The sequence below is a fragment of the Centroberyx gerrardi genome, chromosome 24 (genome assembly GCF_048128805.1).
Source record: "Centroberyx gerrardi isolate f3 chromosome 24, fCenGer3.hap1.cur.20231027, whole genome shotgun sequence".
Classification (NCBI taxonomy): domain Eukaryota; kingdom Metazoa; phylum Chordata; class Actinopteri; order Beryciformes; family Berycidae; genus Centroberyx; species Centroberyx gerrardi.
This window is the reverse complement of record NC_136020.1, coordinates 20,244,654-20,316,742: the sequence shown is the minus strand read 5'-3', so window position 1 is coordinate 20,316,742 and position 72,089 is coordinate 20,244,654. Positions and strand designations below refer to the sequence as shown.

Below are 72,089 nucleotides of genomic sequence, written 5' to 3'. Positions count from 1 at the left end.
ACAAAGCTGTTTTGTGAGGAAAGATCTTCAACTGACACGTGATTTTAAAGCTAGATTTTAATGTAAAAACATGCACCTGTTTTATCAGCTTAAATCACAATGTAGGGCTGCAGAGAAGAGAGAGAAGAGTGTCCCATCCCTCCGTAGAGGACGCCGTAGATTTGCCCTGTTTGCCCAAATGAAATTCTTTTTTTTTTAAGATTATTTTTTGAGGATTTTCTGCCTTTATTAGAGAGTTAAAAGTGGAGAGACACAGGAAAGACGTCACGGTTACATGGTACGCGCCTTAGACCTCTGAACCACCAGCGTTAGATCTTCTCCTCTCTCGTCTCTTTGGTTTTCTTTGGTTTCCTTTGGTATAAAGCATCACAGACCGGCCGGGTTGGTAAACATGAGCTGCTGTGTGACCTTTACTGACCTCACTGCACAGGATTTCTGGGTATTCACGTTAAAAACAGTTTCCTCTCGCCGCCAACGCGCAAAATCGCCTAGTGCAGCTTTAACAGTAACCCATAATGTGCTTTACTTTCATGCCAGCATCCAGTTTGTCAGAGTAGATGTCAGTTTCTCATGTACATCTATTTCTTGTGCATCTGTACATGTTGTTTTCTCCCTGCAGTGTGGTTCTGAGGTTACTACTACAACCGTCTTTATTTTCCGAGCTGACAGCCTGTAAAAGCAGGAGACGGTGTGATTCCCGGCTCTGAGCTGAGATGCTGCAGAGGTCAGCGTGTGATTTTCATTCCACTCTCCTGTCTGCTTTCTGCAACAACAAATCTCTGGCTCTGTCATCGCTGGGATGTTTGATTTGTGAGTGATGGAAGGAGACGAGGAGGCGGGAGGAGTGGAGTTTGTGACCGGAAAGTGCCACTGACCCCCTTTACTTTACAGAATAGTAACATTTGTTGGGGTGACAGGGCGGTCCACTGGTTGAAGACCTTCCCAAAACTGAAAGCTCACACCTTTCGTTCACGACCGACATCAAAAACAAATATCCTACTTGGAAATTTCACATGAACACCAGAAAATCAGAGAAAATGTTGACACCTGAAAGTGAGTGAGATACACTCCTCCATCCACCAATCACGGTGGTCGCAGTGACCATGAGCAAGGTACTTAAAGGGATTGGTGGTACCAAAGTTCAACATCCTCAACATCATAAAAGTTCACTTATTTTCACGTATTTCCAATTATTGATAAACGTACCTATTTTCTTTGTTCCATCGGCATAAGTTTCCTCCAACCGGATTTCGGTGTTACTGAAAGGTTTAATAAACATAAAGAAAGAGATTCACTTAACCACAATTCAGCAGCATGACTATTTTTTTAATATATTGTCAGAATCTGCTTTGTCGGCGTTCCTTCATGTGCTAGAAGTGTGATTTTCAGACTGTTCCTCCATACAATGGCAGTGAATGGAGAGAGAAAAAAACGCAATTCTCCAGTCTCCTCTACCGGAGCAACAGATCACAGAGAATCACTGATTTTGGGGTTTTATCATGGAGGAAGAGACACAACCCAAGGTTCACTTTAACCCTCAACTTAGTTTATTTGTACAAATGTTTAAAACCGGTTAAAACGGCAAGAGAAGAGAGAGAAGCGAAGACATACAAAAAACCCTGTGTAGCTTCTAAAAACACCCCAAAAGAGAAAGAGAGAACAAAAATCAAGATAACAATGACAAAAATTACATAAAAATCTCAGGTTTCACAAATGATGTGTCACAAATCTATTTACAGCAGCAAGTATTAAGTATCTAGCCCTCACACAGGTCATACAGCAGGTTTAGGTTTAGTTTATATGCAAATACGAATGATTCAAAATGAAAAAAGGAGAGAAGCAATATTCAAACTGATCAGGCAAGAGAAAGAAGTCTTAAGACGCATATAAAATCTTTTTATCCTAAAAAGAAATAGAGAAAATATCAAGTTAACAAACGGACATTCAGGTGAACACAGAGGTACGGAAACAAAATGGCATTACAGAAATAAAAGAGAAAAGTAAAATGTTATAAGGAAATTATGTGTGGTAGTGTGTGTGTGAGTGTGTGTGTGTGTGTGTGTGGGTGGATGAAGACAGAAATGTGTGTTTTGTGTTACCAAGGGGGAAAAACCGATTTGAATAAGTAAGTTTCTGAGTCCCTGTTAGAGAAATACAGCAAGTGAACATCAATGGAGGGATGAGTCAGTCCGGCAGACAGAGTGGAGTAAGTCCATGTGGGAGGGAAGGTGAAGAGAGGACGAAGCTGAGAGCTGTTAGGACCCAAAAGCTTTTCATTAGCGACGCACCAGATGCTCCTGCGCTCCTGTGCGGCTCAGTGGAGAGAGCACGGCATCAACACTGTCTGGGATTAAAGCAGTACATCGAGTTTTTTGGAAAATCGGTTGCATAGACACCAAAATCATCCATGTGTCCCCGGTAGATCGTCGGCTACGCTGCTCCATGCTAACACTTTAGCATCCACTGTGTTGAGTGATAGTAGGCGACTAGCATTAGCTTGAAAATGAGAAAATGTGTCAGATCTAACGTTAATTGGTAAGTAATTTTAAGTGATGCAAGTTTTGTGCAAGATATTGGTAAAAATGTGCACAAAATATGATATAAAATTAACGTACTGTTTTGAATTAGTAGGGACTACTTTCTCTGTTTCCATTGGAAGTTCCATTGACTTTACAAATAAAGTTATTATTATATTTATTCAGCGCATATCAAATCTGACAGAAGGCAGCTGGGGCGGAGTGTAAAATATTAAGAGATACAGTAGATCTGTAACATCTTTGATTTGCAACACCAATATTTTAAAGGAATACACTGAGTTTTTGGTCAACTTACCTGTTAAGTGATGAGAACATAGACACCAAAATCATCCATGTGTCCCCGGTAGATCGTTGGCTCTGCTGCTCCATGCTAACTCTTTAGCATTCACTGTGTTGAGTGATAGTAGGCGACTAGCATGATCTCAAAAGTGTGAAAATGAGAACTCGTAGTGGCTATAAAGCTAAAGTAGGAACTACTTTCCCTGTCTCCATATGAAGTGAAGGTGGTGGGTGAAGGGAGACTGTGCGCAGCTACAAATCACTGAGCAGCGGATGAATACATGATTGCTCACCTGAAATAGTTCCAAATATAAACCCGGCTACATCAGCTATATTGAGTTAATGATATTTTGTTTTTGAAATGTATGGCCATATAATAAAATCTACTGACAACTTTTTAATCACTAAAAAGCTTCTTACCTTGGGTAATGCTAGTCGCCGAGCATTAAAGGTAAGTTGTGGTTTATTGGTAACCAGGGAGCTAGCCATCTTTCTTGTTTTCTCCCATGTTTGATTCTAATGTGTGAAGCTATAATACTTTGGAGAAAACATTTCAGTCAGTACCCATGTATTAGTAACTGTACCTGTTCTTCGCTGTGATTGGCTGCTGTCGTACCAATAACAACAGCCATGAACGCCTTCAGATATGTTAACACTAGAGTGATAAGTGATGTTCTTCAAAAAAGAAAAGCCACAGTAGGCAGTTGGGCCATTTGTATGAAAAACAGTGATTCATTTTTCACTCTTTCACATCGGCATGGGATCTACATCAAAGCCTGTATTACATCACTGCATTACGTGTTGTACATTTAAACTATAATCTACATTTTCTGCTATAGAAATCTGATCTAGACTCGCCTATTTGAAGGTTTTGAAAGCGTATTTTCTTTATATTTCACCCTGCTTGATGGACATAAAACCATACAGCAGCCTGTATCTACTGAGCAGGTTTACACTGATTAGCTGTAAGATGTCAAAATGGTTATACACATCTAGGCTAAAATTAGGCTATTAAGGTTTTAAAAGTGAACGTTTAGTAGACATCTTCTGGGGTATATGACAAAAATAAAGCATTATCATATATCCTATTCAAATGGACTTCTCTGGTACATATTTTTGATGTTTACAGCTATTTATGTGTTGTTTAAATATGTGATAATGTCTTTACTGCTTGGTCTAAAACTGGGCTATACATAGGCAGAAAGATCCAGCACTACATGAGAGCCGAAGCAGACACATGACGCTGAAATGGCGTGCGGTGCGGTGCTCAGTGGGAGGTTTGCAGTGTTCAGCAGAGAGACCGGCTGTAGCGTGAGACCGGCCGCATGCCTGCAAACCGCCGCTGACAATGACCTCGCTCGGCCCAAACCAGCCGATGCGGCGCTTTTCATTTAACCTGAGGATTAGGAGCGGGCCGGCCGTCTCCTCAGAGGCCCAGCTGCTCTCTGCTGCGCACAAAGAGGAGCAACTCTTTTTTTTTTTTTTTTTGTCACTGTTCACACAGCAACACGCACTCAGCAGCAGCGGAAAAGGCCTCTGGCTGTTTTACGCAGCACAATGTTGCGTGCTCAGTTAAATTCAGCGCTGTTTAAAATGGAATTGTCCTGTGAGGGAAATTTAGTCTGCAGACAGGCTTTACAGGAGAAACACATGATAAAAACACAAAAAAACACACATAACATTAAACACACATTAAACGCACATACCAAATCACTACAACACATACCATATAAGCAATCATCAGTCGTTAAAGTAATAATCTGTGATACTTTCATATAAATAAATGTCTGTTTTGCTACTGTCTATCTGATTGCTATAACACAATATTGATTAAATCTATATATCTATCCAGTTGATGAAAGCTTTTTCACTGTCTGTTCTAAACGGCCGGTGTTTGGTAGTTTTGGTAGTTTGGAATAAATAGAAGAAGAAGAAGAAGAAGAACTGGGTAGTCAGCATGAGCAGCGATAGCCACCATAAACTGAACAGACAAAGAAAAGAGAAATTCAAACTGCATCGACAGAAAATCCAAGCTCCGCCCACACAGGTGATTGACAGGTGATTGACAGGTGATCTCTGGGAAGTGCAGTGCGGAAACAGCACAGCGACGAGCGCTTAGGGACAAAGATGTCGCTTAAATATCGCTTTCAGACCAGACGAGTCAAAAGCAAAACAGTGCATGAAAATAAAACGTTATTTTCGTTTGGTCATATTTCATCGAGGCGGTAAATCCGTGACGTGGATCCAGATATCGGTGTCTGGTTAAAGCGCAGCTGCTGTTGTTATTGTCTTAGAGGTTATGAATGGATTCATGCGCCCATGAAGCTGCTTATGGATGAGCCTCGGCACTCCGGCGCTCACGGCTAATGGATTCATGAGTGGTTCGTTTAAATAGGGCATGGCCGCGCGAGTGGGCCGGCGGCGGCGGCGGCCGGGACCTGAATAATGCATGGAGAGGCAAAACAACTTCCAGCGTGAAGGAGGCTTCACTCAAACTCTGTCGCTTTTGGAGAATGTCGGAGACGGGCCCTTCATGTGTTTTTTTTGCGAGAGCGGTGATATTTTGGTTTCGTCTCGGCTCTTCAAAGCTCTTCTGTCCGAGCGGCGAGCCTCCCCACTCGGCGTGATGAACAGATTACTCTTGTCCTTTATTGTACTCTTGTTCTTTATTTGCTCTCATGTGCGACCGGACTGGAGCCTCTTGGGGGGGGGAACGATAATTGACTCTGAGATTAAAGGTTGATGCACTGAGCTGCTATGACCACACACACACACACACACACACACACACCGTTTTATCCACTCTGAATATTTGATACTGAACAGTTCTATTATGCGTCCAGAATACTGATTCAGTTTCTGCGTCAGGCTTAATTAAACTCCTTTTCATTTCCCTTGTCGTTTCAGGGATCTGGTTCTTCTTCGTGTTTCCCATCATGTTGTGTCTCGGCTGCCATTTTGGCTCCGTTCACACTGCAGCTCCAAGTCTTCCAAATTCTGATATTTCCTTCTATGTGACTCAGATCTGATGTTTTCTGATCAGTGTGAACCGCAAAAAAAGCAGCATGGAGTCTCATTTTTTCCATCTCTGATCTGTGGATATGTGGTACGAAATCAGATCCCGAGGCATGTGACCTACATGCGACTTGGATTTGAACGCTCAAATCAGAATTTGACAGCGTTGCCATGACAACAAGTGAATCTTACATCATTCACCTGAGACAATCGTTATAGGCTGATTTTGGCGCCGCAGCAGCTTGGCTGATCACTGTTAGCATGAAGGACAACAGCGGGACAGGACAGAAAGACAAATAGTCGACTCGATTGGTATTTGGGGAGACGCTTCAATTCAGAGACTGTAACTGACGTGTTGGAAACACGCAGGAGGAGCGTAGCAACAAAAACAGATGTGACATCTTACTGTTATTGTTACTCTGCGTGTCTTTTCAACATCATCAGGTCATATTGGCATCAGATACGAGTCACATCCTTCAATAGATATGAACTGTCATCCAAAGTCAGATACGAGCAGCAATTCACACCTGAGCACGAAGTCCTGCAGTGTGAACGCAGCCTGAAATTCTGTTATCCAGTTTAGTTGAGTCTTTGATGTTTTTGTTTGTTTTGATTTGAGATATTTTTTAGGTGATCATCATTCTGTCATCAACATTTAATCTTTGTTTGCCTATCTGACCGGATCTGATCTAACCTATCCCATGGTTTCCTCCATTATTTTTTCTAACTGACTTTTTTTTTGTAAGTTTTTCTTTCTTCTCATTGAGGCTCTAAGGTTGGGATGTGTGTCGTTTCCATTTATTGTGTTATAATGTGAGCATTATGAAGCCCTTTGGGACTGTAACTGTGACTAAGGGCTGTATATAATAAACTTGACTTATGAGCCCCTTGTGGTTTTTTATCTCACCTGCACAAATTATTGATTTTTTTAAGATTCTTTCTGTGTTTTTCCTTGTATTTTATCAGTGTGTTTTCATCACTTTGCAACTGTGTCTATGTATATATGTATGGGCTTAAAATGAGGGGTTCGGTGTCCAGCAGCTACATACATACAAACATACAAACATACAAACATACAAACATACAAACATACATAGGCGCATACATTAGATCAGATGAAACCTTAACGCTCCCCATGGGGAAATGACTTGAGCACATTACATGCATTCATGAACACACAAACACACGGTTTTCAATCACCGCTTCACATTTCAATCAGTAATTTTTTAAAAATAGCGTTTTAATCTTTTTAAAGGCATCCTCGTCGTCACGACTCGTGTCACGGATTAATTCCAGCGGCGAGCCAAGCCGAGCGGGAGGGATGCTGGGTAACGGGCGAGCGGGGCGAGCTGCTCCTCCGCCGCCCCGGCGAGTCTCGCGACACTCAGCGCAGTGAAGGCGGCGAACAGGATTATGGGCCGGCTTGACGGCACAAACGAGAGGAATAGAGTCTTTTTCATTTCACTGGAGAGCTATTTTTAAGAGCTATCAGACCTGCCAGCAGAGAGAGAGAGAGGGAGAGAGAGCGAGAGAGGGAGAGAGAGAGAGAGAGAGAGTCTTTTCATGTATTATATTTAATGAGTGTGCCTTCATTTTGTAGTGATGAGACTGAGGATTGAGCCGTCTCTCTCTCTCTCTCTCTCTCTCTCTCTCTCTCTCTCTCTCTCTCCCTCCCCAATATGTTAATTCTCCAGATGTGTCATGATAAGTCTGTTTTTCCCTCTCATGAAGATCCTGTGTCAGTTTGTGTGTGTGTGTGTGTGTGTGTGTGTGTTTATCCCCCTCAAAGCTTTGCTATGTAGACTAAAAATGTCTATGCTGGAGCTGGCAGGGCTCACATGTCTCCTAAGGGTCCTCTTCCAAAACACTCTCTATATATACAGTATATCCATTTTAAATGGAAAAAAAGATATCTGAAGTTCATCATTCAATATAAAATATAAACTAGAGGACACCGCCTGTAACAGTGTTATCGTTTTGTCAGCCAAGGACTTAATATCCTTTAAAGAGGCAATAAGTAAGATTTTTTACTGCCCCGTAGCACAAAATGAGCATTAAATATCTCTTGATAGGGTTTGGTGATCAATACCAGTGACTCATCGATTACTTCACCAGCAGCTGAGATTTCTGGATTTCAAAACTCACTTTCTGGCATTTCAAGACCCGCTCTCCCTCCTATATTCACCTGCTCCGAGAGTGACGAAGGCTAAAAAGCCTCGATCTCAAGCCAAAAAACCAAATAACCAAGCAGTATTGTTATTCCAGTATTTAGCATGGTGATATATTTCTTCTTCACTAGATGTTTCTGGTGGATCTCTGCTCTAATTGGCTCGCTCACTCCTCTCTGTTGTGAAAATGTGACTTTGTTGTTTGTGTCAGTTACAGGCCACCGTAGATCAAGGGGGGAGATAATGTCTATCGATGCTGTTGAGATTCCTACTGGTCGCCAATAGAGACCGATAGCAGTCAGATAAAAAGTACCAAAATATGTTTTCATTTTTTTGCTGTTTTCCCTGTTCTGCCAAGCTCAGTCTATTCTTCCTGTTTATCTCAGTGTGTGTTTTGATGAGTCGATGTCACTTCTCTCTAATGCTGGCGACCTCATTTGGGAACGAAACTCTTCATAACAACCTTGTCGATTCTCATCTTTTCACTTTAATTGAAGGAATCACACGCTCCTCTATCCTCTAAATCCTCCGACCTCTCTGCGCTGACGAAACCGTTTGAAAACCCCGCTGGACGACAAAAAAAAAACGCGTCGTCACCAAAGCTGAAAGCGAGGCTGGGTTTTCTCTCAGCTGCCCGGCTGGCAGACATGTTTGGGAGATACGAGGTTTGGGCCGGACGGCGGCGGCGGCGGTGGCGGCGGCGGCGGCGGCGTGTCTCCCGGAGAGGACGAGGAGGAGAGACGCATCACTCAGGACCGAGCAAGAGGCTCTGAGGCAACGTCAGAAAATGATCCAAAATATCACCGCCGCAAAGCTTCACACACACACACACACACACACACACACACACACACTCAAAGCGTGTCACCCTCAGATGCCCATTACCCCCCTCCCCCTATCTGCACCCCCCTGTCGGCCTCCCAAGCCTTATTCACGGGTTGTTACGCAACAGGGGTTTATGCCATGTGCTACAGCCTAGTTAAGTATTTATCAAGCCTCTTGTGTAAGCCTCTCTCTCTCTCTCTCTCTCTCTCTCTCTCTCTCCCTATCCCTGTCTCTCTCTCTCTCTCTCTATCTATCTCTGTCTCCCTCTCTCCCTCTCCTGCCAAGCTTGATCTATTCTTCCTGCCATTTAGTGCAGTGTGTGTGTGTCTCTGTGTGTGTGTGTGTGTTAACAGGATACCCAGATGTCACGACCCATCCTGCCCAATCAGCAGTCTGTCTCCGGCAGCCAGCCACCGCCGCGTATGTGTGTGTGTGTGTGTGTGTGTGTGTGCGTGCGTGTGAAGCATTCAGCCGTGATATTTGTGATAATGTTCAGTTCTGATGCTCCATCATAACTGAACCTCGTGTCCCACTCCACTTTCCTCCCTCTCCGCAAGACCGAATCTGAATCCGTGCGGCACGTCAGACAGGAAATCAAACGTCCAGCGACCGAAGCCGCTTTAACCGCCACGAGTCTCAACCGTGACACAAAATAAAAAACCCCCGTCTGGCGGATCGAGCAGAAACGCCATTGTGTTCCAGCCTGTCAGGAGAGCGCTGGATTACGGCCGTCACAGACTGTCAGCGAAGCCGTTTGCGGAAAGGGCAGAGCGGCGAGTGAAAAGGTGAAGCTTTGTTTGTCCGAGTCAAGACGCGCAGCTTTTTAAAGAGGAGCGACTGGGCACACGCTGTCTGAAAGGACAAGTCAAAGGAAGAGAATAAACTGGTTTTACATGACCTTTAACCTCCCTCCTCCCTCCTCCCTCCATCCTCCTGTCTCTCTTCACTGTAAACTATCCAATAAAGCAGAAATGCCATAAAAAAAAAAGTCTTTAAAGTTCCCCTATGACAGGAACTGAAATATTCCTCTATTGATATGTATATATGATCAAAGATGTTTAATGAAGACTTTGTTAAAATATGATTTTGTTTAAGTAGTTAAATTTTAAGCTATTGTGCTTTTAAAAATCCATTCTTTTTAACACGCAGTTTCTGCAGGAAACGCATCACAACTGGACTTGGTTTCTGATTGGCTGCCCTCATTAAATAATTACTAACATCCGTCCAATCAGGCCAGTTTGCAGCATTTGCAGGTTATTCTTTCTCTTGTTCCACCAGGTTATTCTTTCACTTATTCTTCCAGGTTATTTCTCTTTTTCTTACAGGTTATTCTTCCTCTTTTTCCTCCAGGTTATTTTTCTTTTTCTTACAGGTTATTCTTTCTCTTTTTCTTTCAGGTTATTATTTCTCTTTTTCTTACAGGTTATTTCTTTTTTTCTTACAGGTTATTTCTCTTTTTCTTACAGGTTATTCTTCCTCTTTTTCTTATAGGTTATTCTTTCTCTTTTTCCTCCAGATTATTTCTCTTTTTCTTACAGGTTATTTCTCTTTCTTACAGGTTATTCTTCCTCTTTTTCTTATAGGTTATTCTTTCTCTTTTTCCTCCGGATTATTTCTCTTTTTCTTACAGGTTATTCTTTCTCTTTTTCTCATTATTCTTCACCACCAAGACAACTTTGCCTCTTTTTTTTTTTGGTATTCCCAGAGGTTTGTTGCCTCCTTTTCTAAAGCATGTCTTCACTGTCAGGCTGATGCCAGGCCAGCATCGGCCCAGCGGCTGATATTAGTGAGGAAACTGACTCTCCGGGACAAGGCATCGCTCTCCTCTCCTCCTCTCCTCCTCTCTTCCTCACCTCCTGCTGCGTTCGCTCAACCAACAAAGAGGTTTGTCGTCACCCTTTGCTGTAAGCCATGTGTCTGCGAAGAGAGAGAGAGAGAGAGAGGAGGGAGAAAGTGGAGGAGCGTCCGTCTTTACCAGGAAGGGTTAAAGGAAGCCGGTAGCTGTCATTAATATTTAAATCCCCTGGCCCTCGCTCTGTCATCTCTCCTTACAGCGGCTGAGAAGATGTCTAGTCAGGAGGCTGCGAGTCTCTGCAGCGGATCACAGTGTTGTTATCACTTCCTCCCTGCAGAGACAAACAGCGGCGAGTAATGAAACCCAGAATAATGACAATCAAGGTTTAGCTCCTGTATCGTCTAACGATTGCGGGTAGAATTTTTGTTTATGTCATTTAAACCCCAGTCACGACCTTTGACCTTAAAAATAGACAAAAGGCATTTACAGTTGTTTAGTCATGTTCAATTCCATCATTCAGTTTCCTCAAAATTTTGCAGTAAAAGCCCAATCTATAAAGCCATTATTAAGAATGAAGGCTCTGTCATTATTATGTAAATTGCAGTTTGAGTTTTACGTTTTTTCCACTGAGTGAATGAAAACTGAATTAACCCCAGACCTTGTACAACTCATGGTGGGACAGAAAACAGCTTATGTGTGTCGCAAGCAAGATTTACCACCAAATAAAATACTGTTCTTTCCCTTTTAAAGACCAAATAAATCAAATTTTGTGTTGGTTTTTCCCAAGATTACAAAGCACCGCTTGTTCAGTTCAAATGGTTGAAATCATTCTGAAATATGTGAAGCTCAGAGAAAAAACATCATTTCAAGTTGTAAAATATAGAGGATCTGCAAAAGATACATCATTTTCTCAGACAAGGACTTAAATTACCTGAAGTCCTTTGAAAGTTATTATATTATGTTAGTATAATTTAGGAGGAATCAGGTTCATCACTACTAAATATTACAACTGAGAAACAACACACACAAAAAAGTCCCAGATTGTTTTATACATGAGAGATGTTAGATAGCGACTATCTGAAGGGGGAAGGGTGTGTGTGTGTGTGTGTGTGTGTCTTCAATTTTAATGAGCGTGACACCAGCGGTTATTAATGCTGGTGATTAAACTTGTGCAATAACATCATTCTTTGCTTCCCACAGCAATCACTTGAGAGTCGAGTCTAGAGCCAAGTGTTATCTCTGCTCAGGGTGTGTGTGTGTGTGTGTGTGTGCGTGTCTGTGTGTGTGTGTGGGGTGGGGTGGCACTTTCCCATAAATGGAAAATTGCAGAGGTGGAATATTCACACCCACACGCCCCCAGCTAAGGTCGCATTTGCATTTGATGTTGTGGTTAAACGGCCCATCAGCAGCCGCGTGGCGAGCGGCCGGGCGGCGCCGCGTGCCGATCTGCCGCCTGATGGCCGCTCCGTGTTTTCCTCCGCCGCTTGGCTGGGTGCCCTTGACGAGAACGACAATTACGCGGCGTTTCTCCCCCCCTAATGGAGGTGCTGCTGTTTGATTCTTCATAAAGTTCAGGCTGTAGCGTTGTCACGATATCGAAATTCTGACGTTGATGCTGATACCAGCCAAGGAATCACAGGTTTGATTCTAAAGTAATACCAGTATGTTGCCATTCCCCCCTATCAAATAGCCTTTGGATGGGACGTCCTGGTGGCTCAGTGGGTTTAAATCTGGCCCAGGACCTTTTGTCGCATGTCATCCCCCCCTCTCTCTCCTAATCATTCCTGTCTATTTCTACTGTAAAACAATCACAATAAAGACAAAAAAAGCCTCAAAACAGCCCTTGGATGTTGTTTTGTGATATTATATTGATGCTCAGACAGAAGAATTCACTTCCTGCTTGGCCCCGCCACAGAGAGCTCAGAGGTCAGAGGTCAGGGTCTGCTGCCAAACAGCACCAATGGAGCTAATAGGGATTTAGGCTCAGATTCACTAAGTGTTTGCACAGGGAAGAGAGAGTGCATTATGAGACCAAAATGACCCAATCAGAAAGCCAGCCAGCTGCATCCAATTCAGCAGCACTTCACTTCATAGTATTCTGTTCCATCACCACACAGCCATCTTGGTAAGAAAATAGCATGTAATGAATTAAAAGGTGATTAGAATCAAATGACAGCCACAGCCAATGAGCTGTGTATGTATGAAGGATATGCATGTGACATCATGGGAATGCTGTGACTAAGATCCTTCAAAAGGAGGCGTGAAGACTTTGTGCAACAGAGTTTGTCCGTTCACCATGGCTGTTATCACTGCTACAACATGCAGAGATGCAGATATGATCACCAGCAAGTCAGGTAAGCAAGAGAGAGTTTCCCTTCCTGCAGACTCCAATCAGATCAGAGAGCTCCAGTTACGGGACGGGAGCCAGGCTCGGTGGATTAGTCTTAAAGCTGAAGCTCGCAGTTTGAACTTGAGCCATTCCCCCTGCCTGCTGGACAAAGTGTTGTCCTTATATGTCCTTTTCCCATCTTTTTGACATTGCAGAAAAACACATTGGTCCAACTGGGGCACCTAAATCCTCTGGATTTTGTGCTAATTTTTGACACACAAACCACTGTTTTTAAGTGATTTCAATGCATGTTTATAAACCTTTTAACATTTTCTTACAAATTAGTTGTCACTTATTCTACCATAATAATCTGTAAAACAATAGTTATGTAATAAAATGTCTCTTTACGTCAATAAAAGTCATTACGCCTTAAAGTGGTGTGTTCCTTTTAAAAGAAATGTTATAACTGAAAGAGTCTTGAAGCTGAAGCTCGCAATTCGAATTCACATGTGAAAACCCACATGTGAATTCGAATCACATGTGCTTTTTGGACACATGTTGGTTTTCAAATGTGAAATTTTGAGTTTCCCATGTAAAAATGACATCTTTCTTTCTCTTTACATGTGAAACAAATATTGACGTACGTCATCACAGGGAAAAAATCGTGTAGAAAAACACTTTTCACCTATGAATTGAAATTGAAAATCTGAAGTAAAAGTAAAAACTGCCACATGTGATGTCAGAATACGTGAAAAAAATTGTTTACATATGAAAACCAACATGTGTCAACAAGTAGCACATGTGCTTTGAATTTCACATGTGGGTTTTGACATGTGACTTTTTTGTAAGGGTTGTTTGCACTACAACTTTATATGCATGAATCTCTTAGTGAATAACCGGGGTCTCCCACACTCCCCACCCTGCTGCCCCTGCTTTTAAAGTGGGGTACAAACTACAAAAAGCAGTTTTCCGTAGCACGGGGTTCAGGCTTTCAGTCCATAAAGTATTTATGTTGCAGCAAGCAGAGTTCTATCTGCACAAGGATGAACAGGTTGAGATGAAACTGATCAGGCAGGATTACTGAGTTTAGTGTTACAACAAAACTTCTTACTGTAGCTGTGATTCTCTGATGAAAACATTTCATGCCATAAGAGCCGGTAAAACAGCTCTCAGTTCAGTTCACGAGTGTGTAATCGGTGCGGAGGCCGAACAAATCCAACACCTTAATCTCAACACAATGCACCTGTAACATAATGGATTCTCTCATATGAAATTAATGAACTTCAGTCGGAGAACAAACGCCATCGACTCATTAAGTGTGATTGATACCGCACACCGCTGGAGAGAGGGGAGAGAGGAGGGAATATTTCTGCAAACATAAAGAGCGTTTTTCCAGCTTTTCAGCGCGGGGGTCGGCCTCGTCAGATTCCCTCCGTTCGGTAAGGAGGCAGCGGCCGATCACAGAGCGCCACCTCATCTTCTGGGTCAGCGCTTTCCACCGGATCTGAGAGCCGCCGATTCATCCGCAGGGTCGAGAGTTCAGCGGGGAGTCAAAGTTCACGTCACGGGTCGCCTCTTTTTTTTACTGAATACCGAACAAAACATTCTGAATTTCAGCATTTCTCCTCGCTAAACTCCTCATTCCCCTTGGAAGTAATTACATCCTGCTTACTGGGGAGGAATAACATATCAATATTTTCCGAGCGGTGTCAACTTGTTCTTTATTTGATACAGAACGAGCCGCGGAAACATCGCAGGCGTCTCCCCTCTCTCCGCTGCGAGTGTCCTTCCTTTGTTAATAATGCATAAGAGGCGGTGAAACTTTAATTTTCAACTTGAATGCGTTTGCAGCAACTGTCTGGTGTGTGTTTCCCCTCCGCGCGCATCCAGGTCACTGTCACCGTGTGCAAACAAAGCGGAACTATTTATACACTTAAAACTCGATAGCTCGCGTGAATCGCCGTGCACAATGTGACAGCGGATCCTAGCATGAGACGCCCGGGCCCGAGACGCCGGGCCCGGGGAGCGCTGTGACATTTAGGATAACATTTAGAGGCCCGCCTAATTAATATGAGCAAGGGTGCGTTTCCAAACTCAATCCACTTATCGAATTCAAATTTATTCCCCAATTACTCCAAAACAATTGGTTTCTTAATACACCCGACTTCCTCTTTTGTCGGCTCGCTCATTGTTTCTCTTCCCAGCAGCTTGTGGCGGGGCTTGTCGGACATGCTTGCCCACACAGGCACTCTGAAGCTAAAATGCTCCCACTTTGGAAAGTTGCTTAATGTAAATCCCATTTCTCTTATCGTAGGCCTTCATCAGCTCGCTTTTGTTTTGCAGATATTGTGTTGGTTTTGGAGCTCTTCGTGACATTTATTGTGTTGCACATAAGTTTGGCAGAGAAAGTAAAGTTTGGCAGCAACATCCAAAAATATCCTCTCACTGCCACGCTGCAGGGAGAACATATTTTTTTTAAACCTTTATTTGTCCAAGGAAAATCAATTGAGTCTTTATTTGCATCATCCTGCTTCATGCTGATACTTTTACACTAAAGTTGCTGATGCCAATATTTTGTGCCGATATTCAATATCTTTCAGTTTAACTGTTTTCATGCCAAAGGTATTCAGTGTTCCCCTACAGTTTTATTCTTGTCAGGGTGGAAAAGCCTCTGAAACAGCATTTAGACCATCCTGGCGCACTAAAACTCTCCGTCATGGAAACAGAACCTCCTTGGCAGAGGTAAAAACATAAACTAGAAATCTACATTTCCTGTAGAAAATGTGTGTGCTAGCTGTAAGCTACTGGATGAGATGCAGCAGTAGCAGCAGCAGTGGTAGCAATAGTCGTAGTAGTAGTTGCTAGGGTGTAACTAGATGGTTGCTAGGGTCTTACAAGTGGTTGATACAATGTTACTAGGTGGTTGCTAGACGATTACAATTGATTGTTAAGCTGTTACTATGTGGTTGCTAGGGTGTTACTATGTGGTTGCTAAGCAGTTACTAGTGGCTGCTTGGTGATTACTTGTGGCTGCTAGGTCACTACTGGTAGTTCCTAGGATGTGCTAGGTGGTTGCTAGGGTGTTTCCAGGTGGTTGCTAGGCAATTAGAATTGGTTGCTACGGTGTTACTATGTGGTTGCTAAGTGATCACTAGTGGTTTCTAGGGTTTTACTAGGTGGTTGCTAAGCAGTTACTAATGGTTGCTAGTTAGTTGGCAAGATAAAAAAAAAGCCTCTGAAACAGCATTCAGACCATCATGGGACACTAAAACTCTCCACTGAAACCCAGAATTCTTTTAGTGTTAGCAGCTCTTTGTGGGAGGTGTGGTGGGAGACCCGCCAGCTGTGGTGAGGGAGGAACCTTCATCATAGAGGAGGAACATGATGGTGGACGATGGGGGTTAAGTGCCTTGCTCCAGGACACATCGACGGTAGCTGTTGAGGGAGGAGAGAGTCGTTCATCTCATGTTTCCCTGCCCACTTTCTCCCAGCCGGTTGGGGGATTCAAACGGAGGAGCGCCTCTCTAACCTCCAGCAGCAGCGTTACCGCTCCAAACACAAACCCTCCTTGACATTTTGAGGGTGGCGTGTTCAGCTAGGCGGCATCCACCCGGACTCACACAGACTCACACAGACTCAGCTGACCTGCAGCTCCCAGCCCCGACTCCCTCATTCACCTCTTATCATTCCCCTGCTTCCCTCGACCCGCCTTGACCCGCTGCTCGGTGCGGTGTCGTCATTTATTTAAGTTACACTCCCTTCCGCTGCTCATAGGATCCCGTTCAGTTTGAGGCTCCATCAGATATCCTGCTGACCGCTCCGCAGTGTTATGTGATCCATAAACGCAAAGTCAGTGGTGTTGATTTTGTTAAGAGAAGGAGCTTCCTTGTTATTTGAAGCGTTTAAATCCAAAATGAGATGTCAACTGACCTCAGCTCTCAATGATTGCTTACATTACAGGTTTCTGTAAAAATACTTTTGCTTATTAAATAGTCCTGTTTTTTGAATATTGAATCATCTATCTTTTGAAATATTGATGTGGCACATTTTTTTCCAAAATGGATATGTAGCGTTTTAAAGTAAAACCCTTCACTTTCTGGCAATACATTTGATTACTAGGTGATGTGGAGCTCAGTAATGACAGTCATTGCCTCTGGAATTGGTTATTTCAACTTGACACAAAGGATTTTTCTAGTTCTAACTGGATGTCAGTAACAAAAACAGTCACTAAATTCAATTAAACTATGCCATGGGACAACCATGCCTACTGATAATGTAATTGAAGAACGATTGAAGTTAATGAGACGGTGTTAAATAAGAGGTGCAATGATGAGAATGAGACAAAAATTGAAAAAACAGTGTCATTTTGCTTTAAATCGCAAATGGCAACAGCTTTTGTTTTTTTCCAGGTGAAGAGTCAATGCAAAATAACCTCCGGGCCTGCAGGGTTGAGGATGTAGAGATAGGAATAACAAACAGTGGAAAGCATGGACCTGGAAGCCCAAAGTGCAAAAGGGGGGGGGGGCAGGATCTGACAAGACAGTTTTGACTCCTAGAGATGATAAGATCCACTAATTTCCTCCAAAGATTATTAGAGACATATTGGAGGAAGACAAGCCGACAGTATGAACTATTCTCTGATATTTAGAACATAGAAAAGACGATGCCTTCTAAAATAGTACTGTTTTGTTGGCACAGGTCTTAGGTCAGCCAGTAACTTTAATAATAATATTCCATAGTCTGTTTTATTATCAAGTAGGTGTCATGTTTTTCAAATGGTGGACGTCAGATTTTATAATGAAACTCCTCTGCGTGATAAGGAGTTTGTTTTCCTCGCCTAACTCGGACTTAGTGTAAAATTTTCCTCACATTGTAATGAAAACACAGACATCCATCTGCATTAACGCCTCTAAATCCATTGTTCGGATATCATAAATGTGTTTTGTCACATACAGCACGTCTGATGAGTCACGGGAAACATTAAAAATAAATGTCAAGAGGAGAGAGGCTGCCCTGCTGGTCTGGGGGGGGGGCAGAGGTGGTTATATATAGCCAGGCCCGCTTCAAATGCCACCATGATGCTCTTCGTTAGACGGCAGCTGACAACTAGCAGCCAATTACCACGTAGTAGGAGGTAAGTACAGTATGAAACAGCTGGTGGAGCCGCGTCCGAGTCTCCAAAACAGAGATTCAGTCCAAAATGAGACATCCATCATCAGAGAGAGGAGACGCCTACAGCTGCAGAATTACTGCTGATGACATGAAAGCAAAACTCCTTATGGAAAAAGCCTTTGCCTACAAAATACTAACATTTCTCAGGGTGGAATCATCTAAAATTTATCTATATATATATTTTTTTTTAACATTTTGATTCATTAGTTGTTTATTAGTCCTGTCACTGTTTTGAATGAAGATCATTGTGCTTTATGTTTTGTATTTTTTCTATATGTTTATTGATCTGTTGGTTTTGTATATCTCACAAATGCTAAATATTAAAAAAAGCAGAATAAACAAAGGCAAGACTTAACTAACTATCCTAAAAACCTGTGTATAGGGCCAAGGATCCATATTAGGTATTTGTACAAACATGAACATTCAAAATGTAATTTTTGTAATAGATGGTAGTAATCCCTTAAAATAACCTCACCTTTACATTAATTCACCCCTTAATTGATGCAAAATCCCTTTAAAATGAGTTAAGGGAGTTATTAATGGAAGAGACCCCATCGAAACCCCCTTAAACACCCCTTAATGTTTGACTGCTTACTTTCTAATTTAATGTAAAATTCAAGGGAGACATGAACTTTCCCTTAATAACTCATTAATAACCTGTAAACCTGCACAAAAGCCATAAAAAAAATCCCTTAATTACTAGTATCTCCACAAACCAACCCTTGAATAAATCCCTTAAAAACCCATGATACTAACCTTACTTTTTTTTTTTTAAAGCTATGTTATTTTTAATGGATAATTAATGTTTATGTAATGAGAAATTAAGGACATTTCAGGGATGAAATTAAGGGGTTTGGTTTCGTAGTGTAACTGGGAGCAACTGGGAAACTCCCAGTTGTGAATGTAAATCTATGAATGTGAAGCAGAGCAGCGCTGGAAAGTCATCCACAGATCCCAGCAGTTATTCAGCCTGCTGTTTATTACTGGCCAGGCGTGAGTCAGGGAAATATTCACTTAGGAGTTTGGGACATGAAAGCCGCACGTGGGAAGGCTTCCTCTGGTGGGAAAGCGTTGGATCACAGTTGTGACCTTTGGGCATCTGCCAGATATCGCTCAGAGAGAGAGAGAGAGAGAGAGAGCGAGAGAGAGAGAGAGAGAGTGTGGAAGCGGAGCAGCTCGCCCAGTGTTACTAACGCTCAGGCTGCTGCTCGCTGAAGGATGAATCACACTGTAATGCTCACAGTTTTGCCTCCAGCACAGTTTGAGGTCAAGGGCAAAAGATATGTTGTTATGAGTCTATTGGTGGTGTTGTTGTTTTTTTTCTGGCGTTGGCCCCGCCGCCGAGCATCTCATGACCGTGTAATCGTCCGTGATGCAGCTCAGGAGGAGAAACTGATTGAGAAATGTATTCTCTCATCTCAGCTGGGCGGGAAAACAGATTACTGTTCTTGACGGGACCTTCAGTAACAGGCCCGCTATCCATTTTTAATCCTGACATACTGTAGTCCATAGAGTATGATCACACCAAGCATGTTTGGAGCGCTTTATTCAAATTATTTTATTATTTTACTACACCATTAATTCAGTTGGTTTGTCCAGGTGAGAACGACGCCATTCGAACTCAGGTGGCACCAAATAACGGCACCAAAACACTTGAAGATGCATCTCCGTCTTCTTCCAAGAGAGCTACGATGCAGTTCATTAGGAGTGAGATTGTAACCTGAACAAACTATAGGAAATTACCCCAAAACGCAAGGGTTTATGGGTAATAAGGAGACGGATGTTGACATCTGATAGCCAGCGGTTCCTCATGCTTGGGAAGCCTGGCAGAACAAAATGAACCGAGGACAAACCGGTCTGGACTGATGCTCATATTCCACTATTTCTTCATGTGTTCATAACTGGCATGAACACCATAGAAGAAGAGAGAGACAAGTCCATCATGCTTAGCTTGAAGTTACAGGGACTGGAATCAGATTTGCTGCCAAAACCTCTAACCTGGCAGGATGACAGGTCACCAAAACCCTGTCCAATAAACGAGCTGCTTCTGACTCCATGTGACTTTTGTTTACAAGCCCTAAACTGGGCAGCGTGAACCTAAACGAGCCAATTAATCAAAATCAAACCAAAAATCACCAGTTAGGCTGATATGCATCGCCACGTGCGTCAACAGGTGGCTCGGCATTAAGGCGGCTGCCAGATTGCTAATGCCAGTGTCTGTCTTCAGAGTGAGAGGCGTGGCGTTCCTCTCGCTCTGCCAGGACACAGGAAGGACCTTCTGCCTGCTTCCAGGTTTACCAGTCGCTGTGTAGAGACCCGAGGACCAGAGTGAGGATGATGTAGAGCTGGGCGATGCGGTTGAAATCAATATCACGATAATCATAAAGTTCGATATCGATATACTGTATATAGCTGTATATATCACAGGTAATAATCATAAGTCACAAACAGGGGCAAGAGAAAAGAGAATTTCCCTATAGGGATCAATAAAGTTTCACACTATGATGATGATGATGATGATGGTACTGCTGCTGATGGTGCTGAAAGTGATGAAGGTGATGAGGATGAGGATGATGAGGATTCTGCTGCTGTTGCTGTTGATGATGAAGGTGAGGATGATGATGATGGTGGTGGAACTGCTGCTGCTGATGATGATGATGAGGAGGATGTGATGTGATGAAGATGGTGATGGTGATGAGGATAATGATGATGTAATGGGATGCGATGATGAGGACGATGATGCTGCTGCTGTTGGTGAGGATGATGATGATGATGATGAGGAGCAGGAAGAAGAAGAAGATGATGATGATGAGGATGAGGATGTGATGGTGATGAAGATGATGATGGTGCTGCAGCTGATGATGATGATGATGATGTTGATGATGTGACGATGATGTAATGGGATGAGGATGATGGTGCTACTGCTGTTGCTAATGAGGATGATGATGATGATGATGATGATGAGGAGGAGTAGGATGATGAGGAAAAGGATGATAATGATGAGGAAAATAATAATGATGAGGGGGTGGAGGAGGAGGGGGAGGAAGGTGATTAGGAAGATGATGAGGAGGAGGAAGATGTTGAGGACGATGATGACGACAAGGACAAGGAGGAAGAAGAAGAAGAAGAAGAAGAAGAAGAAGAAGAAGAAGAAGAAGAAGAAGAAGAAGAAGATGATGATGATGATGAGGATGATGTGAGGATGATGACATGGAGGTCGATGATCCCTCTTCCCCTTGCTTTCCCCCAGGGACCCTCTCTCGCTGCCCCTCCCATGAGCAGCGTTGCCTCGGTGACTACCGGTTTACGTGATGACGTCGGATGTATATGAGCGCAGGCGGCGGGATCTCTCTCCCTTTTACCGCCATCGGAGCGGAGTCTTTCTCCCCGGGACCGCTTCACTGCGCAGCACCGCCTAACCTAGTCCAGCCTCCGGCAAGAGAGCGAAGGTAAGAGACACACTTGGAAATCGCTTTGGCGTTAACGACCCAACTTCCACGTCGTTTCAGACCGGGGACAGGTAAAGTAGATACGGATTCCGGTGTTTTAAATCGGGAGAAGACAGCTCTGCCAGCTAATGCTAGGCAAGTCAGACGGCAGCAGCAGCCATTGAGACTGGCTCCACCATGATGTGTGTTAACGTTACACGCGATTTAAAAAAAACAACGGTTAGGAATCTCCCCGTTTCCCCTCTTTGGTAAACATTGCATTGATGTAAACAGCAAGGCGAAAGATAATTCTCGTTATTTTCGGCGTTTTTCGGCGATTGTTGACACGTGTCTTGTATCTTGTATTTTTGGACTTGACCTTATTTTTTGGGGATGAGTCTCGGGGTGGGGAAGTGTGGATGGGACTCTGGACTTAGGGATACAACACACGGCGGTTTAGCTAGCTGGTAATTAGCCGGGATAGTGGTAGCTGGTTTACATAGTTAGCAAAATCTGATAACACCGTGTCAAAGCCTTAGCACCACTTCCTAACTGGCCCATATTTTCTACAGCACCCGTGTCGAGGCTGTTCCTCCCATTGGCTGTGCGGCTTCACTTGCTCAGCCCCAAGTGCGTATCAAGCTAGCAAAGAAGCTAGCGTAACTAGCATTGCAATGACAAGACTGGGCAGGCCGGCTAAGTTAGCTTGTCACTAGCCAGGAGTCGTCTTGTTTGTGGAGGAAGTGCATGGCCTTTGGTCGTTGTCGCGTATACCTAACGTTAGGGATAAGCGGTTTCAACAGGTTGGACGGCTAGCTAACTTAAAATGGTGCGTTCAAAGTCAGCAGATCCACCAGTCCTTTTGTCAGTCATTGATGGTTTGCCATACTTGTGCATGCAACACGTGGTCGCTGGGCAGGATCAGGGAAAAGCGCGTCCCAGAGAGGAAAATTTCTGTCTCTGGCCAGTTTGTGGGACATGTGTGCTATCCGGTTAATAATGTTGATGTAAAGATGAGATGAAGCCTGATTGTCAGGTGGATATTTGATTTTTGGTGAGACTTAGTGACCGTGGTGAGATGATTCAATGGCAAAGACATTTTATATTTAAGTACCCATGATGTGCAGGGAGTTGCATGTCTGAATATAACACTTTGAGACTGTTATGGTTGTCAAATATTACATCAGACATGTCAAATATAGGGATGAGTCATAACTTTATCAGACCCGATGTGGATGGTTTTTTTTGGTAGATATCAGTGTGCCCCATCCACCTTGAACACATCCTAGTTGTGGTGCAGGAGATAGGTTTCCAGTGTTGAAACAGCCATGAAAAGAGCCAGTGTACGGGAGATATTCGACCTGTGAGTTTCAAGGTATTTCAGGAACTTCTGCAGTGACACTTGGCATGGCTCCGCTCTTAACTCTTCACAGGCATCAACAACATGCCATGGGGAAATGCAGTAGCTTGGGTTTCCACAAGTGTTTAAAATTGCAGGTTCATGTTTGTATCCTACCTGCATCTATTTCTGTCCATGGGAAAAGCATGTATTGACCCCGACTTTAAACGCTCTGTCACCAAATTTTACGTGACAGCAGTCTATTTTAAAGCTTTTCGCTGCTGCTGAGAGCTTTTTACAGTACTGTGCCATCAATAATTTGGCAACATGGAGAATGCAAGTTGGCGGGTGGGGGTGAAGTCTTCTTGCTTCAGTTATTGTAGTGTAATATTGGGCATATGTGTCTTCCAGAGTGTGTAGTAATGCACAAGGCTATGCGCTTTTGGCTTTATGTATTTTTTTTATGCTTGTTTATCTTAATTGGGTCATTTTCTTATTGCAAAATGAAGGCCTTTAACAGTACAGTCACATGGTGGGTTATATAAGTGACTTAGTGCATTATTGAGGTGAGAAATGTATGCGACATGATAGAAGCTAAAACCAGAATCAAAACGTAAAGTCACAATATCATGACACCGCTCGTCTCATCCATTATCCTCTTAGGGAGGAAGAAACGTCCCGCTCTGTCGTGTTTTAATTTTAACTTCATTCGTTACGTTGTGACTTTGTTCTGAGCCGAGTGGATTGTCACATATTTAGCTCTGCCGTTGAATGATCCTGCTTTGTTAGCTATATATAGCCCAGTGTGTATGTAGAGTGATGGTGACGATACGACGGCTTTGCTAAAAGAATTTCCTTCCTTGAGATAAATTACATTTTTTTGACAACCCTTATTAAAGGCCTCCTCCAGTGGTCCCATCCCATTCAGATTAACCACCTCTGTCTTAGTTAGTCTTATCTCAGTGGCTGATGTCTGATTATCTCCCCTAGTTCAGTGCTTCTCAGTCCTGGTCCAGAATACCAGAACCCTGCTGGTTTTCGCTCTACCCATCCAATCAGGGACTGGTTTAAGCCTGGGATGCCAGGTGAATGTAATTAAGTACCTGGGAGGACAGAAAACCAGCAGGACTGTGGTACTGGAGGATTAAGACCACTGCCTAGTCGGTTCCAGCAGAATGAGGTTCAGATTTGCAGCAGGTGAATTCACTTTCCAGTAAGACATGCTTTGAAAAATGTATTCGAATTAATTGAAGAGCTGCACAATTTTGTATATTGAGATTTTAGTTCCTAAAACATGAATCATAGAATATTGTCGGTATTTGGATCCATTTAATTTAGAACGGTCACTATATGTCGATTAACGTTGCCAAACATGCAATCAAATATTTTTATTCCCCCAAATCTTTAAGATGAGATGAGATTTGTGGGAAAAGTATTAGGATCAGGTTTGATGGGGTAGTTTTCTCTCAGGGAGCTGCAGAGGCAGTTGATCATCTCAGGCTGCAGCCCTGAGAGCTGACTGGAAGAGCAGGATGGTCCAAGATGGTCGACGTGAAGCTGGAAAGTGGACAGGAGGAGTGAGAAAAGTAAAAGCTGCTCTTGAATCATGTGGGTTAGCACAGTGCAACTTGCAGGTTCCCATGTAGGCCTGGGACAAGGAGGGCCGAGGCTGCAGGTTTTCATTACAGCCTGAAGTAAAAAAAAAAAATGATTTGCACACCTTCAACCACAGAGGAGGAACTAATTGGTGAAATCACCTGGTGATGTGGTTGGTTGGAAAGAAAACCTACAGGCTCTCTGCCCTCCATGGCACATGGCTGCCCATCCCCAGCCTGGAATGTCTGCAAAACTTGTATTTTATCGATTTTATTTGCATATTGAAACAAGAAACGAACAACAAACACAGCAAATGAAAGCCAGTTGTGCAGGTGAGATAAAAAAAAAAAAAAAACCCAATGGGCTTATGGTGTATCCCACCTAAATAAACAATATATACAACATTAGTAAGAAAACAAAGAAATTATAAAATAAATGCCAATAAATAAAACAAGGGATATTGCTTTTCAACATGATACAAATTCCACACTAAATTAAAAGCATTAAGTATTTAAATAAATGAAGATCTAGGAAAAGTATGAAATTTGAGTGAATTGAGATTTGAGAGACTATGAAATATCAGAGTTGTCTTCGAGGCGAATCCACTTGTACCTTTCAAACCATTCAAAAAGTCACATAATATTCAAGTTAAAATCTCTTCTTTGTTCCTATTTATAGAGGGCCCTTGGTACATTGCATTTATCCAGTACTTAGTTTTATAGAGCGACATTTTATATCCTTATTCATATGAATCTATCTGAAGTGCATGGCCCATTTCTCCCTTCCAGCAAGGTTTTTTTTTCCCATGCCTGGCCTATTATTTGGGCACTAAAGGGCAAATTCTTGGCCTCTTGTCAATCTGCTGACCTCCTGTAGACGGTCTCCTCACTGCTGTGACAATGCTGCTCAAGGAAATGGCCATGCGAGTGATATGAAAGAGGTGTGTGTGAAATGATAAACAGAAAAATGTCTGCTGAATGACATCAAGTCTGTGCTAGCCAGCTAACAGATGTGTTTACTGGGTTGGTTTGGGGCGGGAACAACTGCACCGAAACACTCAGCAATATGAGGCAGCTTTGCACAATTACGGATAAAATGATTCCTAGTATTTTGCGAGGTACTATGATCATGATTATTAATCACGTTACTAGGGTTGGGCGAGTAAACAAATAGGCTACATTCAGGATCTGCTATGGACTAGAACCATTGCCAGTGGAAACTCCCTTGTGTGTATTTTTTTTTCTTTTTCCTGATAGAAACTTCTTTAATCCTGTTTTTTGTTTTTTTTAATGTAGCCTAATGCAAAACACTCACACAGGGACAGAAATTATGATTTTAAACTTATTTACAGCCCAATCCTAATTGTTGGCATGAAGGATTTGGTTAACAAACCTATTCTGTCACTTTTTGCATCTCATGTCAACATCTTAACATCTTAATTTTTTGGAGGATAATGCACAATAGAGCCATTTTCAATCTATTTTTCAAGGTGTGAGGGGCCTTTCCAGCTGTTGGTGGCCGCTGCAGCTAAATGAATGTAAACGAAAAGTATTTTAACCATAATCTTGCAGCCCAATCAGTGACCTGGCAGATAAATGACGAAGCCCTCTGAGGTTTGAGGAAAAACACTCGGCTCCCAACAACCGCACAATCTCCCTGCACGTAATATCCTTGGTAACTTTGCGTCTGCTCTCATCCGTCGCCAGTATCGAAAATCCCGACCGCTTGAATCAAACTGCACACACGCGGCTCTCGGTTACATTTGACAAGCAGAAATCTCCCCAGTCCATAATCCGCCACCACAAGGCTTTGGGGTTTGAGTTACAGCCACCTTAGCGATTGTGAGTTTTGACACCGGTGTCACTTCCAGGTCGTGATCTGTTGCCTCGCTGTCTTATGGGTACTGATTGTCTGTGAGTCTCCCCTGTCTGTCCCCCTGAAAATAACGGTGTGGTAATCCATCTCCCTCAAGGGAAGGCTGTGTGTGTGTGTGTGTGTGTGTGTGTGTGTGTGTGTGTGTGTGTGTGTGTGTGTGTGTGGGGGGGGGGGTTGTCTTGTGGAGTCGGTGGGAAGGTGGTGTGAGTCACAGTGAAGGTTGATCCTTCATCTAAAGGGGCTTTGTTTTGTAAAAAGTACACTGAAATCATGAAGTCAGTCATTTCAAAGCATGTGATTAACCAATAAAACTGAAGTCATGATCATTCAAGTCTTGCATAATAGCTAGTTTGGTGTAAACGGCTTATTTTAACATCTAGATACAGGCATGGATTTGATTGTAGCTGTTAGAGTTGTAAAAAAAAACTTGGATAAATATGGCCCCAGCTGTTGTCAAAGGGTCTTAACATTGATGAGGGCTGACATACTAGTCAGTGACACTCCTCCAACCGTCAGTCCCTTCTTCTCCCTGTGCACTCTTCTGGAAAAACTTGTTTGTAGCGATGGCCCTCGTCTTTCTGCTGTGTGCCTAACGAGCAGGATGGGAAACCAAATGGCTGCGGTTGGTAACGATGCCCAAAATTTGCTTTTTGGCTCATCTGCCAAACACTGGTAAACAGAAAGAATTTACTTGCCAAGAATAATTCTTACCGACCAAAAAAATCAACATACATTTTTCATAGAAATGCCTGTTTTCAAGGCTGTTTTGTGCGTAGAATCAGATACTGTGTGAAACATTAAGTCGAGGCGAGCAGATGTAGTTTGAATTTAAAACTCACTTCTACAATGGATCAACTTCATAATTCATCATGAAGTGACGCGCTACACGGGAATAACATTAAGTTTCAACTTGTGTCGGGCTCGTTAACCGTCCACAAAGTTCAGACGCTACCGCTTAGTGTGGAGCCAGTGTAACAGGCGGCCAATCAGGAGCCTGTTTGATACAGAGCCATTGTTTTGCTTTGATTTGATTGGCTCACGGTCGGCAAGAGTGTACGGTGGCCAGCAGGGACAAAGTTTGACAACCGGCAAAGACCAAAGACGGTGGCAAGTAACTACCCATGGTCCTGAAGTTCTTTTTCCATTCTGAAAATCATCTTCTGCTGGTAAAATGGTGAAAATGTCTGTTTTGTAATCAGCCACTTTCTTATCTGGTTGGTCTCCTTCCCTGCTGGTGAGCAGATGGGAATGGAGGGCTGTTCAGGAATAGAGTAAAAAAAAGAGTAGGCCTATTTTGCAAGATATTGTGATCACCATGATTAATCACGATTAGTACTGTCTTGATTTAAGGAACAAAAATTGAACTCCATTTTTGGCATCTTACAGCAGCATCTTGACTGTTTTTTGAGCTACAGCAAACATCGTAAGTGTTCCAGTTTTGCTGATATGCCAATATATTCCACCATTAGTATTGTGGAAACGAAAATTGCGCTATGTTTTTTCGTGTAATGCAATTGGGCAGGCGGGGTTTTAAGATGAAGGGTTTCTGTTGTACTTTGATCCACAGCTTAGAGATGCATTCTGTCGGTGAACTTTTGTGTTGACTGCTGTATAGGATTCCTTTTTATGCATTTTTTATGCATTTCCTCTTGGATCGGGGCAGTGCACACACAGCTGTATTTGGGAGGAGGAGTAGGATTACTTTTAATGGCCATTTTGTTTCCAACTGGGTGATAGGGATGAAGAGATTTTTCGCCTGTTATGCAGAGTCACAGTTGCATAATAAAAATCATGTCAAGTATCTATTGGGATGTTTGTTTGTTTTTCCTCCTGAAAACATTTATTCAAGGATGATCGACTGAGCATGTTTTTTTTTTTTTAATGTTTTTTTTTTTGGAGATGCTCTGCTTCACATTCATACAGTTTCTCTCATTTCCACCTGGGAGCTTCCCAGTACAACCACAGTCTTTTAACTGTTTGCCACTGAGCTGCAACACTGGGACAGCTGGGAGTTGAGTGCCTTGCTCAGGGGCAACTCATCAGCAGTCATTGATGGATTTTCACAGCTCTGCCATGATTTGAATCGGCTGCTATCCACTCACAAGCCTGCTTCTCTAAGCTCCAGGCTAACACCGCCCCCAAAGTTAAAGTAAATCATTATTTTGAACTGTCGCCCTCTTTCAATGTTGAATCGGTCCTGTTGATCTGAATGAAACACTAGTGTGACCTTTCCTGTGACAATCGCAGGGACTGGGTCAAATGTTGTCAGCAAATTGGCGTGTTTTAACCCGCTCGCAATACCAGTTAACTGCATCCGGGCTTGTCAGATGTTGTCAGATAAGATGTTAGTCACAGAAAACTACACTAAATTGCCTTTCAAATACTTTTCTGCAGCTGTATTGTACTTTCCGTCACTCATTTTGTAGTGCAAATATACAAATCCCACCCCTTTGGTGCTCCAAACAGGTGAAAACAAGCACCAGGAATTATTTGCAAATGCTATTCGACCCGGGTCTGGTGACAATCAGATGTTAGTCAGAACTAATTAGTTTGCAACCTGCCAGCATCTCTAATTGTTTTCTCTCTTCTCTCTCTCTAGCATCACTCTAGACTCGGCTAAGATGGCAGACATTGACAAGTAAGTACATCTTCTACAAATCACACTAGTGAGAAAAGCCACTTCTTGCCCTCATGTGCCCTTTTTGAGGTAAACATTCCTGTTTCTGCATCATTACCTTACTTGCCCAGCTGGATCCCTCTCTCTGCCCACATTACATTCAGCTGCCGCCCCTATCCAGAGCGACTTACAATGACTGGGCATATATGGGCTTCATGTCTTTACTCAAGGACACTGTGAAGGGACTCGTGGCTGTTGATAGACACTCTGACTGCTGCTGGTGATTTAACCTGCAACACTGTGGTTATGGGATGTTCTCTCGAAGCACAGCAGATGGGCATTTTCAATTTTACTCACAAATCAAATACCGACATGGAATTTTGTAATGGGATAAAATTGTTGACATCAAGGCGTCGTCACACCAGTGTCTCGCAACCTGAGCAAGTTATATCCTCCTTCTTACAAATCCATCGTTAAACAACTTTTTATTTAATGATTTTAGTTGCAGCCAGTCGGTCAATCAGTTGGTCCCAAAAATTAACAACATTGTGCCATTGTAGGACACAGCTATAAAGACTCTGTGAACCTGACTGCTACATCAGTGCAGAGCTAGTTGCAGCTTATCGCAAATGATGTTTGCTGATCTCCCCTTTCAATTCGTTATCTATTCAATTACAATACCAATACTGGTTACGTATTCTCTGAGAATGAATGCTGTGAGCTGCACAGGGAACCCTTTATAATATGGTGCATTACTAAAAAGGTTAATGTTTAACATTGACAATGACGGTTCGCCTGCTACAAATAACGCTTTGCATACATCAACACACATCCACTGAACAAAGTCCGATCTCTGGATTTTAAGAATCGATATTTGATTAGCCAAATTAAAATGGCAACTAATCGGAAAATCTATATTTTTACCTGGCCCTAGTTGTATTGTTTTTTTAGGATGGACGTACCTCGGGTAGTTACGGCACCAAAATAAATGTTTTTTGTATGGTGACGACACTACAGGATTTGTGAACTCTGATTAGAAATGTTGCTGTTGTCCACTGGAGCAGCTGCGAGCAAGTGCCCTTGAACACTTTGAGAGTATTAGTTGGAGTAAGTCTCTTCTGCTCTGTCAGACTGGGGATTCAAACCGACAACCTCCTGCTCACGGCCGTCTGTCCGTACATGAGTGACAGCGGGTTAATGAGTAAACAGATCAGGACGAAAGCATCCAGCTGTCCGTTTCGTCATAGCTGGCTCTCCCTCGTCGAGCTGTTATGGAATCGGTTGTTTACCGAGCCTGGGCTGTTTTGGATGCCACGCCTGGGCTCAGGTTGCGTCGGCCCAGTCACACACACGCAAACACACACACACACACACAGTCTATCACACACACATATCCAGACACCTCGCATCACGTTTTGATGGATGGACCTTGACATCGGTCCAACAGGAGTGACGCTCCAGTGGCTGTCACACACCATGGGGATAGAGGTCCTCTGACACGTCTCGTTCTCACGCATACACACACACACACACACTCTCTCACACACACACACACACACCCTCTTCCACTGTTATCCATTGATTTTTCCCTCTGTGGTGCAGACTGACAGGAGGATGAGAGGCTGTGCAGGTGAAGCCTTGTTGCTTTCAGGATTGTGCTGTCCTGCAGTGCATTTTAAAAGCAGGGTGTCATGTTTCGGTGCGTGGAACAGCATTGTGGGTAAAAAAGACTCTAAAGCTGATTACTGCTTCAGTTTGAGAGCTCCTCGGCATCCCGTGGTCCTGAACGGGAGAGAGACCTTATTGTGTGTGTCAGCCGTTGCTGTAAGGTTGCGAGTTCGAACCCCGAAAATCCGGCTGGGGAATGTGAATGAGTAACTCTCTCCCTAAACATGCTAGACATGTTTTGGTGGCCGGTGTTAATTCCCTGCACTTATCAACAGTTTACAAACTATCTGTGATTTGGCTGACCCCCCCCCCCTTCTGCCTTCCCTCCCCCTGTGTGTCTCCCTGAGCAGCAAAGACCAAGCTGAGCTGGACCCGGCAGATATGGAGGACGTGGAAGAGGTGGAAGAGGAGGAGACGGGAGAAGACGTCAACAGCAAAGGTAGGCCCAGATCAAGATTTTGGTATAGTTTAACTGATTGCAAAGTATTGAAAGTTACCAAAAAGCTTCAAAAGTGTTACTTGTGCAGAGGAAATCAACTGAGTGTGGTCTGATTCTATTTATAAAATTAAATGGTATGTATCGACATGATTAGACAGAGAAGAAATCTATAGAAAATGTGCTTTCATCCAACAAAGATGGGTTTCACCAAAACTGTTGTTGGAGAACAAATGTCGAATCATTCAAGTGTTGGAATAAAAATGTCATTGCGGGAGCAGAGTAGAAGTCTGGGCTCTGTGAGCCTCTGCTTGGTATTTAGCTTGACATTAGGTTAACTTGGGATTTTGTTTTTTTTCTTCTGCCTGGCAAGGTTTTGAATTGTAGTTGAGAGCTGGAAGGCACTAATCCGTTCGATTTTATTTTGGGATCTAGATGCTGTTTATGCATCCTTTGATGTTCGATAAATGATTCAGATCGTTTCTCATATATTAGCCTGCTTCCAGCCCATTGTGGATAGAATTAGATGGCTGTTTGGCCTTGTCTATTTATAGCAAGTCTAAATAGTCTTTTAAAAACCAGACTTACAGAACACTCATTCCCGCTGCCTACGACAGATCTGTCGCTGCCACCACACACTCAGGAGAGCCTTGCATGAGGTCTAAAAGCCTAGTGAAGATTATAAATGCGTGAGTAATGCGGAGTTAAAGCTTGCCACTGTTCACATGCAGTACAAACTCTTGTTGGGGCCGCTCAGAAACATTCACATCACACATCGCACATTCACTCACCACGGCTGCTGTGAGACATCAGTCACAGACAGACTCGGAGGGACCCACAAATCGCAGCTGAAAAGATTTTGGGAAGTGAATTGATTTTTGAAACTTAAGGTGAAACTATGCCTCCTGGCTCCATGCTGTAAATTATACAGCAAACTCTCCTCTCCTCCCTCTACCTTATTCATTGTTGCAGGCGCTTGTTCCTCCTCCTCCTCCTGTGGAAACGGGGGATACATAACACCTAAACTGTTTCCTTAAAGATAGACAGGGGTAGCTTCTTCAAAATTCAGGGCTTGTGTAGATCAGTGGGTAGAGCATGGCACCAACACTGGCAAGGTTAGGGGAATTGAACCTCTAACCCTGCCAGTGTTAATACCATGCATACACTCAACATCTGAAATTCACTTTTTGGCTCACCTGCCACATGTTAGTAAACGAAAAATGTACCTGCCAAGAGTAATTTTTACCAGCCAAAATATGAATGTACATTTTTCATAGGATATCTGTTTTAAATTCCATTTTTTGGATAAAGTCAGGTACTGTGTGAAGCATTTAACAAAGAGACAAGAGAAGATTTAGAGTTTTACTTTAAAATTTGCTCGCTCACTCATACACTGCATCTTTTTGTATCTTTGTCTTCATTTTTTATTTTTAGTAGCCTTTGGTAGAGCCATTGTTTTGTAACATTTTAGTGTGTACTTAAGTCGGCGAGGACAAAATACAAGAACAGGCAAATACCAAAAGAGTGTGTATAACCAAGACATTCATTTCTTATCATCTCTAAAAAAAAAATAAAATAAATAAAAAATAAAAAGATAGCAGCCGGTGTGGCGGGTGACCCTTATTGATTAAACCACCAAATGCAAATTTTACTGTAGTTTGGCCCTGTGAACACTCATGGTACTTAAAAGCATCCACCAGAAAGCTTATGTTAGGTGATGCGAGACAAGCCCAGGTGCGTTTATTTGACTCGACGCCGACTCTTGGACAGTTGAGCTCTGCTGGCTGGAAGCAGGTTACAAGCAAAATGCCCAGGAAGTGTCAACAGTGGAAAAGCGACTTCCAATCCCTTTAATCTTCTCACCCGTCTGCAGCGATCTGACAGAGCTTTGATAGGTGCAAGCAACGTGTCGGACACTTAGGATTGTGCCGGCTGTCACCTGTCCGGTGCCTCGACAGGAGTGCACGCTTTTCTGCTGACTGCCACCCATTCCGTTTCTTCGCAGCATTTCGTGGGTTTAAATGAACAATAATCTGACTTGATTCGAGATATTGATCGAGTTCGGTACTTATTTTGACCCCGATGGGAAGCCTGGGTGCAGCAATGCATAGAAACCCAACGCAAAATACGCAGGAAACATCAGACACATTAAATAAACACATTAAGACACATCAAATGAACAACACCAAGTGCAGAAAACGGAAAAAGGAATTGGAGACACGAGGTGGAGAGCATATCTGTTACAGTTAAGTGGGTTTACAGCATGTGGAACAAATACAAAAACAAAACCACTTGAGTCTGTTTGAAGTTCTCTGTTTAGGAGTTGCTGCACGTAAACGCCTTATCTTGTTTACAATACCCAGGATAAGCTCATATGCCAAATATTAGAAACTGGAATGATGGCTGGGACGTTCCTGTATGAGCCCCGGTGTGTTTATGTGTACATGGATATTTGTGGTCGGGATATTAAGATACACTAAAATGACTTGAACCTGGGTATGGGAAAGTATCTGTAATATTCTGTGTATATAAATACTCCCGCTGGTGAGATTCGTAATGACTTAAGGTGCCACAAATAATTCACAGAGTATAAACTAATTCATAATGTATGTGAGTCACTAATCTGTAAAACACTGCCAGGCTGTGAAGTAGTGTTGCACAATTTGACAACATATTGCAATCGCACTATTGACTTCTGCAAAATCCAAATCACAGGAGGCTACAGTTTTTAACAAAGGGTGAAAAATGTTTGACAGCTTTGCTAAACAAGGTGTTCTTGCTCTGTGCATGATTCCTGGCCTACAAGTCAAGTTGCATGTTGGAGCAAAGCTTTCATTTAATTCAGCCAACCTCCCACTCAATTCTTATCAGAAGAATCTTTTTGTTTTTCTATGCCTCTGAAATGTTTTAGACGTGTTTAAGCTACAATATGATTCATAACAACTGTTTCCTTCCCAGCAGAGTGATTAACTGGCCTGTCTTCATACTGTACTCTTGACTTGTGTGTGTGTGTCCTCAGCTCGTCAGCTGACGGTGCAGATGATGCAGAATCCACAGATCCTGGCTGCGCTGCAGGAGAGGCTTGATGGTCTGGTTGGTTCGCCGTCAGGCTACATGGAGAGGTGAGACATCTTCATCTCATTTTTGGTGACTGCTTTATTCATTCCCAAAGGAGGAATTCGTCTTTTTTGTTTTTTTGCTTGCCCCCTTCCAGAGTCGGCTACAGAGCAGCACCCCCCCCCCCCCCCCCCCCCCCGGAGCTTGTAGAGATTCAGTGTCTTGCTCAAGGACACTAAAGCAGGGCAGATGCTTTTCATGGGGGTTCTCTGTTTACCAGCCAAAATAATGAATATACATTTTCAATCGAAATGTCACCCTATCACCCGTTTTCAGTGCCATTTTGAGTGTAGAATCAGATGCTGTGTGAAACATTCAAGACACAAGTGAAGATGTAGTTTTAAATTTAAAACTTGCTCAGCCACTTAAACAATGGCTCTTTTTCTGCTATGCATCACTACATAAGAATAACTTCAAGTTTCAACCAGCGTTAGGTTAGTTTACCCTCTAGACAGCAGAGAAACGGAAGGAAAAACGTTTGCAGAAGTTTAGATGTTGCCAAATTTCAGACCCTGCTCTCTACTCACCACTCTACCTTGTTGCCCCATAAACACATAACCCTAACCTACAAACCCCAGAGGCTTAGCTTAATTTCAGGACTTATGCTTATTTGAAGTATAATCTTCCCGTTTTACGCATGCTTGTTTCAGAGCAGTGAAAATGAACTAGGAAAGCGACTGTAAATCCCTTTTTAAATCTCCTCAGCTGTCTGTAGTGATCCTGTTTTGACCCTACAGTGTTCATAGGTGCAAGCAGCAGTCGGACACTTCGGGTTGTGCCGACTCTCACCTGGCTGGTACAACAGCTGTGCACAGTAATCGACTGCTACCTATTCTGTTCCCTTGCAAGCAGCGGCTTCGCATGCATGTTAATATTCAAACTTAATTCTGCATACTGGCATATGCAACAACCTGCAAAGTCAGCACGCTGAAAAAGCCCATTAATCAGATGGTGGCGACGTGTCCGCTGCAGGTGGAGCATCGCCGCCGGAGTCTGGCTTTAGGTGTTTCAGCACTCGGGGCCTCCTTCACTGTGCAGGCTGTTAACCCCTCTTTAACCATGTGTTTGTACCTAGACGCACACAGGTCATCTGAGTGCATGTGGGGTACAGTTAACCAACCACCAATGCCACCAATTTATGCCTGTCAACATTAGTTATTGACTTAGCATTTTGCAGTTTGGCAGCGAAGACGGCCAGATATTAAAAGGCAAAATGGCAAACATTATGACTGGCTAGCAGAAACACAAGCGTTCAGATGTGGGTCACCATCAAACGTATGAGGTTTGGATGGGAACCTACATGTGTGGTACAAGTATAATATTTTCCAGTATAATATTCCTGTAAATGTTTTCCTGTATTCAAACTACTTCAGAGTAGAAGTGCCAATGAAGGCTACGTTTTGTTTTTGAACTCACAGGATGATATCTGTTGTTGATGTAAGAATTTATACTTATCCTACTGTTGCAGTAACACTGGCTCTGGGTAAGAGGATCAGCTAAATATATCAGCTAGATGCCTAAAATGTTAACATGTGACTTAAGAATTGAGAGGTAGGGTCAGTGACTGTAGTGATTTCCAAGACTGTGTGAATGTAGCGGTGCGTCTTGGCTAGCAGGCTTTGCTACCCACTGCTGTTTTCCTCAGCAAAACCATCAGCAAGTGGCTCTTTGATCAACTTGTCAAGCATTTGGCAGTCCTCAACAAACTCTCAGGCTCACCAGTCGCAACATCCAAGCACTGGAAACCAAAGATGTATTCCCTTGCCAGAATAGCGCAGGCGTTTTAATTTACCGTACTGCAGAGAAACTTAATTCTGTGTAGCCTCACTGCAGCTCCCAATGCCTGGTGACTGCGTTTACTAAATGTCTGAGGAAGCTACATGCCGCTAAATTTTGTCTGTGACTAGAGAATCTGTCCGTTTTAAAAGTCATGTTGACAATTAAGCAGCCATGGAATATTCTTAAAATTTGTGCAGGAAAATGGTGAAAGTGGATTAACTTGGGAACCACCAAGTGCTGCGGCCAGTAGATAAAGAAGCTATGTTTCCTGTCTGATAACCAAAATGGATCCAAGATTTTTTGAGTTTTACTCTAGATTTTGTTTATTTGTACATGCAAGTGATTTAAAAACTTAGAAACAGCAAAAATGCAAACTGCAGGTGAGACATAGGAACTGGAGATGCTTATAAAAACATTTCACCCCAATAGAAAAACAGGTAAACATGACAGACTTGAGGGGAACTGAGCACAGAAACTAAATGACATTGATAGCACTCAGCATAGAGGTAAATGGTACAAAACATAATGCATAAATACCAAGCAAGTTAAATAAAATCATTTGGAAGATCTGGCTTTCTTCTGTTGGAGAGCAGCTCATGTCACAAGGTGGCGCCGTTCCCTTGTCGCTGTCCAGGAAGTCAACACGGGTCTCGCAAAGTATGCAAAGTAAATTTGATAATTCCCAGGTCTTAATTTGTTGTCAGGAATAACTTTCAGTTCTGGAGTATAGTGAGCTAGATGCCAGTCATCTTACCCACCCACTATCGACATAGTGATCACCAAATAAAATCTTTTCCAGCCAAGAAATGAAGAGCTGGAAAATCAAGGCATTTTGAATTTTCAAAAGTTTAGGAAACCTCATCTATTGCATCTTTCACACCAGCAGCCGGGCCATGATGCCCCAAGAATAAACCAATAAATCTGTGTGCAAACATGACATAATTTCTTCAGTCTGCTGTTAAATGAAGCAAATCTCAGTAAAACCTGTTCTTGGCATAGTTTCCCTCAGTTTAAAGTGGGCAGTTGGATGGCCACCCTGAGTTATTGGAGAACCTCTGGGGAAAGTGCTGCTCTGCGGTGTGCTGCTCAGCTGAAAAGCTCTCAGCAGATTAACTTCTGAGGCAGAGTCCTGTATGGTGACATTTTCCCCCAGTGAGCTCAGGTGCTGCTGTGTTGAACTTTAGAAGCTCAGGGAAGCAAAATGTCCATCTTTGAATCCCAAGTTGCACAATCGTTCTGCACAATTAGGGCTATAATTACGGTCTGATTATTTACACTAGATGATAGATATTGGATCATCATTTTTATTTGCAGCTAATTATTACTTGACAGTTTATAGAACGATCATTTTACTGCACTTCTGCCGTCTTAACATCTTGACTGTTTTCATTATTTCAGTGGATTGTCTGAGTGAAATGAATTGTTTTTCCAGCATGCCAATATTCTGCGATTGAAATGGCAGCAAGAGGTGTTCAATATCCAGATATTATGTAATGTGACATTAGTAAACTGCACACAGCACGCTCATGTTTACCAACCCGGGCCGCTCTGTGATGCTTTATACCAAAGGGACGTGGTAATTGGGCCAATCAACTGAGTCTCAGTTAGTGGGAATGGGATGCACTTTGTAATTTAGGCTAGTAAAACGGCTAGGTTTTTGCAATTTAAATTACAAGACATGATTATACAGTAAGTTCTTCAGGCCTACCACCTCATGGACAAGCTATTCAGATGACCGATCAGCCTTTTTACAGGATTGTTATTTCATGTGCTCCATGCCTGTCGTCCCACAGTTTACCAAAGGTCGTAAAGAGACGCGTCAACGCCCTCAAGAACCTCCAGGTCAAATGCGCTCACATCGAGGCCAAGTTCTACGAGGAAGTCCACGAGCTGGAGAGAAAGTACGCAGCCCTCTACCAGCCCCTCTTCGACAAAGTACGTTCTCCATACTTATTATACTTCTTGACAATCTTGAGGACTCGGCATTTTCGATACTGATGCGGTTCTGATGGGTCAGATTTGATTCCAGTTCTAAAATTATGAATTCAATACCTCTTTGTTGTTCTATATTTGATATGGGTGAATTATTTTCTGTAACTTTTGTACATTTATATCTAAATCTATCTAAATAGAATGAGACTATACTCGGTGGATTTCCTCAAAATGACCACAAATCTCCATTGAATTCCCGTTGAAAGAATCCCAACATTTTGATATCTTGAAATTGATATTGATACCAAAGATTGTTACGTTACAGATGGGTATCATTTTTCAATACCAGCATTAGCCATTGATTAGGGTGCGCTGTTGATGATTTCTGTTGTCATGGAAAACTTTGAAAAGTTACGAAATTCAGTTTTCCAGACGAGGACAAATTAGAGGAAATGATACACACGGCAAACATTTTGGAATTGTCATGGAAAATACTTCTGAATCTCCTCAAATAGTGTTTTTAAACCTTTTATTTATCCATGAAAGCTGATTTGAACAAAAATCGCTCTTTTTCTTGCACCAGCCTTCCTTTCATTCACAGTTTCATTCACACACACACCGCTGCTGGTCACTGAGCAGCTCCACTGGAGCAGTTAATTGCCCTCAAGCAAGGCACCTAACCCCCAGCTGGAGGGACGGAGGGAGGGGGGGAGGGGGGGGCAGGGGGTTCCTCATTCACAAGCCCCAGCCCAGATTCTCCTGGCTGGTCTGGAGGGTTACGCTCAAACTGGCAACCTTCCAGTCACAAGCCAGCTTCTCTAACCTCTAGGCTCCTGCGGCCCGCTATGCATAAGGTCCAGCTTCACTATTGGTGGAAATTGGCTAATAAGTAAATTTCTAGCCAAATATTAGCCGTAGCTAGCTAAAATCTGAAATGCTCCAATGACCTTCATCAACAACGAGCCAATGTTAACATTATCATAGAAATTGAGCTAAATGTCACGGATTAATCAAGGAAAAAGTCTTAAAATATAATTTCCAGGCCTGCAAAAGTTCGGAATCATCATGGAAAATGATCCTGAACCTTTTCAAACGATCAAATAATTTAAGGCCAAGCGTCTCATTTGAAATTGCATCTGGAGCAACTGAGGGGCTTTTGAATGGACGCCTATAAAAGATGACCGCATTCAGTAGAGAACTTCCCCTCATTGTATTCTGTGCAGCTGGACGAGAAAACCTGAGACTGTCGGCATTTGCATTGTTGAATCCATAACACTGCGGATGATGGATTCTCTCAGCATCTGTAGCCTTGATCAGGCTGCCATGTTTATGCAGAAATCTGTAGTGCTGCTCCTCCAGTGGAAGCAGCCTCCCTCTCCATCGCCCCCCCTCCTCCTCCTCCTCCTCCTCCTCCTCCTATCTGCTCTTTGAAGCTCACTCAAGATTTAGCAGGAGCGTCTCTGAATTTTTTTAAAAAAAAAAGGAAGCTTAGGCCGTTCCAGTGATCCATTTTGGAGCCCAGATTATAAAATGGGATCGTTACGGTTCTCCGCTGTAAAGCATGGCCTCTTGTGGCCTACTGCTTATATACAGTATATATAACACTACTGCCACTGAAAATCCTTGTAACACAAATTTAGGTTTATTTATTTTCACTTGAACTGGATGTTTTCCATGGTGCTGTAGCACAAGAATTCCCCATAGGTTTCATAGATGTGTGTTGGGCTCTGCAGATGGTAGTTTTTAAGATTTTATCCATGGGAACCCCCCATCTGTTGTCAGATTTTGTGAAGATTACATAATTGTATAGTTTAGAGGAGATGCCAGTGGAGAGAATGAACCCTATGATCAAAATAGGCAGACTGACATTCTCACATAGTGCTATCTTGGTGGGAATGAAACAAGGGTAAAAGTGAAAATTCAGCTTTCATTTTGCTTAGGATTTCCACAAACCTCAAGGACCCCAACTTGAAATCCACTATGAAACCAACGCGAAACGCCATGATGACATTTCCCAAATGCCTGTTTGTCAGTCTGAAAATTAGGGTCTTTCTCTTGATTTGGGAGACTTTCATTTTTTGCAATGGGAAGAAGAAGGGGGATATGGTGAAGAAGAGCCAGGTTTGGCTGTGGTGCGCACAGCAACAAGCAGAATCCGCTGCCAAACGGCAGTCTTGGGGAAATAATGCGTCTTCTTGGCAGAGCGGCTCTTATTGTATTTATTTTGGTTTCCACAACGTCCGTTTTTGTTTCTTGTGGTATTTTCTTCCCCCTGCTTTTGCTTCTCCCCCCCCCCCCCCCCCCCCTCTAGATCTCGGCATTACAGTAAAAGTTGTATTTTCAGTAAATGGGATCAGTCAGGATTTTTGGACACAACTCTCATTCACTTCTAATGGGGAAATCCGGGTTTTGTTGTTTTGCTCGTGTGTTCCTGGTCACACACCTCAGACTTGAGGACTTGATGGTGATAGTTCAGTTAAAGCGTTACATGTTGTAAGTGATGATTTTTTCCCCAAACTGAAATTTACTCGAATTTTTTGATATCGGGGTTAATTTACTCAAAGTTGTGACACAATGAGATCCAGCCTGCGGTCTTCTTCAAATCAGATAAACTGTTGAAACACTTATTTCTGTATTTGTTTATCGCATCGATGTGCTCACAGAAAGCCCTGACACAAACTGTTATTCTCTCTCTCCATTTGCTGAGAGCAAAAGATGCTGAGATGCATGTAGTGACACATAATGACACATGTCCTGTACCATGTTGTCATTTGTGTAAAAAAACTGCTGTTTGTTACTGGAACCAGGAGGTCAGCGTTTTCCAAGACCTTTTTCACACATGCGCACATTTAAAAAGCAGATGAAATCGGGCTAATGTGTGCACATGTTACCTGGGTCATGTTTACATTTTACTCTGAGTTAGATAATCAAAGGTGTTAACCTGCCAGTTGCTATAGTCATATTGGAGTATGGCATTAATCAGGTTAAGATCCAATTATGTCCCTTGTGCACATATGAGAGCTATTATGGACTTTAGGTACAAATACGCCTACCTCTGCTTTTACCACTGTTGCATTGCTCTTTTATTTTATTTGTGTTTTTCATAAGTATTGGATGGCACAAATAAAATGCATCATTAAAGGGATAGTTTGCATGAGTTTGGTGTCACAGGTACAAACTTTAACATGACTCCTTTCTGTTCCTCACAGAGAAGCGACATAGTGAAAGCAGCCTACGAGCCCACGGACGAAGAATGTGAATGGAAGGCAGATGAGGAGGAAGAGCTGACAGTAAGTAAGCAGGTACAGGTGACTTCTCTGCCTGCATGCCTCCTCTCTTTGACTGCAACCACAGACTGAATACCGAGCTATCTACCGAATATCATTTTACACTTAATGCATGTAGCTCAAGACTCTTATCCAGATCATCGCATGAGTGCAACAGGAGAATAAGCTCCAATTCCTAGATTGGCAACGCTGAACACAACCGGTAGTAAAGAGCCGGGGATTAATATTTTTTTTCCATCACTATGACTGATTTCGGTCGTCTGGATTCCAGCGAAGCACTAGACTGGATGAAGTTCAGTGTAGATCCGCTAAAAAGTGGAGTAGAGTGACGTTTTGTGAGAGAGCCAAAAATAATACAGGCAAGTGGAGCCGCCTGCATCATTTCATTGATCTACAAATCACTTCCCATCCAAAATACAAAGTCCTATCCTGTTTAATTTGATTATTTCAGGCGGGCGGAGCGCCTACCTGCCTGTATCCATCTCAGACAAGCCTTATGACAGAGAACATATCTAGCCTCGTACACAATATACTCCCAGATGAATTCTCAGATATTTTCTTTGCGCCTGTATGTTATGTAGGCGTTTTGTGCGAGCTAATACTTTTCATGGTCAAGTCAACCCCGACTGTGGGTAAAAACAACTTAAATTTTGCTGTCTGCATCTCTCCTCTCATTCTGACTTGAGTTGAACGCTCTGATTTTCGTCTGAACGGAAGGTCAAAAATATATTCTTCGAAAGATGAGTCACTGAAAATTTGAAGACATTGCTCTTTCTTCTCGATTTTTATAAATGGAGTTTCAAGAAAACTCGATAGTTTCTTCTCCAGGTTCTGATGGCAGGCCAAGTAACATGTGAACAGAAGAATAAAGTGCAGTACCAAACGATTTGCTGGTAGTCGACTCCCAAGAACCTGTGAACTACTCTGCAACTAACATTACTTCTCAGCATCAAACGCCAGGGTCCACAAAGTAATAAAAAATTCCTTAACATGTTGCATTGTAAAGACATTTTGCCAGTCAGAAAATTAATGTTTTGAAACGAGGCCTAGGATTGTGGCGAGAATACTTGGAACTACATTAACTTTCAGATTTCTCCAGCTTTCACTTGGGAGAAAAAAGAAAGAAATACTGATTTGATGTATATTCCGATAACTGTCATTCTTGACCGATATGAAAAATTGTATTGTGATAAAATTTTTGGCCGTATTGCGCAGCTCTATTTTTCAATATATTTTCACTCTTAAGATAAGACCATATTGTTGCAAGTAGAGGAAGACGGAGGAGTGGGTTCATGAGTCAGTGGGGAGAGGGTGAAGTGACGTACTTCTTCAAGAAATGAGTTACACTTCCAGAGGCTTCATAGTTAATTAGTTACACGATCAGACCGAGTATCCCTTGCATTTTCATCATTTAGCTGACACTCCTCTAGACAGACTTGCAATACGTGCAGCAGTAGAATAAGCTTCAATTCCTAGATCACCCGCATTACAGCTAGCCAATCGATGGAACAAAATATTCCCGTGACATCACCGAAATCAATCAGTGACCGGAAAACTACCAGACTTCAGGCTGGTCTTGTGATATAAATAAGTTTGCCATTTTTCTGTTTTGATTTGTCTGCTACAGCAACCGCCTTTTTAAAGATGATTGAAATGGAGATTTTAATTTTGTTGTGGCGTTGAATGGAGCTTATTCTCCCACTCTGGTGTTTGTTCCTCCTGTTGTTTAGCCTTTAATCTTTAAAGTGTGGGTGGTGAAGGTTCTCTTCTTTCATACGGTGTCGCATGTGAACGGGGAAAAAAATGGACGCTCGTTTTTTTGCAGTGCCCTATTTTGAAGAGGAGATCTGTGTCTTTTCCCTCCCTCTATCTCCCCCTTTTCCTCCCTCCTGCTTCCTTTCTTTCTATCAGGAGGAGATGAAGGAGAAGGCCAAGGTGGAGGAGGAGAAGAAGGACGAGGAGAAGGAAGACCCCAAAGGAATCCCCGAGTTCTGGTTAACGGTTTTCAAGAACGTCGACCTGCTCAGCGACATGCTGCAGGTAGGTCCGCCCAGACCGCCGGCGGAGAGGCAGGAAAATGGGTCAGACAGCTGCTGCTCCCAGCAAAGGGAAATCAGGCTTTGCTGCCACCTACTGGCCAAGTTCTGTATGGAGTAAAGGTTTTCAATCAATCGTGTGTCATGGAGATCCAACCAAACACTACAGCAGCTGATTTCACTGAGTAGTTCCACCTCTGGCTTAAGGTGTGCTCTGCGATTACGTCTGTAGAAGTCACCGCTCACCCTTGCTTTGTTTGGTGTGTAAAATACAATAAAACATCTTCAATAGAAAACAGGTGATTCGCACTCAAAAAGAACTGTTTTCCAAACCTTTTATGTTCATTTTTTTACATTTGTATAAATGCAGAAGGAACATCATGCACATACGTTTCGGCTGGTGCCTTCTTCAGTCTTGCAGTGCATCTGCAATTAAATCAGCTTGATTTACTTTGTTATTTTTTTGTGGGTTATACATTGATTTGTGCTGCAGTGGTCACTAATTAGTGATGCATAGGGGCATTAAATAAACCTGTGTTTTGACAGTTCTTTGCACCCTGATGAACAGAGGAGAGAGTCACCTTGGATCCTTTTGTTTCTAATTTTGTTTGCAATTGACAACATCCCTTTTTTCCAAATGGCACCTCTCCTACTATTTTTGAAGCCATGGACTCAAAAGCATTCCTTTTTTTAATATTTTTTGTTGAACAGCTGCTGCAGTGTTTGATTGGAATGAAAACCTGCAGACTCTTTGGGTGTCGATGGCAAAGAGCTTTACAGAAAACAAAGGACGCACAAACAAAGATGACAGAAAGTAGAGATGGACCAAATGCAATTATAACTGAATATGTTGTAGACACTTTGCTAAAAGCGACCCTAACAAAAACAGAAAAATACGTATTCTCTCTTGATATTCAGGATAATTTTCTGATCTTGTGATGTCTTTTTCCCCCTCAGGAACACGATGAACCCATCCTTAAACATTTACAAGATATCAAAGTGAAATTCTCAGATCCAGGACAGCCGATGGTGAGTCTGTCGGCCGTGTGTTGAGTGAAGAGCAGCCGCTGAACTTGAACAGTGGATCGTGTATAACGCTATAATTGCGTCTTCATTTTGTCTCCAGAGCTTCTCATTAGAATTCCACTTTGAGCCCAACGACTTCTTCACAAACACAGTGCTGACGAAAACCTACAAGATGAGGTCAGAGCCGGACGAGAGCGACCCCTTCTCCTTCGACGGACCAGAGATCATGGGCTGCACAGGGTGAGGGCCAGGGTGGCATCTGAGTCTCTCACACACACACACACACACACACACAGTTCATCACAAAACAAGTAACGGGGCCGAGTGCATTTGAAAATGTTCAAAATAATATTAATAACTTTATTTTTAGAGCATTTTTCTAAAAACAATGTTTACAAGCCTACTTTACATACAATAAAATACACAGTGATGTAAAAGGTAATGGAGATACACATACTGTAAGATGCCAAAAGTGCAGTAAAATTTTGTTCATTAAATCAACAGTAATATTCAGGTATTACTCAAGTATTTATGAGGTATTATCAAGTATATCAATCATTGTCCAGCAAAATAATGTGGTTAAACAGTTTAGCCACAATTGGAAAATCTGAGTTTTTCCACAGCGGGACTCTTATTTTGTAGTATTTCACTACCAATCCTTGAAATGAAGTTTATTCTGCTGTCTATTCTTATGTCGGTCTTGCTTGAGTCATGACCTGGCATGCAAAAAAAAACCCATATCCTGACAGCTAGCAGCACCACCCCCACAACCTACTGTATGTTTCTTCTGTATCTACAATATCACTCTTCTGTCAGAAAGCATTTCCAAGTTGCTATAGAGCAGCACATCAGCTAGACTCCTAAAATGGATCCGAGCAAGTATTGACACCTCAACCTTGTGTTCCTCCTCTTCCTCTCCAGCTGCACGATTGACTGGACGAAGGGCAAGAACGTCACGTTGAAAACAATCAAGAAGAAACAGAAGCACAAGGGCCGCGGCACAGTCAGGACGGTCACCAAAACAGTCCCCAACGACTCCTTCTTCAACTTCTTCAGCCCACCAGAGGGTGAGGAGGAGGAAATATTAAACCTATACATTGGTTATTGCACTGTAAAAATGAAAGCATTCCCAGTTTAAGGTCTAGTATCAGTCAGAACTTTTTCACGAGGTGTATGGTTTAACTTTTTGTACCTTTTTTCTTTTGTCATTTACAGTTCCAGAAAGTGGAGAGCTGGTAAGTTATTTTACCTCCTTTACTTGTTATTTATACATTTTGTTTGTGAACCATTTCTTGCTCTTTGAGGTTTGGAAGACATTTGTGTCATTGTTGATCTTTATTTGGACCATAAAGACCTTTTTAATTACCTCTCTGTTCTTATTAATTAGCACACTGTTGATGTATGTCTGCATTATAAACCCTTAAAGCTGCACTAGGCATCTTTGCACGTCGGTAAACTGTGATTGGGACGGTCTGTCTTCAGGACGAGGACTCGGAGGCGGTCCTGGCCGCAGACTTCGAGATCGGACACTTCATCCGCGAGCGCATCGTTCCCCGGGCCGTGCTTTACTTCACGGGCGAGGCTATCGAGGACGACGATGACGATGTGAGTCTCGCCGTCCCCCCCCCCCCCCCCCCCCCCCCCGTCTTCTCTCAGCCTTCATCCTCAAGCTCGGCTGTAAATCAGATGATGCTGTTTGTTGGACTGTACACATGTCGCCATTATAGAAGTCCCACTTACTGTGTTATGGCTGCTGAGCGACTGCTGCGCTTTGGCTTCTTCCCCAAGGGGAACGATGTCGGGGGAAAAAATCAATTCTGCTCTCTCTTCAGCTGTCGGAAGTTATAAGAACGGTCTGGTAACTAGTTGGTTGAGAGATTAATTTGTTGCAATGTGCTGATTTGGTAGATGATTTAAGAGACTTGTCTGCAGTACTGATGCAGGAAAAAGTACATTAAGAGGGACTTCTGTAATGGCTATCACTGTTATTTGTTTGGCACTTTTAAAAAAAATTAAATAACTGACTAATCCCGGTTGATCTAAGCTCGTTCCTCTTTAAAATGTCTCCCTGGCTAAATCCTGGTGTTTGTGTTTTGCAGTACGATGAGGAGGGAGAGGAGGCCGACGACGAGGTAAGACCGACTGGGGCCGGAGTTTATTAAAAACAAAAGGGAGGCGTGCCTGTGTGTCGGGACAATCGAAATGTCATTATTATTGACTGCTGCGGTTTTTCAAGTGCTTTGTGTAAGACTCCATCATTTAGGGTGTGAGGAGGAAACCCGGTTGTCTGAAGCTCTTCTCTGCTGTTTGTGGTTCAGGAAGGAGAGGAGGAGGCTGACGAGGAGAACGACCCCGACTATGATCCCAAGGTGAGATCTTCCCCCTGCTCTCTTGGTCTCTCTGGTATCCTGATAAAACCAAACTCAGCAGTTCTCAACCTTTGTCGGCTCATGACCCCCCAAAAAAAACCCAAAAAACAAAGTAAAGCGATGTGTCCTGGTGGCCTCCAGTCGCTTGAGTGATCTTTTACACCAAATGATGAATGAATGAATTTCAGCTGCCCTTTTTGGCTATTCACTTTAATTATTGTGAGAAAGTGTTTGCATGGTTTAACTTTAATTGAATGGCCTTAATTAATCTGTAAATATTCAGTATTTCACAACATTTACCACCAAGATTGCAAACATGGAAAACTAGAAATGTCTGTATACTGTATTTTTCATCTGGTGACCTCCTGGGGGTCCTGAGCCGCAGGTTGAGAACCGCTGTCCTTAAAATGACTTGTCAGATTTCAACATACAGAATACATACTGTCAAATGCATCTCATTTTACACCAGCTTTTGGTTTGCTTCAGCTTTTTTTTTATTTTGTCGTCGCAATCTCGATTCGGCTTCCAGACTTGGACACAAAAATTCCACTAGCAGATAATTTCCTTCAGGCTTTATTTTTCACTGTTTCCTCAGTTGCGACATACTGTTGCATGCTGTTACTTAACCTGAACCTTTAATCTTTAGTAGCACACAGCTGCAATATACTTAAAACTGAAGGATGAGGGCATCAGTGAAGGGATAGTTGTAGAATGAGAACATCATTTAGACTATTTTAACACTGTACTAAGGCTTTATTCAAATGCATTAATTCCTGTAGGAACCTATGGGAAAGTATTGCAAGTACACAATAATATACCCAGTAGTATTTAATGAAAATTGCCGCAATACATAATGTTTTAACACAATGTAAGTGTACAAGTGTAATCTGTACTTTGTGTTGTTGCACCCTTTTAAGTACATAGATTTTTGTCGTACATACACAGCATTATCGTGCACTTCTAATACTTTTCCATGGGTCAATACACAGGTTATTACACTGGAATATGGCCCTTGTTAAGTGTTACTCAATTGATTTTGGAGCAGTGGGTTCAGGGAAATTATTCTCACTGGAATGCCTTGGAAGCTCTCTTCTTGTTGCTGCTTGTAAAATTGGCCTCTACGCACTAATTCTTTTGAAAACCTCGTCAAAGTTCGGGGTTCCCGACCCTCTGCCTACTTAACTTCTTAAAAGAAAACCCGAAAAAAAAAACAAGCATGACCTCCGCTTCTCCTTTTTTTGCTGTACGAAAACGTCTTTGACATTCTGTATTCTGCTAATTTTTTGCTTTTTTAATTTCCTATTCATTAATGTTTCTTCATCTCCGATCACTTTGGCATCCTTTGTCAGCTACTCTTTAAATTTTTCCTCACTAGGTTTAAGTGGTGTCAGTAGAAAAATAACCCTATCCTGGTAGGTACGGCTTGTGAATTGTCAGCTTACTGCCATCATTCCCCCTCCCTCAACCCCACCTCCCACTTTTTTGGTTTTACCCTTCTTCTTCTTCCTCTCCTCCTCCTGTTTTTCCATCTCCATCTCCATCCATCTCTCTGCACCCCCCCCTCCTCCCCCTCTCTGTGCTGCACCCCTCCCTTCCCCCCTTCCCGACTGACTAACCTAGTGGGTTGTTGTTGGTTTTTTGAAATTTAACCCGTAGTGAGCTCTGCATTTGCACCTGTATCATTTCTGTATGTTGAAGCTAGTCCAACCCTTCCTTTTTCTTTTTCTCCGCCATCTTGAACTTGTTCCGTCCATAAAAAGTCTAGTTTCTTTGTCAGGAAAAGGATTTGTCTATCTGATCTGTGGATTGTAGATATCTATTTTTTCCATTTAAACATCATTGATCCATCCGTCCATGATTTTTCCCTCCTTCCTGTAAACATTAATTCTATTTGGCGAAAGTTTCTGCTGCCTTTTTCTCCACATCGATATGCTGTTAGTGCCGGGATAAGAGCCTCGGAGGACTGCTGGCGCCGCGCGAATTAAGGCGGGAAACTACCAAAATAAAAGGAAACGCCAACTTATATAAAGTGTTATAATGTGGCGCCGGGCCACCGAGAGCCAAGCCAGAACAGCTGCAGTGTGCCTCGGTGTCGCTTCTACAAGTGTCTGATTTCTGTTGGAGGGATGCCACACCCGAAGCATGATGGGAGCTTAATTAGTTTTAAGTGCACTTTCCGTCCCTTATTTACACAAGTGTTTCCTTTTTTTTATTTTGGCGGCGAACTGATTTCAGCACAATAGCCTAAGGTTATTTGTGAAGTGTTTACATTTATTGTCTCAGAAAAATGAACAAAAATTAAAATCTTCTCAGACTTCTGGATGAGAAAACGGTCTAATGAGAGCTTAACATAATCAATTATACTGCAACAACAGAAAAATAAACCAGATGCCTGTAATTTCCTTCCTTGACTATCGGACCCAGACATGATCCATGTTGGATAATGGTCAGGTTGTGATCTAAATGTGTAGTATATCCCCTTCCCTCGCATCTATAAATAAAAAATAAAATCGGCTGTTGTCCTGGTGAATCTAAACCAAAACATTACATCCAGCAGAAAGAGTAGAGGCGGCGTTAAAGTCGAGATGAAATGAAAAATGCATTTTTAACCCTTTTAGATCACATCCCCGGTCATATTGTGCACCTATTTAACAATATATGCCAAAAAAAATACAAAAAATCAATTTCTTTGTATTCTTATATCAGAATCCAATCATGTTTTCTTCCTGTAAAACAAAATATGCCGTGTGCTTACGTAAGCATGCCCATAACCAATTTCAACCAATAATATCATGACACAACAGGTGAGGGAGGTGTGTGTGGAGCCAACAGTCCTCTGTAGCTCCGTTTCTCTCTGTAGCTCCGTATCGCGCTAAACTCTAAGCCCCGCCCACTGTTTAGCGGTCCAATCAAATGCGAAGGATTTGATTTAAATCCCTCTTGTAACTGTACACCGCTCAAATATTCCGTTTCACTGGGAAATACGTCACAGTGCAGAAGCTAAAGACGCTCTAACTTCCATTTCAGTGGGACTTTAAGGCCACAGTGTACTTGCTGCTGAAACACATTTCGGCACGTTTGTGTGGTTAAAAGGAAACTTTTACCGGGGGGAAACAAAGCATCACATGAGCTCCGGTCCGCAATCCACACAAGCCCCTGTGTGTGTGATCCTCTGCTTTAAAATATCACACGACTGGTGCAACAACGAATATGAAGGACAGTTTCAATATGATGCCACTTCTACATAGTTTTGGAAAAGGAGTATGGGTGCGTTTCGCCTAATTTTACAGTTTGTACCGTCGTTGATTACTGAACAACGTAGAGCAGACGGTGACCCTCGCGTATTGTTGAGGAAGAAATGGAAAAGTACCTATACTAAGCAACATTCCTCTATGCTCACTTAATATGTAACTTTTGACCCATATTTAGCCCTTAAGCTCAGAGTTTAATCTTATAATGGTGAAGCAGATTCAATATTCTTGAGTTTAAGGCACTGAAGGTGTAAATATGGGTCACAGGTTACATATTAAGTGAGGAATATAGGAATGTTGCTTAGTATAGGTACTTTTCCATTTCTTCCTCAACAGTATCGTCCGATAATAACTCCACCCAGAATTTGTGACCTACGCCTACAGGCACATGGGAAGCGGGCGGTCACATGGCGGGAAGGCCGGTTCATGTGTGGCTAGACGTGCGGGAGCTGCAGATGTGCCGTGCGTCTACCTTGGTGTTCATGCTTCTCGCGTTTCTCACGACAACCGCACGCCTGAAAACAAAAATTTCTCTCTCCATATCCCCCAAAATGAACAAATAACTCCACCAGAATCGGCCAGGAGTTCCGGTTCCTCTTTGTTCAGCCGATCCTGGACGGAGGCGCTGCGGCGGTGTACGCGTCGTTTCAAATTTCCGGTGGTGCACGACCTCACGCTACTCCCAAAGTGTCAAGCGGTTTCGGCTGCGCGTTTTCCGTATAGAGCATGAACTGGTTTTAAAACACCGACACCCTCTGAGTCCTGGTGGATCGGTGGTCTAAGAGCGTGCCATGTGACCGCGACATCCTGGGTTCAAATCCGGCCCAGGACCTTTTGTCGCATGTCATTCCCCTCTCTCTCCCAATCTAATAAATGCCAGTAAAAGAAGATATATTTTAAATAAACACACCTACACCCTCAGTGTGTCCCATGGCTGCGGTGCTAGCATTCCTCCCTGGTCACTTTAGACGATGATCCCAAGCACTTTTTAAATCACGGCCTTCGTAAAGAGGCGGCAATGCAGAATCATAGCCATCTTTGTCTGATATGAATGCATCATCATCATCATCATCATCATCATCATCATCATCATCACCACCACATCATCCATAGCTGTGTTGGTGGCGTCTTGTTCAGTCACATGTGAGATTCAAACCAGTTATGGAACTGAGAAACTTCAGATGGGACGTTTATTTCTGCCAGCTTGTTGAATGTTTTAGGTCTGTTGGAAGCGGCTTGGCTTTGTATAGACCAGATTTGAGTATGACAGGTGTGTGTTTGTGTGTGTTTTTTGGAGTGGTGTGTCCTCATAACAACATGTAAACAACCCCCTCCTCCTCCCCCCCTCCCTGTCCCTGTGGTTTCTTGCAGAAGGATGCAAACCCCCCAGCTGAGTGCAAGCAGCAGTGAAGTCTGCCCTGGCTGCCTTGAGGATCAACTGCACTGTAACAGCTTCTCAAATTAAAAAAAAAAAAAAAAGGAATAAAAAACACACAAAAAAAAAAAACAATAGTTACTTACCGCCTTATAATGTTTTGTATTTTTCTTGGTAGAAATAATTTGAAGAAAAAAAAAGGGTTTCAAGATTTTTGTTACAAAAACTCATGGTAATATACTGGGAGCTGTGGCTCAATATACATAGTATTTTACTAGACCTGTTTTTTCCCTCTCTTCCTCCTTCTCTGTACAATAGATAGAATGCAGAAAAAAAATCTCCCTCAAAAAGCATGAACTTGTTTCTTCACTGCTAAACTAGTTTGGGTTCTTGTGAAGTCTTTTGTTGTATTTGCTCTTAGACAACAGCTGTGGTTTAGACTGCATCGCGGTGACGTCAATTTATTAGCCCCTCGCCCCGCCCCGCCCCGCCCCGCCCCGCCCCGCCCCTCCTCCTCCTCCTGCTTCCAAAGCTCCAGGTTGGTCAGTTCTGGTTGTCCCGAGGTGAATTTTTCTTTTATTAGCAGGGCCTTTAGCACTTGTCAAAGCAGTGTAGTGTTTCCAGCTCTAGTGAAGGAGGACAGATGTGTGAACTGTAGCCTGCTGCGGCCGGGCGTCCATTCCAGCTGATCTGACCTCGCCGTGCGCGGGACGCGGGAGTCGGTTTAGGCCGCTTCCTACGCCGATTGTACCGAACTACTTTCCACTCTTGATACATTCCAGTAAGCAGACTGGCAGGCAGCGGAAGAGAACGTTGCCTCTCTTGAAAGGGGCCTGTCCTTCGACTGGACGGGCCCGTCAAAAAAAAAAAAAAAAGAATCTAACAGAACCATGTGTTGGCGCTGCTAAATTGAACAGGAATGAAGTCTGCTTCTATTCCCCCCCCTCCCCCCCCACCTGACGCTCCTCTGACATCATTCGGTCGCTCCCGGAGGCTTGTCGCGGCCCGGTCGAGACTCTCTTTAACATTCCGGAGATTTCCTTTTCAGACGATGGGCGGGGGCGGGACGGTTCTGCAGCAGGGGGCCGCCAAGCCCTCCATCACCTCGTGCTTCAGGCTCCTCGTAGGCTCGCAGTGGCGTGACTGTCGTCTTTTCTATAGCACTTTGTACTACTGTGTGGTGTACCAGTGGCGTCCTCTCTGTCTACGGTTAGCTGTCTGAGTATTCCTTGTGAAGCGGCACTTTTGTCTGACGGCTGTTAGCGAGCGCGCCGCACCCCGGGGCGCGCTCGGCCCCGCTGTGTGGAGAGTTCAACTCCTGCTATCTGATTTGTGCATTCCTTTTCTTTCTTTTTTTTTTTTTTACCGTGGGAGTCGCACTCGGCCTGTTCGTTGAAGCTCTGCTGTAGGTAGCACTGGGGATGAAAAGGAGAAAATAAAAAAGTCCAGACCAAGTTTTGAAGTCTGCTGACAGGAGGTTTGGGTCCAGCCCCACCAAAAAGTATTTTTCGCCAATTTATGATTAAAATAAATTCATGACTCGTGTCGCCGATTCACGACTGAAGTTGGGCGACTCACATGCGTCTCAGTCCGACCCCTGAGGTCATGGTTCATTTTTATCACTGTGAAGGAAAGAGGGGAAGAGCGGTAAGGCTGTAGTCTGTGGCCAACGACCCCACCTCACCCCCACCCACCAAAACCCCTCCCTCCTCTTTACCCAGAAGGCCACAGTGAAGCACGTCAGAGCAATACTTAAAAGCCAGAGGACTGAGAAGAAAAAAAAAAGTAGCTTACTTCCCTCCCACTCTGTTCTTACGCCTTTTAGTTGTCGGTGGTGTTGGGCAGCATCGTGTCCAGTGGCAGCCCCCCTCACTGCTGCCCCTAGTGGAGAGCCAGGGTATTTACTCAATTAGCTGGGAGGCGGGAGTATTCAAATCTGTTTATTGGAAAGGACGTGACAGGGTTTCTGTAGGGTCCTTTTTGAGCAGCTGTTGTCAAGGCAAAATGCTATGCTACAAAATACTAATGTACTCAATAACTGTACGTGTATGTTTATTCATGAATAAATTGGTTAAACGTGTCTTCTGTCATTGTGGCTTATTTTGAGCAGCTTGTGTCTTTTTTTTTGTGAAGTTTGTGTGTTTTCGCATGTTCTTGAAGAGTTTGACTGATTTTAATAACTTTCATAGCCCATGACACCTTAATACAGGGTTGTTTTAATGTTCATAGATATTACAGATGTAAACATAGCTGTTCCTCCCCTAAATGTTTCCAAAATTAGCTGCTGCATGCTGTCAGTCCTTGTATCATTGGGTCAGACGATACATTTCAGGGTAAATAATGTACTGGATATTCAATAAATCACTAAGCCATGCCAGCAGTGGGGCAGAAGTGTCAGCAGGTGGCGCCACACTGCAGTCAGATTTTATTTGACACCTTTATTGACCTGTAAGGGGAATTTGGTTTGCAGACAGGCGTTATAATAAAATCACTGAAATCACCACGTCGTATACCAGAAAATATCAAGAGAGACAGCAGATAAAACCAGATAGAGTTAAAACAAAAGTGGCAAAATAGAAAGTTGCTCTGCAGGGAACAGAGGCTGCATCAGGTTATGACACTCAAAGCTTCAGTGTAAAATACAGTATCTGTTCACCCTGCAGCCCATCCAGTCATGCATAACTAAAATATTCATAGACTATGCTCTACCTACAGTTTACATGTAGACTGCATGTCACTCCAGACATGTACAGGCCACATACATACATTAAAACAAGTTAATATGTAAATTAAACAGGAGAAACACCAGTTCAGCACTGGACAATCCAAATAAAGTTTTACCCATTTTGTTCACATTTTCTAAACGTATTGAGTGGTGGAAAAAAAAAAAAAGCTTGTTGCAAAACATTTTTATTTGAAAATGACTATGTGTGCTGTAGTGGAGATCAGGACCACACTTCTACATCATCACTGAAACGCCCTGCAGCCTGACCAAATCTGTATCCTCTTAAATCACCCTGTAAAACTCATTTTTATAGACTCGCCTTTATGTAATAACCTTTAATTGTTTTGACCTCCCTTTTATCACTCTTACCTTTCTTTTATATTTCTTACAATACAGGGCAGAAACTTCCTCCTGACACCACAGCTTCCCCCTGTGGAGCGGTGGACGATCTGATTAGATTTGGGAGCACCTTGCTGCATAAATTTACATATTAATAAGGGAAAAACTGATTTTCTTGAAACTAAAATAACTCATTAATGCTTTAAGATACAGAGTTCATATTAATACCAACCATGTGCAGTCTCAAAAAGTCTTTTTAACACAGTTGGGCGTCTTCTTTGGGACAACACGTGTTACTTTTCAACATAAGACATATGCTGTGTTTAAATATATTGTCATTAACATTTGTGTATAAAAAATAAATAAGTGTGTGTTGTGCTAAAAATGACATCCTTTGTGAAGCGAGGCTAGAAGACAAGAATGTTGATATGTAGAAAATTAATTGCCAATTTATGCATTATAATTAGCTTCATTAACGACCATATTAGAAGTGCTCATGTTGAATATATCATGGTGATTGTGGCAGCATTAGACAGCTCAAATGCCTCCAGTTTCCCTGTGTAAACCGCTCTGTATAATTGAGTTTTGAAAAGATGAAGATTATTATTATGAGTAGCAGTAGTAACAGTAGTAGTAGTATCACAAAGGGCTGGCTTTCATTATCTAATTAAAATATTTATCAAATCCAAATATTAAGTAATGTAATGCTGGTTTTCAAAATTTGAATTGCAGAAACCGTATTATTCTGATTTGCTGGGTCTCAGGAGGCTGGATGTCACTGAGGGGGGCGGTGCACCTCTCCAGACCCCCCCGCCCCTCCACCCCCACCCACACACCTCCACCCCCACCCATCACACACACACACACACACACTGTGACCAGCAGCCATCCAGACAGACAGCCAGCCTCCACACACACTACAACCACACCGCAGTCACCAGCAGCAGCAGCAGTAGCGGCAGCAGCATCCCATGCCTTCACCTGCTCCAGGATAGACAGACAGTCAGTCAGACAGACAGACAGACAGACAGACAGGACGACAGACAGGCAGGCAGAAAGGTGGAAGACGCGTTCACGGTCCGGGGCAGGCAGCGGGGAAGATGCTGGAAAACGGGGGGAAGGTGTTCAAAGAGGGTCTGCTGGAGAAGCGGAGCGACGGGCTGCTGCAGCTGTGGAAGAAGAAGCACTGCGTCCTGACCGAGGACGGCGTGCTGCTGCTGCCGCCCAAGCAGCACGACCACCCGCAGCACCACCAGCCGCACACCGGCGGCGACACCGGCAGGGTCAAGGAGCTGCACTTCGCCAACATGAAGACGGTGGACTGCGTGGAGCGCAAGGGCAAGTACGTGTACTTCACGGTGGTCATGACGGAGGGGAAGGAGATCGACTTCAGGTGCCCGCAGGACGAGGGCTGGAACGCGGAGATCACGCTGCAGATGGTCCAGTACAAGAACCGGCAGGCGATCCTGGCCGTCAAGTCCACCCGGCAGAAGCAGCAGCTGCTCGTCGTGCAGATCCCGGGCCAGAAGATGCTCCGCAGCTCGCCAAACGTTGCGTGACCTGCGGGCAGCCTTGGACATTCATTCGCCATTTGCGGTAAGACAAGAGGGAGATGAGGGAGATATGAGAGAGAGAGAGAGAGAGAGAGAGGGGGATGAGGCTCCGGTCCGGACCGGGGACCACCAGGGGGGGGGATCCCCGGTAAAACGAGGACTATAGAGCTGGATTTCGCTGTTGCTTTATTCCCTGGAAATTCACACACCGTGAGAGAGTGGATGAGGATGTCTGTTCCGATCATAGCTTTCACTCTCCTCCACCTAATTCTCCACCAAATCAGCAAATTTCTTCCCGCACGCGGCTCCTTTTAGGACTAAATCTTACAAAATGTGGAATGTATTTGCGGGGATCCTCGGTGTAAGGAAAAGTTTGGGAGCCGCTACAGGCCTGCTGCTCCCCCGCACGGAGGTGAAAATCCTCCGCAGGAAAATGTGCTTGGATCCACATTCCCTAGCGAGGTTTGATATTCGATACACGGGCTTCATCTCTCCTTACCCAAAAACACGGCTTTACGCGCGGCGGTGAAAGCCGAAATCCTTTAAATAATGCAGCTAATCACCGTTCTTTAATGCAGGAATTGGTGCGTGTATGTGTATATCATCTCCTGCATTTAAAAAAACACGCATAGGTAGCGATCTCAGTGTTTTAACCTATCTAGGTCGATGGTGTTAAAGTGAAACATTTGTGGGACTAATCACATTTATGATCCAAATTACGCATCAAAGCGCACAAACTTATCGCGCGCAAATATCGAACGCAGTCAGGTGAATCTGCCACGTTGAAGCCCCATCGCTCAGTCTGTGTGTATGTGGGATTTCATCATGCTCTCTCACACTCTCACCCTTACTCTAGTCTCATCAGTATGCTGCCACAGAGAGACGAGTGTGTGTGTGTGTGTGTGTGTGGAGAGATTTTTTTCAGTCCAAACCAAACGTTACAGCAGCTGATTTCACTGATTAACACAACTTCAGCTGATCAGGAGGAACTGGTGAGTGAAATGAGCTGCTGTAGCGTTTGGTTTGGACTGAAACCCTGCACACACACACATGTCTCTCTACATGGCACATGGCTGGAGACTCCTGCTGTAACATGAGGAGACGACACGGGCTCAGAGGTTTCAGGTGATTGGAGACTCAGGGGCGTCAATTCACTAAAACACACCAAATCATCCACAACCTGCTTATATTGGCTGAATTTCTAGGGACAAAGTGAAGCGATTACTGATAGCTGTTGATGACTATTTGGTCAGTGTGATCAATTAGACACAGGTGTCCAAATTTAGAGGGAACATTGATCTTGAATAATCCCCTGATTTTTAAAAACACCTCTCCATTATAATGATGAAATGACATAATCAAATGGGGACTCCAGCACCATACCTTACCATATTCAATCAATTCCAGTATGGGTGCAGATTCTGGGGCAGACAGGAGGACACGCCCCCCCTCAAGATTATACAATGGATGAATTAATTCCTGCCTCAGATGCAGATACTGTGTTTGTATTTGCTCTGCATTTTAAGAAGCACAGTTGAGTCTGTGGTACAAACATCCCTTCCCCTTTAAACACATGGATCTCTTCTCTTAGATGTTTGAAACTTATTTTTAATGCATTCATTTAAAAGCGTTTTGATGACAAATTAGACTGCCATGCTTCATATTTGATTAATGCTTGCCCTTCAGATCAGGGCTTCGGTTTCGCAAATTAATCCTCCTCACTCTCTCTCATACTTGCATACGTTTCTCATGTAAATTTATATCTTTTGTTTAGATTTTGCCATTGAAGTGAGGGAAAACAGAGTTGCATTTAGCCTGCTACTATCCCCGCAGCATGTCAAGGGTGATTTGCTGCCCAGGGTTTGAGTGTGTGAAGTGAAAGCTATACGGCACATCCTGGGATCCCGTGCTGGATCCCGTGCCGCACGTTGAGGTCCATGTCTGCAGCGATTGGAGATTTCCTGTGCCTTTGTGTCTCTCGCTCCATCAGTCTCCAGTCGGTCTAATTGATTGCATCCGCAGGTTAATTGGACATTCAGCCGGAGGATCAATGTTGAACCGGGCTGCATCTCCCCCGCCGCTTCACAACCCAGCACCATTCTCCAGGAAAACACCTCTTCCATTTAGTGGTTTCCAGAGACCAGCACCCCCCCTTTTCAATATAGAGACTAATTTCAGAAAAGACTGACGGACAAAGCATGTGAGAAAACAACTGTATTCTACCGTGCGATGGTATAACCCTTATTTATTAGATGTGTATATATATTTTCTATCAAGATGTTATGTCATTGATGAATGTTCAGTGTGGTTGTTGCTAGAGTGAAACTGGAAATATTCGCCTGGAGGTGCAAAGCCTACGTCACCAACAAACTCCATTGGAAATAAGCCTTCATATGTAGTTATCTTAGTAGGATGGTTGCTGTCTTTTGCAGATGATTGCCATGTAGGTTACTGTTTGTCATGCTCTTATAGTTATATCAATTCATTTTCGGTAAAACATGACATTGTCCATGTTTTCGTTCTTCGACTGAACCAAAGACTCATACATTTTTCCTCTCTTGTGTATAGTGTTGCAACTCAGAATATATGCATATATGATGAGGTACCTGTTTGACCTATACCTACTTTATTTGATTGCTTGATTTATTAATAGCTGCAATGCATCTGTTTTTTTAATTGTGTATATCAACCATTTTCCACTTACTGTAGTTACAGTAACAAACATGATATATAGGCTGTTTCTCTTGCTTTCTGTGAGTCTTAAATCTGTGAATTACTAGGTATTGTTCTCAATTACTTATCAGTGATTACAGAGAAGAGGTTAAGGGTTTTAGTTCTACAAATATCTCTTGGAGACAGAGCTGCTCTGAAGGCAGAAATAATCTCATTGGTTGAGTTAAACCTAAAGGGGCGGAGCCAAAAACAGTTTCACTGGCTAAGTAACATTAGACTGAAGTCCAGTGAAGAAGACAAGAGGTAAGAGGGGAGGAAGCTAATATTTTGTTTTCTAGCTGAGCTTCCAAGTTCAAACTAGCCATACTAGCCTTTAGCTGTCTAGGTAAGCTAGTTAGCTAGCTGCTGACCTTCAACATCATACATGTCATGGTCATGAATTAATAGAAATATTGATATTTATAGTTTTTATTTATAATTTGATCAAAGTTCCTTCTTTGCCACTCAATTTTGTCAGTTAGCTCCGAAAAACTGTGGCTCCGCCCACTGAGGTTTAACTCAACCAATCAGATTATTTCTGCCTCCAGAGCAGCTCCGCCTCTGAGATTGTAACCAAAACTCCAATCTGCAAGTTACATAAATTCACTGTCTCTCATGATGAAGAGTTGAATGGGTACAGACTGAATATGATTGATGTGACATTTGCGAAGGCGGTGATACACAGGGCAACGTTTAGGGCAACTCTGACGGGCAACAGTCCCCAAGAAGTTGCCTCAGTGTGTTATTTCCGTCATGTAAGCGGGACGTCTTGCTGTCAGGAAGCCTTTTATACGCTGCGGCTCATGTTGTTGCCTGTTTTGCTGGAGTGGAGTGTTTCCCACTTCCATGGCCCGGTGTATCACCACCAGCCCGACACATGCCTCCATGTTGTTGTCATCTCCCACACAGGGTAATAGCTGTGCCCTTTATCTAATGCAACTGGTGTGATGCTTCTCTGACATGCCTTCCTGCTGCCATCATTACACACACACACAGTTATAGCTGTGCCCTTTACAGCCACTGTCCAATTTCTTATTTCAACGTGTGAGATCTATTTTCATACCTCTGAAAATATACATTCCATTTAAAAAAAAGGAAAAAAGATCTGCGTCTCATGTGGTTTCTTCCCTGCTTTGCACACAGTAGCCAGCGACAGTTCAACAGCGGCGTTCAAATGACCTGCTTGAGTAGCTGCTGCTCTGTCGGCCTCAACCCTTTCATGCTTTACAACCGCTGAACCTTTCACCCCCGTTTCCTGGTCTAAAAGTAGAAGCCGTGCGGAGAATAGGGTTTCACTGCCAGTTGCTGCTGCTGCCTCCGCGTAATGTCAAATGCACACGTGTCCCGCAGCAATCCTCCCCTCTAAAACCCAACTAATTCAATTAAACCCACGCGGAGCCAAATGCGGATGACGGCATCATTTTTCGACACATCTGCATGCCAGAAGGGTTTCCTGCTGCTGGGAGGGAACATTGCTGTATAAGGGAAGCGCTCGGCCCCCGTCTGTCTCTGTCTGTGACTGCTGAAGTCTGGGGCTGAGCGATACAGCCTGGCATGACAGTGGCCTACTACCCCAAGCCTTAAATACTCCCTAGTCCTCTTTTCTGCACTTGTAGCAAATGTTGAAAATAATCAGGCTGGTGCAATCAGGTCCTTTCTAACGAACCACAATGGAGATGCATTTACATTTCAGGCATTTAGCAGACGCTCTAATCCAGAGCGACAATGAAGTAAGCTTCAATTCCTTGATCCCCCAGCATTACATGCAACGGATATTGAAGGGTTTTATTGTGCCATCCTGATATTTTTATTAATATATGGTGCTGTTTTGTCTATTTTAGTAGAACTGTCAACATTTCTAGATAGAAAAAAAACTAGAAGACACTCAGAAGAGCGCAAACCTTCTCCAACTTGCAAAGCTGCAGCCTCCATAACAGTTTATGTTTGTTTATCGTTTTCTTCCACGTCTGATTTTTCCGATAAAATAGCATGTGAATGCAGTGCAGTTTAGCAGCCGACTTGGAAGTCCGGGATGCCCGACATTCCCACTAGCACATGAACGCAGCATAATAATTATGGCTAAAAAGCGATAATCTGTAATGTTGGAAATCCCAGATCCGGATCACCACCAAAATCTAATCAGCTGATCAATGAGATCTATCTGTTCGCCAAATTTCAAATTTTACAAATCTGTTAGTAACTTTTTGAGATATCTTGTTACCAAACCGACAGACTGGGGTGAAAACATAACCTCCTCTAACTTTGTTGGTGCAATTGATTCACTGTATATAGTAACAAAGGCATGACAGACTGTTTGGAGAACAGTTACTAATGGCTAGGAGCGACATGGCACCATGTTGGAGGAGAAGCAGCAAACCAAAAGACTGAATCACCTCTTTCTCCTTGACGAAACAAAGAACGGTGCGATAGCAGGGTGTTCAAACTGTACTATAATGGGGGTGGAAAGATCTGGGAGGAGATGATAACACTACAGCCTTTCCTTTTGTTGTCGTTCCTCCAACATGGTGGCGTGTCCCTTGTATCCGTTGGCAGCCGCTCTCCAAACATTACATAACCGGCGCCTGTAGCTCCATCTTGGCAAGCCGGTTTATCGCCAACTTACTCCTAGCCGTCTCTCTTTGATCAACAGGAACCAAGAACTTGTGATACTGGGTGCATGAGACCATCAGGCAGGGTTCCCACTCTCACTTGGACATCAAATTCAAGGACCGTTCAATGATTTTCAAGCTCTAAGAGATGACACTGGTCAAAATTAGACACCATGAAGGCCTCGTTTTTTTACTCATGATCTTGTCAAGTGAGGAAATCCTGGTGAAGTCGTTCATTTTCAAACTGCTGCTGTATCAACACTTATCTGCACCACAGGGTTTTCCTCAGGATGTGAAGTGTTGATGCTAGAACAGAAAGAGGCCATATTTTATCTTTCTGCAATCCACAAACCGTCCAGGATTTTCATCACAGCCTGTGGAAACCCTGATAAGGTGCTGAGAAAACTCTACTAATCCAGATTTGTTTGGGGCCCTATGCATCATCACCGCCTTTACCGCAGGTGTTTCACCCCTGAACACAAGTGGAAGTAAAGGATTATGAAACTGAAGCAGCACCAAGAAAAGCTTTTGGACCTACGCAAGTCACAACCCACCTTGACTGGCTCGCTAGTCATCTTTCTGGACGGATGGATGGACGGCACTGGCCAATGTACGTCATTTGGGAACTGTAGCCAATCCAGGCTCCAGGAGTTCAACCATGATGAAGTTCTGTTGACAGACAAGTCTCTCTCTCTCTAAGTCTGTCTCTCTCTTTGTCTCTCTCTCTCTCTCTATCTTACTCGCACACAAACACATTGTGGGAGGCCCAAACTCCTCACTGACTTACCTTCCCCTTCCCCGTGGCATCTCACACAAAAGTCAGAGCATGAGTAGCTGTCAGACTCAAGCTTTGTAACCTCCCACCACTTTGGCCGCGGTTCCACCACTGCATTGATTTCCAATAAGCTTGGATCGACCGTCACATGACACAAGGCTTCAGTTACATCTTTGATTTTCTGATAACTGTAGCGAGTCTGCGTTACATAAGCATCACGGCTCCCTAAACAGATATCCACCACTTTTTAAAGTGTCGCCTGCTCTAACAAAATGATTCATAGCGCAGAATAAAACCAAATTCAATTTTCTTAAAGGGTAGCTGGTGACTCAAGTCCTTGGTTGACAAGGTGATAATGCTTTTACAAGCTAGATCCTTTGTATTTTAGAGAAGCTGAAAGCTGAAATTAAGGTTATTTCCCCCCCAAAATGGATGCATAGATTTGGAAATGAACTTAACTTCAAAAATGAACTAAGCTTAGAAAATTCCTTCTAATAACTAAAGTGTCATCCAGACCTGAGACCGCCTCTTTGTTCCTGTTATACTGTGCTGAGGGAAACTAGTCAAGCCCTTAAACATACACCGTTGATATGTTATATAACGCAGACTCTCAAACAGAGCATGAATGCTGTCATGCCTTGTTGATTTTATAATACTGAATTCATGTGTTTACCGTTCCCAGGACGTTCCTAGTGATCAATAACCAGCCAAAGGTCCACTGTATCAGATTAAGCTGAACGGCATTATGACCACTGCGGTACAATGGAGCCTTGGAGGGTTATTGATCCATCAACTGCACAGCACTTAAAGGTGCACAGTGGCTTTTTAGCTCATAAGCTCTTTGGTCATTTTACTGTTGTGTGATGAAAAGATTAGATTTCACCTCTGCCTGGTATTTAATGCCCTATGCTGCATAGTTTTTATGATGGAGCTGAGCCATCCTGTTTCCTCAGTATACAGGCGAAGCAATAGTTCTCACTTCCAACTACTTCCGTCTTCGCTTCACTGCCATTAGACAGACTGGACTGCTTCTGTTTTGGCTGGGAGTTTTGGCTGTGAGAGTGTCTCACATCCAGACCAATGTCTTATTTGATTTAGGCAAAACAGCATAATGTTTAATGCATTTACTTTATTTTTGGGATTGATGGTTATATGTTTTTTGTGTGTTCTGTTTTTATCTACAGTGTTTGTTCCATGTCGTTTTTACCCTTGTGTTTACCTGACTGCTACCAATTTCCTTTTGGGACAATAAAGATATTGAACTTGAATTTAAGGTCTTAGTATGCTATGGATAGAGGCATGAGATCCATGTCTGGATCTCATGCCTCTATCCATAGCATACTTACTTCCATAGCAGCCTTTGAATTAGTGAAAAACAATTTGTGTAGCAGTTGCTCCTGTTTTGCATGTGCATAGTATGGTAATGCTGTTATTAATTTTAGAGAGATGTACGCATGTGCGAGATGATTTCCCCACTATGCATTCCCAATTTAGTGGACATGGGTTTCTATTGGCTGGAATAACATTGCAGTATCTTCCTTCCTTCTCATCATCTTTGTTAACATTCTCCACTAAACATACAGTACTCAGTGTGTTAAATTGTTAGCTTGATAAACTAAACATACTCATTGTGTTAAAGCGTTAGCATTATCCACTAAACATACAGTGTGTTAAAGTGTTAGCATTATCCACTAAACATACTCATTGTGTTAAAGCGTTAGCATTATCCACTAAACATACAGTGTGTTAAAGTGTTAGCATTATCCACTAAACATACTCATTGTGTTAAAGCGTTAGCATTATCCACTAAACATAGTGTGTTAAAGCATTAGCATTATCCACTAAACATACAGTGTGTTAAAGTGTTAGCATTATCCACTAAACCCGGTACTACAGCGTTAGCATGCTCCATAGAGAACTTGTTAGGTAAATTGATCACAGCTTATTTGGTGTATTCCTTTATACAACTGGTAATTTCAGCCAAACAATCTGATGGTCAGTACGCCTTCCAACCATGTTGATGCAGTTCCCATAATGCATTATGTGTGCTTGATTGGTTGCTACAGAATGCCAACTCTCATGGTAACCAGGGAGTTTGCTAATGATCTGTCTAGTTTATCCAGTTTTTATTCTGATATTTGTACACTCCTTTGTAGAAAAGTTTTCAGACAGCACACATGCGTTGGTAGCTGTTGTATAAAAGCCATAATACCTTTCAGACAGTTTCTTTACTGGGATAATGGGGACTGCAACACGCATCACCGTCATATCCATAATCACCGCATCACAGATCGCTAACAGTTTTGGATGTAACAGGTATTTCCCTCAGATTCCTTAGCTACTCAAAATGCCTGGCAAAAAGATAACAGGTAAACGAAGAAAGGCCCATTATTCTGGGACATCTGGCGTGGACCCGACTCCACGGGCTTTGTCGGCTTTGTCTGCCGGTGAAGCGGCTCATCAGCACAGTGAATGGAGAGCAGATTGTTCACACGCTCCCTGTTTTGTTTTCTCCCAGCTGTGTAGGTGGAAGATAGATAGGTGCGAGATTGCTTTACAGCGCTTTATTCACTGTTGTGGTGTCGAGGCTCAGAGACTGAAAGCCTTCAGCTTGTTTTTTCCTTATCGTCCCTTTCTGTGGATTTATGATACAGGTGGGATACTGGCGAGAGCTGCACTAACTGATTTTTCTTAACAATGTAATTTTCCCAGTTGTGCAGCAGAGGATTATGGAGAGCAGAGCATTAATAATCCCAGAACTCATTCTGACTCGATTATTCAGCATTAATAAACCATTATACTTTATGTAATTAGCCATTAGCAAGCTGTGCAGCGTGGTGTAGGGAGACTTTACAGTGATATAAAAAAAAAACAGGAATCCTTGGCCATCTGTTCAGTTGTACATAAACTCTGGATTTTATATTTTCTATGTAAATGACCCAAATGGTACGCACTCCTCAGAAAAAGATGAAAACTTCTTCCTTTACCATGTCATTAAATGTGTGTGTGTGTGGGTGCAGATTGGAGTTTTAGTTCTACAAACATTTCTCAGAGGCAGAGCAGCTCTGGAGGCAGAAATAATCTGATTGGTTGAGTTAAACCTCAGTGGGCGGAGCCAAAGATTTACAGTTGTTCTGGCTAAGTAACATTAGACTGAAGCCCAGTGAAAAAGACAAGAGGTAAGAGAGGAGGAAGCTAATATTATGAAGCCTAGCGCTCTGCTGCTAACTGAAAAAATACAGACTATCCATACTAAGTTATCTAGGTTAGCTAGTTAGCTAGCTGACCTTCAAGTTCAAACTAGCCATACTAGCATTAGCTAGCTGCTGACCTTCAACATCATAATGTCATGATCATGAATGAATGAAAAAAAAAGTCATTAACAGTTATATTTTTTATTTATATTTTGACCAAAGTTCTTTCTTTGTAATTCAAGTTTGCCAGTTAGCTAACTTGCGCTCTGAAGAACTGTGGTTCTTTGGCTCCGCCCACTGAGGTTTAACTCAACCAATCAGATTATTTCTGCCTCTGGGAAACATTTGTAGAACTAAAACTCCAGTCTGCTGTTAGTGTGTGTGTGTGTGTGTGTGTGTGTGTATGTGGCACAGGGTCCTTTCTCCTAACTCTCCCTGCCCTTTGACCCTCTCACTGCTTGTTGTCCTCAGTCCTGGACCACCTCCCTCCACACACACACACACACACACACACACACACACACTGCAGCACCTGTTGCCAGACCACCCAGCGGCGGCGGTGCTGGTCAGTTGGCTCAGCCTCTCAGTGATTAGAGCAGGAAGTTGGTGATAAGAGCAGAAATGTCACCTTGGTCTCCACGCTGCCCCCTGACAAGTCCACAATCCAGACTGAGTTCAGAGAGAGAGCCGGGTCCCACCGTAAAATCAGCTTTACTGGTCTGCACTCTATTTCTAATCTATTTCACTAGTCATGTGTTGTACATGATGATAGATTGGTATAATACAGAGATAGTACAAGTGAGGCCCTATTCACACAGGACTATGTGGGGAGCTCAAGTAATCAATGAATTACCCACAATCCTCTTCATTTCATTACATGCATTTGCAGGGGATAATGAAATTTGCTGAAATCACCAGTGCCTCGGATACAATTCTATAAGGTCAAGACTTTATAATTCATCACTTCCTGACTTAACAAAGCAAACCTTGCATTCAGTTCCAACAAATTGGATCTCGAAAAGAAAAAAAATGAAGAAAAATAAATTACACGCCAAAAATAAGTTACAGCGGAAACTACTGAGAGTTCGATTCACATGGGCTGAATATTATCAGGAGAGCTGAGCCAAAATACGGTAGGGAATTTGCACTGGAGTTTTTACTGTACAAATGACACACATGGCAGATTTGCACGGGATTAAAATCACAGACGATCTCTGCAAGTATTACAAATCACTGGACACATCCAATTAATATAAGTCCCATGTGAATAGGGCTAAAGTCTAGAAAAATCAGATTTTGTCAAGATGAAACCAGCTCAATGGGTAAAAAAAAGGCTCTAACACTGCCAGGGTTAGACGTTCAATTCCCTGAACGGGTCAAAGGTTGAGCCTGGCACTAACTCTGCCAGGTTCAGTTTTCACATACTGACAATATATGCACGTGTGGTCCTGCAAGATGATTTGGATAAAAGTCTCTACTAAACAGGACACATAATAGCATACAAAACACCTAATTTAATTTGCAAAGCGTGTGTGGCTTTGCATGCAATCCCCAGGCTGTTTGTGAGACTGTAAGCAAGGTACAGGAAAAACCCAGACAGGCTTTTTTTTTTTTTTATCTCAAATTTCCTTTGTTGTCAGCAGTTAGGAAAACATCAAGTCAGCAAACCAGGGACCAAATAGGTATTTATGGAGATCCGCTTGTCCTCTCCTTCAACCAGAGGATCCAGTTTTGCTGTGTTTTTATAATGCAGACACACACACACACACACACACACACACGTTGAATATCCTATCCCCTATTCATATGAATATGCAGGTGCTGTATGCTGTAGACTGCTGAATGCAAATATACACACACAAACGCACTCCAAATGCATGCAGGCACGTAGCCAGGGAAACACACACACGCACACACTCACACACACACACACACAGAGCCCCCATCCGCCCCTCCTCTCCACACACACACACACACACACACACACACACACAGGTGATATGGTGTCTGGCAGTGATAACAGCGGTCGGGCAGCTTAGCGAACTCAACCTCCTCCTCGCTCCCTCAAGGTCAGCGATAGGCCGGCCACAGCGGGGGCAGCCGTCTCTCGGCCAATCACTGACCTCCTTCTGTTTGTGTGAAAAGCTCGCTTCCTCTTTCGCCTGAGATAACGCCGCCGTTGCACCGGGATTATCTTCTGCCGGGAGCCGCACAGCAGTTAGAAACAATGCAAATGGCCACTGCTGGCCACTTTGTAGGCAAATTGATCTGGACAAATAGACGGGGATGTGTTGCATAGTTAACCAGGACCGGTTTGGCAACAAAACAACCGCTTTGTTCGTTTTGGGTGTTGTTTTCCCAGGAAGGGCCAGATGGTGCAAAGGAAATAAATGAATCAAAAGAGCAGTCCGCTATTTCTCAGAGCGGCTGACATTTGGAAATGAAAAACAGACGCCTCTGCCCAAAACGCCGGGAGGAGTGCGAAGTAATTACATGTATAAACATACTCAATTAAGCCATTCTCAGGTTTTACGGGTTTGTTCTGACTCCTGAGAGAAAGAGGTAAAATCCGCACGCTGTACTGATAGCTCCCAATAATTTTAATGTCAAGGCGACGTTTCGATCGAAGACATTTTTTTCATCCTGCACCTGTAGTAAGTTTTTCAGATGTGCGCGCTTTTTTCTACTTAATTTGTTCTGACTCCTGATCTTGAGGAGCAGCTGCACAGCGACTCGGGACATCGTTCTTCAACCGGACGACGCAGGTTCAAACCCCTTCGTGACAGGAAACCTTCGCCCTGCTGAAGAGTCCTTGAGCAAAACGCTGAACCCCTCCCTGCCTGTTCTGCAGCTGAACCTGCGCTTTCAGTTCCCTGTCGACTGGGGCGAGCGAAGGGACGAATTTCTCCCATGATCAGTAGACTCAGATCAAAATTATAGTATAATTTTAAATTAATTAAAGTATAAAAATTAAACGAGATCTACAGGAACGGCAAGAAGGCCCGTCTTCAGTGTTGGGCAAGAATCAATTACTCTTTACTTAATACCCATTTTATAAAATAATCACATTACTAATTACTCAACAGGAGCAGTAATTAGTTACATTACTCGTTATATTCCCTAAGTTTCACATTGCTGTGTTGCGTATTAGCAACTTTGATAAATTGTATGTGTTTTTCTCTGTGGAAAGAGTTTCACTGCCACACAAAGTTCACAACGGACCAGAATGTTCTTTGCATCCTCGACTCAGATCAATTCAAAGTAACGGGAAAACATCCAGCTGCTGAACGTCTGCACCTCACCCTCACCCTCACCCTCCATCTTTTGTTTTGATTTTTAAGCTAATAGCCGACCTGAACCTGCTGCATGTCCTTTAGTAATCACATTACTGTAACGCCCCGACACTGAAAATCACTTTCAGCGCTCGCGACGCTCTCCGCCCAGCAGTCAGACAGAGGCTTATTTTAGCACACGGCCGTTGTCATTGTTCCCTGAAATGCCTCCTGGATCTGTCAGCGCTCCGGCCTGAGAGTAATGGTGCGGGCCGGGGAGAGGACACGGCGTGCGGCGAGGAGCTGTTTACTTTGCCGTGAAAAATTGCATGATTGGAGGCAGGAATCGTGCATGAGATGAGATGAGACCGCTGGACCGCAGTTGTGTTTAAATTCACTCTTGTCTGAATCAGTTTGAGCGTACAGCCGGTTCCTTTGAATACAATAAATAAATAAAGTGTAATAGCACCAGTGTCCTTTTCATCTTTCACCAGGGAATCAGAATCAGTAGAGGCTTGAAAGTGGTGAGCAGAAATAATGATCGATCTTTCATTAAGATTAGTAAGTCCTCCAACATGGTGGCACGTCCCCAGTGAATATCAGTAACCACTCTCAAACATTCAGTGACAAGTTCCTTAATCAGAACCACGTTAATTGCTTAATTTACAGAATTTGTCTTGGTGACATACTACATACTGACACATACACAAGAGTGGAAAAAGATACAATTTTACTTAAGTAGAAGTAAATTAGGTTACTGGTGTAAAAATATATTTAAGAAAATGTAGCTCATGTAATAAGTACCCAGTAAAAGTTACTGAGGGCAGAGCGTTCAATATGTGATAGTGATTCTGAAATTCATGTCACTATTCAATCTGTGATTGAAAAAAACTGAAAATGCGATCCCCATTATTCAGCTATTGATGTTTCTGTCCAACTAGCTAGCAAGGCCAGCGCACTAGCTAGACAACAACAGGCTAACATAAACTAAAACTGTAGCTGGATGGAAGACTTGTTAGCTAATGTTAACTGAGCTATCATAGATAACTATCATAACTAACTATCATAGATAAATTTGAGCATTCAGTGTTACAGTTAGCTAATGTTTCCTCCACGTGTGTGTGTACGTCTTGATATGGAGAGAGTAGGCTACAAATTTTGTATGCTGTAATGGATGAGATTTAAAATGTAGCGAAGTATAATAATAAGTCAAAACTTATCATTCTAACCTAGAATACACCTATTTGACAATTTATGCCAAAAAAATGACAAAAAAAATTAATTATTTTATTGTATTTTTATATCAAAATCTCATTACTTTTACTGACTGGAAAACAAAAGATCTTTAGTGATGACTTCATCTTTTCCCAGGAGGCGATGTAAATAAAACCATCACAGATTTTTGAATGGTCCCGCCCCTCCGCCCCTCCCATCAAAACTGCCTTTCTCTCCTTAACTGATCTCCCATTGGTTTACACTTTTGAGTGATCCCTCCTCCCTGCGTTAAGCCCCGCCCCAACATCCTGTTTCAACAGGAAATACAGGAAGCAAGATGCTCTCAAAATGTCGTTTTATTATGACTTTAAGTAAAAGCAAAATTCCTAACTTAAATGCTCAATTACAGTAACGACAGTAAAGTTTAATTTGTTGATTTCAATTTACACCCACAGAAAAATTGTTGTAGGCGCCTTTATTGAAACAGTTTTATTATTTATTTGTGTTTTTACTTGTGTCTCTCTGCTGTGCCGTACCTGGGCTCAGTGTTTGAAACTGAACGGATTTCCGAAGAAGATACAGATGACAGTGACGTGACTACCTGGAAACAAAATGGCCAAACCACGAGTGTGTGTGTGTGTGTGTGTGTGTGTGAGGAAGATATGGAGATAAAGAGAGATCATGTGGTGATGTGTCCTTTAGGCTCTGCCCGCTCTGTGACAACAGTAGCTGACCTGACATTTGCCAAATCTGTATCAATACACAACCTTTGTCCTCGAAAGGCAACAACACACCTGACATTTACCACCCGATCCTCTCCGATTGCAGCTAATCTTCGCTGCCTCTCCTGGCACAAGGCGCTCCTCCTCTCTGCATATCCCCGGGATGAACGTAGACATTGTTCAGTCTCCTGGAATGTGAATGAGCCGCGACACACAATGAGTCAGCGCCAGGCCGCTGTAACAGTAGGAAGGCTGCGCTTTATCATTGTATACAGGTACAATATGGGTGTGTTCGGCTTTGTGTGTGTATGGGACAACACGGAGACCGAGAAACGGCCCCGGGACACACTTTTCATCTTCTTCCTCCTTGTACCTTTGCCTCCTTCATGGAAAAAAATCTGAATTACAGTAATAATCCGTGACATTTTCATATAAGTAAATGTCTGTTTTCCTACTCTCTGTCACCCATTGATGTAACACAATAGTGATTCAACCTAAAGCCAGTTCAGGAAAGCTTTTACATTTTGTGAGCTTGAAATTATAAGGTTCTATCTGACTTTAATCAAAATGGAGTTATCCAATAGGGATGGGGTAGAGGGATAGTTGGGTTACACGATCAAAATGTAACCTGTTATATTGTTGTATTGTCTGTAACTTGACGGTGTTACAATAAAAAATAAATGATAAAAAAAAAATAGAGTTATCCACATATTCACGATCTTGAATGTTACTTTATGCGTGTGTCATTATTTATTAAATAGAACCTTTTGGGCCCTTTGGGTGTCTTTCCCGGGAAAAACCCTCTGATGCGTTTCATGTTTCCAGCAGCAACGACAGCGATGTGTTTGGAATACAGCGCTGAAGTCCCACCATCAAAACATGCCTGGACCCCAGAAGAGAGTTAGACAAAGGTGATTTAGAGAGAAAAAAAAAAAAAAAAAAGTGTCTTCTTTTGAGCAAACAATGACACAACATATCACATTTCTGTCTACTATGGAAAATTATAATTATAAAAACAGAGAGGGCAAATGACATGGAGGCATTACGCCAACACTCTCTTACCCAGGTAGAGAGGTAATGTTTAGCTGCAAATTCAGCCAAATAAAATGCCACAGCGTTTTGCACCCGACTGCACACGGAAAAAGAGAAGTGCAGTTTCTACCGATTCACTAAAGATGCCTAAAATATGGCGGTGGGCGGGACTTTAACACTCTATAAACAGAAGAAGAAGAAGAACTGGGTAGTTAGCATGAGCAGCGATAGCCACCATGGCGGAACAGACAAAGAAGAGAGAAACTCAAACTGCATCGACAGAAAATCCCAAAAAAACAACATCACAGTTCTGGACACACCGCCTCTTTAACTCCTCCTCTCCAGTCGGGACATTAGCGAAGTCTCTGCAGGACTCAAATCAAATCAGGCGTCACATGGCTCCGACGCTCCAGGAGGAAGTCGATTATTCGGGGAACTAAACTGAAACATTGACACAATCTCAAAGCATTTCCCAGAGGGCAAGTCATGTGGGCTTTAACTCGTCATCTGATAAGCGTTCATTTGGGAACAATGAGAGCGTTTCATTGACAGAAACACACAGAAGGCGAGGGGAAGTCGTTTTTTTTAATGCTGTATGTTGCCGTAACATCTGATGGGGTGTGTGTTTTTAATGCCTTCAGGCGGTTGTTGGCATAGAGAAAACTTTCTCCGTTTTAATCCTCATTAATG

At 42.9% G+C, this 72,089-nt stretch overlaps 2 protein-coding genes across 6 annotated transcripts; both read left to right on the top strand.

Annotated features, from left to right (window-relative positions):
- The first annotated feature begins 21,460 nt into the window (after window positions 1-21,460).
- Window positions 21,461-53,331, top strand: nap1l1 (nucleosome assembly protein 1-like 1). Of its 5 annotated transcripts, none has more exons than XM_071920003.2 (15): window positions 21,461-21,569; window positions 28,958-28,996; window positions 30,994-31,082; window positions 34,099-34,201; window positions 37,769-37,910; window positions 41,117-41,197; window positions 43,109-43,234; window positions 44,188-44,259; window positions 44,357-44,496; window positions 45,178-45,323; window positions 45,472-45,491; window positions 45,739-45,861; window positions 46,356-46,388; window positions 46,575-46,625; window positions 51,248-53,331. In XM_071920003.2, the coding sequence occupies exons 2-15, from the start codon at window positions 28,980-28,982 to the stop codon at window positions 51,284-51,286; spliced, it is 1,182 nt and encodes a 393-aa protein (XP_071776104.1). In that variant the 5' UTR covers window positions 21,461-21,569; window positions 28,958-28,979; the 3' UTR covers window positions 51,287-53,331. The 5 variants fall into 5 exon arrangements, with proteins under 5 accessions (XP_071776104.1, XP_071776103.1, XP_071776101.1 ...); XM_071920002.2 differs by having other exon boundaries at window positions 43,106-43,234; window positions 51,251-53,331; XM_071920000.2 differs by having other exon boundaries at window positions 41,117-41,209; window positions 43,106-43,234; window positions 51,251-53,331.
- A 2,081-nt stretch (window positions 53,332-55,412) lies between these two features.
- On the top strand, window positions 55,413-55,874 carry phlda1 (pleckstrin homology-like domain, family A, member 1). Its single transcript, XM_071920047.1, has one exon. The coding sequence runs from the start codon at window positions 55,416-55,418 to the stop codon at window positions 55,872-55,874; it is 459 nt and encodes a 152-aa protein (XP_071776148.1). The 5' UTR covers window positions 55,413-55,415.
- The last annotated feature ends 16,215 nt before the right edge of the window (window positions 55,875-72,089 follow it).

Excerpts from the sequence above, each read along its gene's own strand:
- nap1l1 (XM_071919998.2), top strand. Across the intron at positions 45,324-45,471 it reads CTTCTTCAGCCCACCAGAGG|TTCCAGAAAGTGGAGAGCTG; the intron begins GTGAGGAGGAGG and ends TGTCATTTACAG. Across the intron at positions 45,492-45,738 it reads TTCCAGAAAGTGGAGAGCTG|GACGAGGACTCGGAGGCGGT; the intron begins GTAAGTTATTTT and ends GTCTGTCTTCAG.
- phlda1 (XM_071920047.1), top strand. The coding sequence starts at position 55,416 with ATGCTGGAAAACGGGGGGAAGGTGTTCAAAGAGGGTCTGCTGGAGAAG.